Here is a 72,089-nt window from a genome sequence, read left to right on the forward strand (position 1 = left end):
CTTTGGCTTTCTCCAACCTTGTTCCCTCTCTGGCTGTTGCAGCTATTTCCAGCATTGGAGTCATAAATGCCAAAAAGCTGAAGAGTACTTTGGAAGAAAGGCACTGTTGAAGTCTGGCTAATGTCAATAATAAATGGTGATCTAAAGTGCAGATTATACTTGTATAAGGCAATGTCCAGCAGCAATTCTTTCTTTTGTTTGAGGTATTGTGTGATATGATCTATATGGAGCTGGATGAACATAAGAAAATTTTATGGACTTGCTGACTATCGACAATGCCAGGAAGCTTTCTGGCTCACTGACTGTCAGTTGGACTGTATATACATATATTTTGGTTTGCAGTCACTGTTGCAGGTGGTTTAACACACATCTCTGTAATGCCTTGTCTACTTCACTTGATAATGTGTTTCCATTAACGCGAACACTGGGCACCCACAGCCATTGGTGCTAGAACTCTTGGTTGTCTGGGAGATCTCAAATCTGTGTCAAATCAAACACTGGCAACAGTAAACGCCCAGTGTTATGAGCAAGGCAGGGGTTTTACAAGATTTCTTGTAGAGGCTGGACTCTGTTAGTAGCACTCAGGATTAGTAACCATGGTTTCCTTCTTCCCTCTTCCCTGCCCCCATCTAATAGGCATACTCCCACCCAGGTAGTTTCTCTGAAATGTGGGCCTGTAGAAACAGTGTTATTGTCATTATGAGTGCACAACTGGCCAGGAAGGCTGGGGAAGGGCAAGAGCCAATAGCTACCAGACCCTTGGATGCCAGTTCTGAAGAGAACTAGGGAAGATTTGTTCAGGAACTGCTGAGTCTGCATATTTTAATGACTTTGCCTATTGACTATTTTGATGTGGTTATAGAAAACTGTATAAGACTTAATGGGTTAGGGTTGTTCATGCACCTAACAGAATAATGTCTAGTGGAGCTATACATCAATTAATAGTGTATAGTGTTCTTTGCTAGCCACATGAATAGACCTTCAACTTTATATCAGAGCAATGATTCTGAAGTAATTTACCATAAATATTTATTCTTGTCTCTAAAACTACTTAAGTCTATCAAGTAAACTGAGGTAGAGAAAAATATGCTAGTGAGCTCTATATGAGGATATTCTTTATGGAACTAGAAAAATCTGTTTATAAGAGGAGATAAGCATAGAAGAAGAGGTTTCTTTAAATCCAATTGCCCAACCCTTTCTGCTCTTCTGCCTTGGAACTGACATCTAGTATCAACTCTAAGAGAGAAAGTAAGGCTTTAAAAGAGAAAGAAAGAAAGAAAGAAAGAAAGAAAGAAAGAAAGAAAGAAAGAAAGAAAGAAAGAAAGAAAGAAAGAAAGAAAGAAAGAAAGAAAGAAAGAAAGAAAGAAAGAAAGAAAGAAAGAAAGAAAGAAAGAAAGAAAGAAAGAAAGAAAGAAAGAAAGAAAGAAAGAAAGAAAGAAAGCAGAGTTTGATTCATAGGATCATCAACAAAAGGACCATATATTTAAAGCTAGAAGAGGCATTAGAGATAATCTAGTGCAAACCCTTCCCCCTCATTATTTAGAACCAGAAATCCTCAGTTCAAATCCTAGCTATACCCTTCATTACCTCATTCTGTGACCTTGAACAAGAAGACCCTTAACCTTTCTGGACCTCAGTTAGTATGTATGTATAAATGAGAAAGTTGAACCAGATGACTTCTATTTAGCTTTAAATCTATGACCCTATGCCAGGTGAGAGAGGACACTTTGACCTGAGACTGGCATTGGAATAACTTTGCAAATAGCTGCTCACCTGTTCAACTAGGGTGAGTCATGGCTGGTACTGAGAAGTGGTAAAGAGGGTGGGTTTCATGTATTTATTACTTGTATGCCTCCTGGGTGAAGACAAACTGGTCAAAAGTTTAGCAAGGGATAGTAAATTTGGAGTTTTTCTCAAAATTGCGAAAGCATGTGGGTATGCTGTCATATATATTTCATTGCATGTTGTAACAAAGGCAAACAATCCAATATGCAGATTATAATCTCTACAACCCTACCTGGGCTGACTCCTGGGTAATTCAAAATCCACCCCTCTCTCTCTCTCATTCTCTAGACACTATTGTGTCTGTTAGGATTATGTACACCTGTGGTTCCCACTGAGTTTTCCCCAGGGGTCATGGGACGGTCAGAACTGTATTTGCATTCATAAAAAAATTATGTACCTTTCAACCATACACCCAGGTAGTCTGTATAATTATTTTCTAGATTATTTTCAGCACAACAGACTATTTTATTATTACCTCCAATGTTATCTTATATTCCTGGATTTTCCTTTTTTTAACTATAATTTCTCACTCCATCCATGACTGCTGACCCAGATCCCAGCCAAGAAAAGGAGATTCTAAAGCATTGAGGGAGAGGATGTGTGAAAGTCACCTTTGTTACAAGTGGTCCCAGTAGAACACAATTTTGCATGATAATGACCTAAGATTTTTGACTTGGATCTGGCTCCCTAATTAATACTGCTGAAAGTGTTAAAAGTGGAGAGTGACTCATTTGGAGCCTTTATCTACAAGGTGGTGGTATACTTGCCTGAAGAACTCTTCTTATTCATAACTCTAAATCTAGTCATCTGGGCATTTGCAATGTCTGGAAATTCTGAGCTAGTTCCAAAGAAAGAGACAAGAACAGTGGTTCCTTCATGAGAATTCTCTACAACTGCTGTAATATAGTTTGTTGTTGTTGCCATCATCCCACCCTTACTGTCACTCCCACAGTAGCAGTAGTGAGATAGGGCTGGGTTTCCTCATCTCAAGAGGAAGGAAGGGAAACCCAGCTGCCCTCTAAGAATAATCTGGGGGTAGTAGTCATCAGTTCTTTTGTCATATCAGAGAGGAAAAAAGTGCTAAGTGATATTTATGGCAAACTAGAGTTGAGCACAGAGTTGGGTGAGGACATTTGTTAATGGTCATGTGTTGAGTGTTAACTAGATACAGTAGGGCACCCAAGCCTTGCTGCCTCTTCTTCCTCCACCCTCATGTCTTACCACACGTAGAGACAAGAGAAAAATACAACAGGCAATAACAAATTTCTTTGGAGTATTCAAAATCTTCTGATGTCAACAGAAAGAATTAGATCATTTCTATCCCGCTCATTCCTTGCTGTTCATTAAGGTTTACTTTGGAAAGAGACATTCTCTAATCTCTTAGTCACCTCCTACTAATCATTTCCCCTCAAAAAATTTTTTTCTTCTGGCTTTCTAGAACTTCCGACCAAGTTCAAATCCTTCTTTCACCTTGGTCCTCCCTGGAGGTGAAACCTTACTGATAGCCCTAGAAACATAGGCAGTGATCAACTTTTAAAAAAAATTCACTCAACTCCATTAAATTCTACAATTATTTTTAAAAGCCTTTCTCTATGTACATAGCACTGTGCTAGGCACTGGGAATAGCAAAACAAAAGTTAAACTGTCCCTTCCCTCAAAGAGAGAATTTTGTTCTAAAACCTAACTTGTAAGTTTGTTGTTTGAACTCTGAATAGATTTTCCTCATAGAAATAAAGTTAAACATAGTGGTTAGATTCTTGCTGTCTGCCAACAAAAGCAAAGTGTGAAATATACATTAATACTAGTACTTCAACTACACCTAACTCCCATGTCTAATCTAATGACAGAAAGTTGCATTCTAAAAAGAACAATTATGCTGGGGTCAGAGGACCTGAGTTCAAATCCTATCTCTGATACTCTGTTTATGTGTGATTTTGGACTTTTAACCCCCACCCCCAGCCTCAGTTTCCTTATCTATAAAATAAAAGGTTGAACAAGATGACCTCTAAGGTCCCTCACATTTTTAGATAAGGTTGTGCCTCTTTTGTGGATGAAATAAGGCTAGGACACACCATGGTGGCATGGAAAGAGTCCTGGATCTACATTGAGATTTCCTGGATTTGAATTCTTTTTATCTTTCAATACCTTTGAGACCTAGGGCAAGTTGCAACATCCCTGAATTTCAGTGGCCTCAACTATAAAAGAAGTGAGTTAAACCATATGGATTCTGAAGTGACTTCCAGTTCCAGATCTAAGATCCCATGATTCTGGAGGAAGTAATTGCCATTACCAAGATTTCAAACATATAATGTAGGAAAACTTGATAGCACTAACTTGGCATAGAAGTTATGACCACTATCTAAATCTTTGAAGATATAATTTGTTTCATCAAAATCATATATTAGCAAATAGCCCCCAAATATAGCTTTTTCTGGTCCCCCATCTTCTAATGTTTCTTCTTCCTTTGCTCTGGGCTAATTTAGGATGCTCCTGAAGCAACATGGTGGGGAAAAAGAAAGAACAAGATCTAGAGTCTGAGGACTTGAGACAAGTCACTTAATCTTCAGAAGCCTCAGTTTCCTTACCTGTGAAATGATAGTAGATATTTTGAATTGCATTATTATTAGTGGTATTTATTTCATGTGTTGTTGCTGTTTTTGTAACTCTAAATATGTATGCTATTGTCCTTCCTAGTCATTGCTCTTCTTTGAAAATGAAGGATAAAGACAACTGCTATCTTCTTAAGGACAGCAGTTGCTTTCTTTTGGCCTTTGCATCTCCAATACCCCTTGCTATTCATAAATAAATGCTTGCTGGAATTTAATTGGAGTATGTCTTTCAAGGTTCTTCTAGTTTGCTACATTTATCACAGATCCCTCAGATTCCACTTCAACAAGGGGCTGATTTAGAATCATTTAAAGGTGGAGATAAAAGGGACCTTGGACCTAGAATGGAATTCTCTTGGAGCTGATCCTTCAATATCAGTCTCTTAAAATTTGGCTCCTTGTGGATTATATTAACTAAGCCCTCGATATTTGAGATTCCCATAGGCCTGTCTTTTTGTGTTCAGATTGAAGTTATCCTTGAGGTGAGTGACTAAGGAGGGTCTACAAATTAGGTTCTTTTTGCATTCCTTTTCCCATTCTTCTGCCTGTAATCTCTTAATCCATTCCTCTATTTGTTGAAATCTTTTCTTTCAAGATCCAGTTCTAGGGCCACCTCTTCATTGAAACATTCCTGATTCTCCTAGATAAATTGTCTTGCTTTGTTTTAAAATTTCTTTTTCTTTTTCTTTTTTAACATCTTTTAGAATTTTATTGATATCTGTAATACCTCAATTTCCCCCTGAAGTTTTACTCTCCTCTCAGAGTGCCATCCCTTCTAACAAAGAATTTTTTTTTTAATGAAAAGGAGAATAATCCCTTCAAATTTGTTATAGCAATTTGTCTGGCTCACTTATTTGCCCTGATTATACCCTGCCTCATACTTACTTGATTATTTCATATAGGATTATAAATCTAAATCTAGAAGGACATCTAGTCTAATCTCTTTATTTACAAGTGAGAGAAAAGTATATCTAAAGAGGTTAAGATACTTGTCCAAGTTGACAGAAGTAGAAAGTCTCCAAATTGAGATTTAAACTCCAGGTCCTCTGACCAGAAGTTCAGTGTTAAACTTATAAAGAATTCTCTTCATGACAATCCCATGAGGTGTACTCTATTATTATAATATCCATTTTACAGATATAGAAGATGAAACTCAAAAAGAATGTGTTCAAGATCCTCAAATCAGTAAGTAATAGAATATAAATTGAATCAGGGTCTAGACTGCTTGAATGTGTTTTGGTCATGAAGACCCCATTCAGCCTTGACTGAACCCCTTTGTATGCTACTCCTCCCTAGTTTCAAAGAATATTAAAGGTCAGAATGACAATCATAGGAACAAACATATATCCCAGGGTGATTGATTAGAGAGAAGTAAAGAACCTTAGAGATTATTTTGTCCAGTTCCCCTCATTTTATAGATGAGGAAACTGAAGTCTAGAGAATTTAAATGATGTGCCCAAATTCATATAGGTTATAAATGACAAAGGCAAGATTGAAATCCTCTTCCTTGAACTCCAGATCCATACCCTTTCTACTCTACCACTGTATTCCTTTGGATTCCCCCATCATATCACCAGGAACCTCATCATCCTGCAGTGCTGCATCAGCTTTGGTATGCACACCCTCTGCCTCTCTGGAGAGTGAAGCATAAAGTTCCCTCCCAAACTTCCATTTAAGGAGGGTGCCCAAGCTAACCATGTCTTCATATTCCATCCAGTAGCAGTCCTTGGGCTTTCTCCATTATGTTGCCTGTCAGCTCTTCTTCTCTTCATACACTTCTCAGCTTTTGTGTGTGTGTTTTCTTCCCCTATTAAATCATAAGTTCCTTGAAGGCAGGGATTGTCTTTCTTTTTGTCCAAGCTCGTCTGGCACATGGTAAAGACTTAATACATGTTTATTGACTGATTGATTTTATCACTATCTCACCTTCCCTAGGAATCCTTTCCAAATTCCAATTAAAGTTAGTGTCCTTCTGTCAATTATTTCCAATTTATCCTTTAAAAAGCTTGTTTGTACTTCATTGTTCCCATTCTAGTAGAGTGTAAACTCCTCAAGCTTAAGAACTGTCTTTTAACTTTTCTTTATCTACTCCCCAGTGCTGCTTATTCCAGTGCCTGGCATACAACAGACACTTAATAAATGCTTATTGACTAATTGACTATACCAAACACTATCTCTGGGCACTATCAATTGGCGAATTTAAAAAATTGTTAAGTAGTGTTTGGCATTGTAGAGCTTTTTTAGGTTGACTGCAGTTGATTTACCAGCAAGAATGACCTCTGGTTCTTTTTTCCATTGAGTTTAAGCTAGAAACAAGAAGCACAAATATTTAAAAAATTCACAGTGAACCTGAGATGATGTAAGCCTTAATATTGTGTCAGTTCAGTGGCTATATGATCTTACTGTGGTAGGTACTCCACTTGCTATAGATTTCAGCCTATCCATGCCTGTCTGGGTCCATCTAATTGATCCTTCCTCTAGAAGGGCTCAGGGAACCTTAACCTGGCAGTGTGTCCAAGAGAGACAGAAAGCGGATTTCAGAGAGAGTTTTATGCTTCCATGGAGCTCAGGGTGCCTACTTAGCAAAGCTTTGGTTTGTGATAAAAAGGACAAAGCTGAAGGAATGGACTTTGTGTTCTAAGAGAAAGAGACCTGAGGGGGAAGAAAATACCTTCTAGATTGGATTAAGAGAAGTGTGTGTTAATGAGGAAAGAATGGGTTGTGCAGAAACAAGAAAAAAAAGTTAGAATGACCTTAGTTTAATTTGATGAGAATAATGTTGTTTTTAAAAAACATCTAGGTGAGACTATGTTAACTTTGAGTCTGTTTGCTGAATTCTTAAGGGTAGAACTGTATGTTCTTATGGATATGAGAGAGAAACAAAGAAGAAAAGTAATTTAATGGAGTAGGAGGTGCAGTGATCTTGAAATCAGAAGAAAACCAGAGTCCTGATATTACTCCAAACTAGCTATGTGATCTTAAGCAGACCCTTTCTTAGCCTCAGTTTCCTTACCTAGAAGATGAGAGAATTGGACTTGTTCTCTAAGGCTCTGTTTTGGGTCTATAAATATCAGCTTGGGAGTAAAGCTTATAAACTTATAGCTTTATAGGAAAGGAATTCAGACTATTTGGGGCATGTTTGATTTTTTTCTCTTTTTTTTAATCCAGAACTATTTAAGTGATCCTAAATTTGCAAGAAGAGAAAATGTGAAAAGCTTAATTCTACTGAACAAAGAGATTGAGTCAGTGATGTTCTGAATCCAGATGTAGCTAGACACCCACTTGGAATGGCAAATGAAGACATTAAAGTTTCTGAATTATGCCTGCAGAGCCTATGGTTTTATTGGTAAAGCAAGGTAGGAAGCTCACAAAGCCAATGAAAGAAACCATTTAGCGATAGAAAGCAAAGAATCACATAGAAGAAATGTTCTTTGGGTAAAACAAAGAGCAAAACTAAATTGTTGGGAAGAATTAGGGGCAAATTTTAAGAGGTTAAAAACATACTTCTGCTGTTTTGGGCTAGTATGCTGTATTATTGAAAGGGGGGATCTCTTTGACGTTGTCCAGTCTGTTTTGAGTACTAAATAAGATCCCTATCTCTTTTATATTCTCTCCTTGACTTCCTTCATCATGGTTTTCATGGAAAAACCCTTTCATCACTATAAATCATCTTACCCATTATGGATCCTTGGCCCAGTGTTATATAAACACGGCTAGATCTTGGATGAGAGAGTTAAATGAATTTTTTTAGATATCCTTCAGAAGAGTTTATAATCTGCTAACATTTCCAGATCACCTTTTCTTGCTCTAAATATTTTTTTAAATTTCAATCTAAGTATTTTTTCCTACAACTTTGAAATTTTATTTTTAAAAAGAAGGAATAAAGGTCTAGAAGTATATACTGAGAACAGGCTTTTGTATTTTAAAACACAACCAATCCTTCCCATATTCCAAAAGGAAGTGAGAAGGGCAAGGACCCAATCAGTAAAGTTCTCCTTGAACTAAAGTTTGAAGTCATTGAAGTTATTTCTTTTGAACCTAAAGAAGAATTTAATTATAGTTAAGAAAAAGAGTACAATTTTATCACTTTGATCTCATATAATTATTTCCAAACTTAGTACTCATAAGCTTTTGATAATGAAAAAAGACAGCAATTTATACCATCAAGTTGTAACTTAAGAGATATAGAAATTAATAGAAGACAAATAGCAAATAGTTTACTCATAGGAGTATCCTGAAGATCAAATAAGATAAAAGATATACAGTATCATATAAAGGTCAGTTGTTGTTTTAATTGCTATTATTATTATTAGTAGTAGTAATAGTAATAGAAGTAGCAATAATAGTAATAGTAGTAGTAGTGGAAATAGTACTAGAGGAATTAGTAGTAGTAGTAGTAGTAGTAGTAGTAGTAGTGGTGGTGGTGGTGGTGGTGGTGATAGTAGTATACAACTACAACCATCAAGCCTCTAGACTCAGGGTGGCTTCATTCCTTGAGTCTTCTGTTGTTTTTCTCTTGGTAGGAGCCACCATGGAGGCCATTGTAGTAAGAAGATATAGGTTCAAGATCCAGATATGCAACTGACATGAAAGTCTCAGACTCTCTAGGACTGTTTCTTTATCTATAAAATAAGTGGGGTGGGGCTAGTTGATCACTCTGGCTCTTGTAACTAAAGCACCATCATGCAATGAGAAGCAGGTAAGCTCTGATATTATTACATATAACCCGATTCTCCCTTCTCCCTACACTATTAGAATTTTTTCTACATAGTTGACTGAAGACATTCCCATTCACTTTCCAACTGAGAATATGAGATTATATGTTTAGAGCTAGCAGTCACTAAGTTGAACCACTTTTTAAGTAATTTGTCTGGAGCTATATAACTAGTAAATGTCTAAGGCAGTATTAAAATCCAAACCTTCTGTAATCCAAATTCAGCCCTGTATCATCACCATAATTTTAGAGAAACCATTAATTCAATATTTATTTGTATATGAGATAGCTAGGTGGAGTTATGCATAGAGGTCTGGGCCTGGAATCAAGAAGACCTGAGTTCAAAATAAGTCCCGGACACTTACTAACTATGTGACCCAGGATAAGTCACTTAACCTTAGTATACCTTAGTTTCATCATCAGAAAAAAAAAAAAACTAGCATCTGTCCCATCAGGTTATTTATAGGAACAAATTAAAGAGTATTTTTTATGTAGTCTCTAAACCTTAAAGTATATAAATGCTAATCATTATAATGACCATCATCATCATCATCACAACCATCTTTTTTCTTTTTAAACCCTTACCTTCTGTCTTGGAGTCAATACTGTGTATTGGCTCCAAGGCAGAAGAACGGTAAGGGCTAGGCAATGGGGGTCAAGTGACTTGCCCAGAGTCACACAGCTGGGAAGTGTCTGAGGCCAGATTGGAACCTAGGCCAGATTTGAACTCTTGTCTCTAGGCCTGACTCTCAATCCACTGAGCTACCCAGCTGCCCCAAATCACAACCATCTTAAAGGTACCTTCTATTAATAATATATTGGGTTTAAAGATAAATAGATAACTGAGAAATCATTAAATGATCATATTATAAGATATTTTGTCTGTGGGAGTAGAGGAGGTTGGGTTGGAGGGGTAGAGTAGGAGTAGATGGTCCAAAGATGCTCATATTTAGAAGTCTAAAGTCAAAGAGCCATGTTTATCTTGTCCCCAATTGACGGAGTGAAAGAGGTGGTATAAAAATTTCTGATTGAATGAAGGAAGTGGAAGCAGTTGGAAATGAGAAGCTGGGAAAAGGATGTGACTTAAAAGAGTCCTTGAAGGCATCAGTAACATCTTTTGAAGTTGATGGAACTGATCTCCCTGAGAAATCAGAAAGAATGTTGGACATCTAGGTGATACAATGGATTGGGTTCCAGTCCTAGAGTCTGGAAGATCTGGGTTCCAATCTGGCCTTAAACACTTCCTACTTGTGTGACCCTGGACAAGTCATTTAACCCCATTTGCCTACTTCTTGTTACTCAAACAGAAAGTAAAGGCTTAGCAAAAAAAAAAGAAGAAGAAGAAAGAAAAAGAAAAAAGAACATCATGAGTAGTAGAAAATAAGGGAAGTGAAAGATGACAAAGATAATAGCTTACCACTCTGCCAGTATTATGACAGTATTAATAATAACATCTTTTAACTCTAATATGAAAGTATTAATCATTCCCCACTTCCCTTGATCTGCTTCAACCTCTAGCCTCAAGTTCATTATGTCCTGACAAAATTAATTTTCTTCTCTGTAAAAAACCTTCATTTTCATAGAGGCTGGACTTCCTCAGTGTTAAATGGAAAAAGGGGAAAGACCAATATGGGATAGTTCCAAAGATCCTCCCAAAGTTTTAATTTCCTCAGGGCTCAAAATAATGCCTATTTAGTCATCTCCCCTGAAGAGACTGAAAGGAAGATGAATCTCATAATCTATAAAGCCTCTTCAATTACATCTAATTGGTTGATGTCTATTTACATGTTCTTCCACTCCTATCTCCAAATGATGAGTCCAAACTGATTTTTACTCATCCTTCCTTGGTGGAATGAGGAAAACTCAGGGCCCCAAAGTATGAGCCAGGATTGTCTCTTCTTCTGGGAGTGCCAATTGGGACTTTAGTTGGATATACTTCCTTTCAGGATTCTGGGACATCCCCTCTCCCTTTGAGAACAACAGAATATTTTACAACTGGTTTCTCAAACTCTGAACTAATGCAAAAACCCATCCCTTTAACACATGTAGGAGTCAGTAATGCTACATGGATGTTAATTGTGGGATTCTCAAGTCTCATAAAATTTAGATTATAAATAGCCTAAAGGACAAGTGGAAAGATGCATGGTGGGAGTAAGCAAACTACAAAACATATTGCCAATGACAATTTAAGTTTGAGAAGTAGGGCATAATCCATTACTGAGGCTGGGTATAACTGGAAAAGGAGGTGGGAATGAGAGATAACAAATGTAGAGTTTAAGCAGTATATTGGTACCTCCCAGATACTAAAAGAACAAGAAGGCATTCAGTGTTTTGGGTTAGCTCTTTATTGGAGGATTTGCAAGACAGCACAGAACAGAATAAAATAGTATGAGAATACTCTTGAATTAATTGTACATATATGACCCTCAGTTATTTTTTGAGATTGTCACCTGATTGTTGATTTTATTGGTATAGGAAGCTACCCATGAAAGAAGTCCTTTTAATGCAGATAAGTAACTGTTATGGTCTTAGAGAGTTGCCTGGATCTCTGAGGTCAAGTGGCAAAATATATCCAGTTAATAGGTATGAATCAGTGGCAGAACTTGAAACCAGATTTTCTAGACTCTGAAGCTGGATTTTTATCCTCACTTCTCCTAATGTATTTTAAAATGCTTCTGATCTACCTCCACATATTAGTTCAGAATCACTGCACATTTGCCAAATGTATAGTTCTCAAAACATCTTGGTATCCTCAGTTTTGGAGAGGTTATAATTTATTTATTTAGAATATTTTTCTGTGATTACATGGTTCATGATTCCCACCTCTTCTCTCCCAGCTTCCAGAGCTGACAAGCAATTCCACTGGGTTACACATGTATCATTGTTCAAAACCTATTTCTATATTATTGATATTTGCAATATTGATCATTTAAAGCCAAAATTCCCAGTAATATACCCATCAAACCATATGATTGATCATATGTTTTTCTTCTGAATTTCTGCTCCCACAGTTCTTCCTCTGAATGTGGATAGCATCTTTCTCATAAGTCCCTCAGAATTGTCCTGGGTCATTGCATTGCTGCTAGTAGAAAAGTCCATTACATTCGATTGTGCCATAATGTCTCAGTCTTTGTGCACAATGTTCTCCTGGTTCTAGTCCTTTCACTTTGCGTCAGTTCTTGGAGGTCTTTCCAGTTTACATAGAATTCCTCCAGTTCCTTATTCCTTTGAACACAATAGTCTTTCATCACCATCATATACTACAGTTTGTTCAGCCATTCTCCAATCAGTGGACATCCCCTCATTTTCCAATTATTTTTGCCACCACAAAGAGCACAGCTATGAATATTTTTGTGCAAATATTTTTCCTTATTATCTCTTTGGTGTACAAACCCAGCAGTGGCATGGCTGGATGAAAGGGCAGGCAATATTTTAAAGCCTTTTGGGCATAATTCCAATTGCCCTCCAGAATGGTTAGATTAATTCACAACTTCACCAGTAATGCTTTAGTGTCCTAATTTTGCCACATCCCTTCCAGCATTTATCCCTTTCCTTTGCTGCCATATTGACCAGTCCCTTAGGTGTAAGGTGGTACCTCAGAGTTGTTTTTATTTGTGTTTCTGATACTTCTGAATTCTTCATCTGAGAACTGCCTATTCATATCCCTTAAGCGGTTGTCAATGGGGCAATGGCTTGATTTTGTGCAAATTTGACTTAGTTCCTCATATAATTGAGAAATTAAACTTTTGTCAGAGAGTTTTGTTATGAAGATTTTTTTTCCCAGCTTGTTGCTTTCCTTCTAATTTTGGTTGCACTGGTTTTATTTATACAAAACCATTTTAACTTGATATAATCAAAATTATTCATTTTACATTTTGTAATGTTCTCTATTTCTTGCTTGGTTTTAAATTCCTTCCTTTCCCACAGATCTGAAAGGTATACTATTCTATGTTCACCTAATTTATTTGTGATTTCATTTCCTATATTTAAGTTATTTACCCATTTTAAATTTACCTTGTTATAAGGTGGGTATTACCAATTTTTAAAATCCTTAATTCTAGAATTGCCAAAATTTGCCTGATGGCTCAGGTTCAATCTAACACATCAAGTGATATTTCTGAATTTACCATGAACTTCAATTGTATGTGAGAATTATGCTTGTTGGGGATAGGTTCCCAATGGAGAAAGGCAGGGAGAGGAATGGAGTGAAAATGAATGACCTGTAAAGTTTAATGGCATGGAATTACCCTGTGGTCAATGCTAAATTATTTCAAGTGTGAGAAAGGCTGCAGTGGAAGGGGCTGTAACCAACTAGTGAACTTTAAAAACAGGGTGAGAGGAGGGCACATTTTTTATTCATTTGACGCTTTTGGCATCCAGGCATGGAAGATGAAGCTGTTCATTTGCCTCCAAGTTTCAGTCCATTTTCATTAGAATGAGATTCTAGTCTTGAAAAAAGGTCTGCAGCCCATTGCTTTCCCCCTCAGAATCACCTGGACCTTGAATAACTTGTTGAAAGCCTATTGAAAGGTATATCCAACAGGATTTATGAGTACTGGAAGATGGCACAGCTTGAGATATTGATCTGGGGAGTGACAGGCCTTTTTTGGGGGGAAGGAAGAGTACTGTTCATGTCTACATCTAGGATAAAGGCTTGTCAAAAGCTCTGCTTCTTCCCACTGCCTGTCTTCCCAAAGCAACTTGGTAAAAGATTACAGTTTTCTCTGGGGACGCTTTCAGTTCAAGTATTCTGTGGTTCATATGCATGAAAAGAGTTACTATGATGTAGTAGGCAGAGGTCTTATTTAGAGGTCAGCTCCTATCTCTGACATATTTTGACTTCGAGACCTTGGCCAAATCAGTTCACCTCCCTCTGGCCCAACCCACCTGTCTAAGGCTATCAGTTGCTTGAATGCACTGATAAAACTTGCCAAGTTTCATCATTGGAAGTTCCCCACATCAGTGAAGTCACAGATTTGGAGCAACAGTTAAAAAGTCCACAAAGACATTGCACAACCACAAAAAGACTCCATAGCGAATGCATCTCCAGGAAAAAAAGATACCAATAGAACACCTTCAGAGAATGTTAATGAATTAAACAAGCTTTGCGGCAAGCAGGATCTCTCATTTGGCCAGCTAGTGCCTTTGATACCTCAGCACCACATGCTTTGCAACCAAATGCATGAGCCCAGAAGAGTATTTATTCTTCCCTGAGAAGAAAAGGAAAGTCTTGTCCTGATGAGTCATTTTTGGCTCAGGATATCATTTCTCACTGGGGGTGGGGTAGTTTGGGGGGGATAGGGGTGGAGAAGAAGTCTTGGCATGAAATCTTTAATGGGAGAGATTTGGCCTGGTTACACATATTTCTTTTGTTATAAAAGTCTGATTAAAATAGACATCTTTCACTCGACACAGAAGTTTTGGAGTCAGGTTTTTTTTTTGTTGTTTTTAAAAACTATATTATAACCAACATTGCTTTATTTCCCAACCTTTGACTATGAAGATGATAACCCATTTTACAAATATATAATTTTCCTTTCTTTTCTCCTTCTCCCTCCTCCTTCTTCCCCAAGGTAGGGTCCTGGGCAGGATAGGTGGCTAGTTGCTTTCAGGGAATTTTGCTGTGCAGGGATTTCAAAGTTAAGTCTTCCTGGTTAACCTGTTAAATTAGAGAGCAATCTTTTCAGTGAAGAAAAAGCTTATCTCTAGTGAGAGCATTTTTCCTGTGTGTGTGTGTGTGTGTGTGTGTGTGCGTGCGCGCGCGTGTGTGCGTGTGTGTGTGCACGTGTGTGCGTGTGTGTGTGCGCGCGCGCGCGCAAGCGCATATGAGAGAGAGAGAGAGAGAGAGAGAGAGAGTATTGTGGTCTATGATAATGTTCTGTCACTGGGATCAAATGTAAAACAGTATTCTTGGAATCTCTAAAGTACTGTTTTTGGTTCTATTGTTTGCATTTTGATGAGCAGCCTGTTGGGTTAGCCCATTAGTTTGAGGAACTTGGATAGGCACTAAAGACTGGTGATAAATAGAGCCCAGAATAAGGCCCAAAAGAAGGAAGGAACTAGACATTTGGGACATTTTATAGAGCATTCATCTATTCCAACTTGCTCTTTCCCATAAATTTCCATATTTTTCTAAACACCAAAATATTCTTCTGCTAATGTTATATGACTGAATCTTGAGATAAAACAATCTCCAAAGAACCAAAATTACAGGTGATCTGAAGGTCAGTGGAGAGGTGAATGGAGGATTTAAGTAAGTGGTATATTACCAACCATGATTCAGGTGCAGAAAATGGCACAGTCAAATCAAAGAAACAAAGAGTCAGGAGGGGAGGTAACAAAAGTAATGAATAAAATATGGACATCTCAGAGACTTCCCTGGTATTACCAGAATGGTAATTGACCTAGAAGGGTTGTTGCATTGTGGTTAGATCTATAAAGTCAAGATACACACAAGAAAACCAAAAGAGCTTTACCCCAGTGGAAGTAGTACCCACATTATTGAGAACTCATATACACTTAGGGAATGAATTGTGGAATGGGGTTGACAAGTTGGGGGCAGTTTCTAGGAAAGGAAATGATCTCCTGGAACCTAACCTTTTGTAACAGGTAAATTATCTGAACAGTGAAGCTTTGGGGGGGATTGGGGGGCTATGGGAGTAAGGAAGGAGAAGAATGTAATTTGAGTAGGCAAGGAATTGCTATTTTAAAATAAATTTTAGAGCTTCTATGATTATAGGTGGAAAGGCTCAGAGACTTGTAGATGTAGTATAAAAAGCCTTTCTGTATCTTCCTCATGTTTAGTGCTTTCCCTCTGAGATCACCCATAATTTATCCCATATATATCTTATTTGTGCATAGTTGCTTGTATGGTGTCTCCCATCATTTGGCTGTAAGCTCCTTGAGAGCAGATGCTAGGGTTTTGCCTTTTTTGCATTTGTAGTGCTTACCACAGGTAAGCATTAGTAAATGCTTGCAGACTTGACTTCTCTATGAATTTAAATTCACCTATAATTTTCTACATCTCACTTTATACACCAATTTCTCACTCCTTCCCCAAGTAGAATGCCTAACAAGTGGTAAAATGGATATATTTGAGTTCCACCTTATTCCCTTCCTTTCTCATCTCACCACAAATAAGAATGAAAAAAAAGTGAAGGATTTACATAATTCATTTTTGCCAGTCTTGTTTGACATAATAACTTACCCATAGTATATAAAATAAGAAAGGATAGCTTGCTGTTTTGTGTCTCCTCAGGGTTCAGGGCCAAAAAGAAAACCATTTGCCTCCCATGATAATTATAATAGCTGACTTCTATGTGATGTATTAAGTCCTTTCCATCCTAATTCAGCAAGCATTAGTGCCTACTATGTGAAAGGCAATCCACTTGGCACTAGATCTTCACATAATTGTCTTAAAATGATTTCTTCCTTCCTCCCCAAAGAGAAAGAAATAGATTTTATTGTGCTGTAGGAAGATTATTTTGGCAGGTGCACAAAGGAAGGATTAGGAAAGAGGAGAGAAAGCAGGAAGTCTAGTTAGGTTGTCCTTTGCAATAGTCCAGGTAAGAGGTAATGAGAGCCTGAACTAAGATGGTGGCCATGAGACTGGAAATATGGTGGTGAGTTTAAATGACTTTTTCTGATGATTACTCATATGAGAGTCAGACAGAATTTGAACCCTGGTGTCCCCTAACTCCAAGTCCTATGATTTTTCCACATTGTCTCTCCTACTTTTCCTATTTCTCTTCAGAGAAGAAAGAAACCAGAAGTTTCTTTTAGTCATCTGCCTGAAGATTTGTTTGCTTGCCTTTTTTGTTTTTTGGTATTTTTTGCCTTCATACCCCAAGCATTTAGCACAGTATTTGGTACATATTGATTTCTGCTTGGGACAGTTAGATTACACAGTGGATAGAGCTCTGGACCCAGAGATAATAAGACTGATGTTTGTAAGTTCATATTCAGCCTTAGAAACTTCCTAACTGTGTGACCTTGGGCAATTCACTCAACCCTATTAACCTCAATTCTTCATCTGGAAAATGAGTTGGAGAAGGAAATGGCAAGCCACTCCAATATTTTTGCCAAGCAAACCCCAAATGTGGCCATAAAAAGTCAGACATGACTGTAACAACTGAACAACAACAACAAAATGAATGATTGATCAATTCCTATAAACTGGAATTGGAAGAAGGAAGGACTGGGAATTTTTCATGAAGGAGGTGTCATTTGAACTGTGTTTGGAAAGAAGATAAGGATTCTGAAAATGTGGGAGATGGACTGTTAAGTGGAGAAAACAAGTGGTAGTTCTTTTTGGTTGGAACATAAAAAAGGGAAAAAAAGGAGAAGAAATTTAAAATGAGGCAGTAAAGGTAGGTTAGGGCTAGATTTTAAAGGAACTTAAAAGTTATGCTGAAGAGGTTGTTATTTATGTTAAAGATATTAAGAAGTGAATGAAGGTTTTTGAGTACATTTTGAGAAGTTTGGGGGAGGGCGTGATTCAACCTGTGCTTTAAGAAAATTATTTTCTCAGCTAAGTAGAGTGGATTGGTAGTGGGATAGCCTAGAAGATGGGAATCCAATTAGGATGTGATTGCAGTAGTTGTAGTGAAAGGTGATGAGTCTCTGAACTAGAGGGGCAGTCACAGGGATGAAGAGAGATATTTTCAAGGTATGATCCACAGTACTTGTAAATTGCCCAGACATAAGGGGATAAAGAATTTTATAAACTCATAAATCATTAGGAGGCTATAAACCTGGATAACTAGAAGGATGACAGTAAAGATGTAAGAACATTTGGAAGAGGGTTAGGCTTAAGAAGGGAAAAGAATGAATTCCTTTTTGGATATATTAATTTTAGTTGGTGAAGAGGTGGACATACTTAGCTGGCAATCAGGTGAGGTAAGAGATTAGAGCTGGATATATAGACATGGGGATTATCTGTATTGAGGTGATAAATGAATCCATGGGAATAATATTCTACCCCTCCAGATACCAACAATGTGAGTATGTAGAAAGAAGATATGAGGGCCCAGGACTGAGATTTGGAGGGCAGTCACAGACAGATAGGATTTGTGATAAGGGTGAATGTTAGTTCAGTAAAAGAGACTAAGAAGGAATGGCTAGAATTGTTCACAGAAGAATCAGGAGAATGTCAAAGAATGCTGGGATTAAGAGGGTAGCTGAAGTAGTGTTTAGTCACTAGAATAAAAACCAGTAGAATGGTTCGTAATAATCATGAAGAAGAGGAAGAACAAAAACAAGAACAAGAACAAGAAAGAAGAAAAAGAAAAAAGAGAATGAGACAAAGGAAGAGGAACAAGAAATACAAAAAGGAGGAGGAGGAGAAAAATGGCTAATGCTTATATAGCACTTTAATGTTTACAAAATGTTTTACAAATATTATTTCATTTATTTTCCACATTTTATGGATGAGGAATCTGAAATAGAGGTTAAGTGACTGGATCAGGTTCACAGTCTGAAGCTAGATTTGAACTTGGTCTTCTTGGTTTCTTCTAGGTCCAGCACTCTCTCCATTGTGTTGAACTTGTTCTTGAGTAATTTGCTTTTCATTTTCAGCCCATCAATTAATCAATAAGTTTTTAAGTGTCTACTATATACCAGGAACTGTGTTCAGCCAGGGTATAGAAAGAAACAAAAAAATAAGAGTCTTTACCCTCAAAGAGCCTACATTCTTAGATAGGTTTGAGGTGTAGGACAAGATGAACATACATAACTATGTGGTGTATATTTTTTTGAAAATTAATTGAAGGAAACTTTCAAGGGGGAAGGCAGTAGCAGACAGGGAATTAGGAAGGACCTGATGCAGATGTTGGAGCTTAAGTAGAGTTCTGAAAGTTACCAAAGATTTTAAGTGCAGAGAGAGAACATTTCTACTTAATATGAGGGATGACCAGTGCAAAGTCACTGAGAAAGGTTTTTCTAAGTAAAACTAATAAAAAAATGGAGATGTTTCTCTTCTTCTGATTTTTTAAATGAAATAATAGTTTTTTATGAATTAATTAGCTGAAAGTTAGCATCCCTACAACAATATGTCATAAATTAGCCCTATTTTAAAAGTGTTTTCTATTTTGGTAGTTTATTACAAGGGGTTATGATTTTATTTATTCTTATTAAGGGATAATTTATTTAATATTCATGAAAATTCATAATAATTTGTGTTTCACTAAACTACCTTCATGTAAAGTGATTGTTTCACAATGCAATTCACTAAAGGAGTATAGAACAAACAAAGAGGGAACTAGTAAAGTCTTTTGGGCCATACAAAGTAAACTATTTCTCAAAGAGAGAGTCTCCATGAAAGGATTGATATCAATCTAACTCTAAAATTAAATGTCTTTTTGAAAACTCCAAAACCAAACAGGGTTGGGGAGGGATAAAAGCCTATAAAATATTTCAGTTAATGAATCATTGGTAACCCTTGAGAGAGAAGGGTCAAATAGATCATTTAGATCAGAGGCTTCATTGCAAATGATTACAAAGAGAGTGAATAGTGAAGTGAAGATAGGATGTAATTTTAGGAATTTGTCAGTGAAAGAAGACTGGTGGTTTGAAGGTGACAAGCAAAAGAGAAGTTCTGTTGTGTTTTGTTTAGAGGGCTAAGAGAAGTACACATATTAGAAAGGAAGAGATTAAAGATGAGAGAGAAAGTTTAGAAATGATTAATGAAGGAAGCTCCCAGAAGAAACAATGGGGACTAGGGATCTAGTGCAAATATTGAGAAGAGAAGAATCAAATCATCCAGAGACATCTGCAAAAGGAAAGGAGAGAATGAATAAGTGAGGATGATGATGTTATAGAGGTTTTCATTTTCTGACCTAAAGTTTACACAAAAAACTACAAAACTGTCCATTCCCTTCCATCCAGCACTACCACTAAAAAGGAAAAGGAGGTCGCCGTACAAAAACATTTATAGCAGCTCTTTTGTAGTGGCAAACAATTAGAAATTGAGGGTATGACTATCAGTTGGAGAATTGCTGACTAAGTTGTATATGATTATGTTGGAATACAATTGTGCTATAAGAAATGATGAGCAAGATGGTTTCTGAAAATCTTGGGAAGACTTAAATGAATTGATGCAAAATGAAGTGAGCAGAACCAGAACCTTGTACACAGTTACAGCAATATTATAGCCGTGGTCAACTTGTTTGTTTGACCAAAACAATGATTCAAGATAATTCCAAAAGACTCATGATGCAAAAAACTATCTACCTTCAGAAAATGAGAACTGATGACTTCTGAGTGAAGACAGAAGTATACTTTTTTCACTTTATTTTTCTTGCTTTTTTTTGCAACATGACAAATATGGACATATGTCTTGCCTGACTTCACATGTATGACTGATATATTTCATACCTTCTCAATAGTGCAGTTGCGGTAGATAGGAGGGAGAGAATTTGGGGCTAGCTGTTTTAAAATTAATATTAAAATAAAGTAATGAATAAATGAAATATACATAATTATATTTAAATAAGTATAAATAAATAAAATAAGAAATAAAGTAAAATAAAATAGTATGTAGTTTAGCACATTGTTAAGTATTGGTGGAATAACAAAGCTTTTTTAAGACATGAAACCCACCTTCTTAATGCTCAAAATCTAGAGAGAGGTTTCATTCTCATACACATAATAATAACGATATAGAATGATATATGAAAACAGATATGAATAAAGTGTTTCATAGATCCAGAAGGGGTGGGAAAACATCATTGCTTCCAGTTTCATCTCTAAGTTCTAGCTTCTTCTTAATTAGCAGTAATATTGCAACATTAGGGAAAAACCCTGAGTTTTTCTATTTCTTGCCTAGTTCCCTTTTCTCCTAGCTAAAGTGAAGAAAGACTACCAATGTTTCTCCCCTTTCTTTTGATCTACTCAAAAATGTTTTGTACTTGCATATCATGATGTCTTGTTATGTTCCCTCTTTCCCTGGTATGTTCTAATGTGTCTAAAACCAGAGATGGATTTCATGCTCTTACCCTCCCTTTTCTCTTGCACTTCCTCGGTTCCCTTCATATTGTCATTTTGTCATTTATTCCTATATTTTTAGTATTTGTGTAATTTCAATATTTTAATTTCATTTTCTGCCTGTTTTTGGCAAAATATTTTTAAGTGTTCTTAATTTTTTAAACTGACTTAAAAAAAAAAACAACCTTTTCTTCCATCTTAGAATCAATACTACATATTGGTTCCAAAGCAGAAGAGTGATAAGTGCTAGAAAATGGGGTTCAAATGGCTTGTCCCTGGTTATACAGCTAGGAAGTGTTTGAGGTCATATTTGAATCCAAGACCTTCCATCTCTAGGCCTTGCTCTCAATCCTCTGGGTTATCTAGCTGTCCCTACCTTCCTTGACTTTTAAAAGTAGCATCTTAAAATGATTCCTTATTTGCCCTCTTTGCTCTGAAGCCTTAAAAATTTTTTTTCAATACTTTGGGGACAACTAGGTAGTATAGTGAGTAGAGTGCCAGGCCTGCAGTCAGGAGGACTTGGATTCAAATCTGAACTCAGATGCTTTCTAGTCTTATAACCCTGGGCAAGCCACTTAACCCCGGTTGCTTAGTCCTTGTCACTCTTCTGTCTTATAATTGGTACTGACAGCAGGTACTGGTAGATATATTTAAAAATATATCTTTTTCTTTTTTTTAAACCCTTACCTTCTGTATTAGAAGCAATACTGCATATTGATTTCAAGGCAGAAGAGTGGTAAGGGCTAGGCAATGGGGGTTAAGTAACTTGCCCAGGGTCATACAGTTAGGAAGTGCCTGAGGTCAGATTTGAACTCAGGACCTCCCACATCTAGGCCTGACTCTCAAGCCACTGAGCCACCCAGCTGCTCCTTAAAAATATATATTTTCAATACTTTGTCGATGACCATTTAAACATCCTAAATTCATAGTTCTTTGCCTAACTCCACTTCCTATCACCTCCTGGACTTTGTTGGCATTGGTCCATCTTGAAACCTGAAATTTGGTGTTTTTGCTCTCCCTCATTAAATGATCCCTGCCTCTTGCCTCCCAAATCCAATGAAATAGTAGAAGTGAAGAAACTGAAAATATTGGATACAGGTTGGAGTTGGAGTTCTAAGTCATAAAGGGGAAGAGAGGTGATAAATTCTAAAACTCTGATAGAGGTATTAGCCATGTAGAGAAGTAAAGGCATCTTTTTTTTCCCCCTAAGCCTAGGGAAGAGAAAAAAATGAAAAGATAGATGTTGAGACAAAAATAAATTAAGGATGATAAGAGGTTGGAAGCATAAGGTAAAGATCCTCATAGAGAGACCTTCAGTTGATAATCCTCTGTTATTTCTATATGTTTGGACCAAATATTTAATTGGTGGTCACCAGGGATTTAATTACTAAATCCCAAAAAGAATTACTCAAATAAATGGAATCATGGTAGTTTATTTTTACAATAGAAAAGAGAGAGAGAGAAAGCTCCAGTTTCCTCTGAACCAGTTAGAAACTCTAAGGCACCAGTCAGGGAAAAGGAGTCTCAAGACAATGGGCCTTTCTTGTAAGTTCACACCTCCAGAAAGGGCAAGGAACTAAGTCAGCCTTTACACTCACCAAGGTGACGGTCTAAAAGGAAAACATTCTGAAGTCTCCTGCACAAGCTTCTCCAGGGGTCCAGTTTCACAGCCCAGTGTCTTCACTCCAAGTCTGAGTGACTGCCTTACAGTCCAACTCTGAGTGACTGATTGATCCCAGTCCAAGCCAGAGTAACTGATGATCCCTCCTGTGTGTCTCTGTTTCTACTATTTAAAGACCTTTTTCTCTTGTGTCACCTCCCCTAAATTTTACTTCTACCAATCACAGAAGACACTTCACACCAGCACTGCCCACTCTTTCACATGTGGGTCACAAACCTGCCACTCAATGTATGAAATGGGTGTTCATACCTTTGTGGTTAGTTCACACCTTTTTGTGGTTAGTTCATACTTTGGGGGGGGTTAAAACGGGTAGATCTACTTTAAATACTGGGTTTACACTTTGTGGATTAAAATCTAAAAATAGACAGGGGATTACAATAAAGGAAGAGCTAAGTACTTTCATTGTTATAATCAGGGGAGAGCTAAATTCAATCTTCACAGTAATTCTAGTTCCTTTTTGTTAACAGCTAATTTAGCCACCCTGTCCCCATTCCTCCTCTAGGTTGGACTCCATATCCAGTAACTTTTATGCTGTCCTGGCTAACACGACTACCTCCCCCACTTAACTTTCCATTGTGCTAAGCCCCAACCTTGGATGGGCCCCATTATTCAGTTTTTCCACTCTTATGCTGAAGACAATGTGGCAGTGTGGATAGAGTGCTGTGTTGGCAACAGAAAAACCTGTGTTCAAATCCCTCTTGTGATACCCAGAGCAAATCACAATTACTATGAGCGTCATGCAACTGAAATCTTTTTCTGGACTAATTCTTATCTGAACTCCTTTATCACTGTTGAAATCAGTTATAATATATGCTAGGAATATAGTTTTCCAGGGGGAAAAAAAGTTCCAGAATTGCATATGCCTGGTTAACTGCAAAGATATGTAGCCTAACTTCAACTGTCTTTGCTGCTATTCTGTGGCCCCTTTTAATTAATTTCTTGTTGATTTTTAAAACTATTCCAAGTGTTGTTCAACTTTGTCAAAGTCCCAATTCTTTGCCTGTATCATTTCTCAGTAGATGGCCTGATTTCCTCCCTGAAGGAAAAAGTCACATAAAATCATGTTCCCACTCATCTTTTGGGGTACAAAAATTATTCTTCCATGTACATGATGGAACAAGAGTCACTGAACAGAGTGTCAGGAAAAGAATGAGAATGTCGAACAAGAATTCAACATGAATCAACAAGTACATAATGGAAGTCAAAAAAGCGAACATTAGGCTACATTACTCTCCTCTGGTCAGACAACATCTGGAATACTGTGTTCAGCCTTAGTGCCACATTTTAGGGATGACATTGGTAAGCTTGAACATATCTGGATGAGGGAGACCACATTGGTTTGAAAAGCTTGAGATTATGACATATGAGAAACAATTTAAGAAACTAAGGTTACTTAGCCTGGAGAAGACAAGACATGGGAAGGACATGATAGCTGTCTCCAAGTATTTGAAGGATTATAGAAGAATGTGGAATAGGGATTAAATTTGTTTTGCTTGGTCCCTAGGACTGAACCAGGAGTTATGGGTAGAATCTACAAAGTGCAAAATAGATACGTAATTTAAAGAAAGAAAAAAGAAAAACTTCCGAACTATTAGAGCTACCCAATGATAAATGGTTTATATCTGGTAATTGGGGCTTTCCTCTTGCTAGTGACCTTCAAGCAAAGGCTGGTTCATTGCTTTTTGGTATGTTGTAGAGGACATTATTTTTCAGGTATGGATTGTATTAAGGGTTGTAACTGAGATTCTTTCTAACTCTGGAATTCTGGAGTATTCTGATAAGTAGAATCTGTCATTAGCTAAATTTTTGAAGATTTCATACTCTCACACTCCACCCCTCCAGATCTAATTCCCACAGTCTTGTTTCCTACAAGGGCAGAATGTCTAAAATCCTATAAAATTCGATATATCTCTTATCTTAAGAATTTTACAGCTTTCTGAATTGAAGCTCCCCTTCTTCAATATTATGCATCTTTCCTCCAGTTAAAGGCCATTTGCAGAGATCATTTCAAACTCTTTCCTTGGCTTTCTTTTCTTTCTTTTTTCCCCTACTACATAATTATAGGGTTTCCTTTAGCATCAATTCTTTCTTGGTCTTCTCTTGTTTTCCTAGGTCCTTGATAAAGAGGGAATTTTACACTAATCTCTTTGCCTCTCTATATGAACTTTTCTTTGACTTTATATTATGTCTCTGACCTTTTGGTACAACTCAGAAACCTTTCAATAATTGAAGTAAGGAGGGCTGGACAGATTAGATTATTAGTCCCATTCTACAGAAGGGGGAAAGTGAGAGAGAAAGGCTAAATAACTTGCCCAAGTTAATAGTCAAGGGCTAACTTCCAAATACTCTTCTAGTCAAATGACACAACTTCCCTTGAATTGTCCAGCCTATGTGGCAGAGTTTAATTTTCATAAGTATTGGGTGTGCTTAACGTTTGGTGTCATGACCCAATTTGAAACTGGAGAATTTTCCCTAGTGAATTTCCTCCTTTAATTTTCCTAGTTTGTAATTCCTTACAACTTCTCCTAAATTGCCAGGTGGTAATTATTGCATTTTATTCCAGAAAACAGTGTTAGTTTTTATTGTCTTCCAGTTATTTTTCAGTTGTGTCAGACTCTTTGTCATCCCATTTGGGGTTTTCTTGGCAAAGAAACTGGAATGGTGTGTCATTTCCTTCTCCAGCTTATTTTACAGATAAGGAAACTGAGGCAAAAGGGATTAAGCAACTTCACTAGAATCTCACTGCTAGTAAGTATCTGCAGTCATATTTGAACTCAGGAAGAACAATCTTCCTGAATCCAGGCCTTGTACTCTATCCATTGTGCCACTTGGCTGTTCTATGTTACTTATTACCTGCATGATCTTGGGTCAATTAGTTTACTTTTCTCTTTCTCTTTTCTGTAAAATGGAGTTATTTATTTGTACTACTGACATCATAACACTTTTGTGAAGATCATATTATATAATATATTTAAAGTGCCTTATAAACCTTAAAATGATATATAAATACAAGATATCATTATGTGATTCCTGTTGTGGACTGTCTATGTGTACTCCAGTCCTTCAGGGACTCAGGTCCTTGGAATATGATGTCTAGACATTTTGTACTGTTCTCTCTCCCACCTGTTGCTTCTGTGTTCAGGGTCTTTGACCAAACACTATCCTCACTTTGCACACAAAGAAAAAAAAATAAAGCTATAGGAAATGGTTCAAGGTTGTGCAAAAGCAACTTAGAATCAGATGAAAACTCTCAACTCATGCTGTTTCCAATCTAATCCTGCAGAGCATAGTCAATACAAGACAGCAGAGATGTTCCAGGATAAAGATGGAGAGAAATATGCAAAACTGACTTCCTTGATTGCTAATCTCCTTCTAAGAACCACCAACCTCACCTGTCTTCAGAATGAAGTAGGAAAATATTGCTCTTGGAATTCAGGGATGGGTAGGTTGGAAAACTGGCCAGGTTTCAGCAGCAAATTCTCCCAGGTCATTAACCCAGGGAGATGGTTTCTTCCAGTCAGAGGACAAAAATAGAACAGAGTTTGGGGGAGAAAGGACAGTCAGGAAGAAACGATGCAGTATAAATGCTTTATCTAGAAAATGTTAGCGCTCCCGGGCTAGTCTTGAAACAAGTTTGGAAAAAAGTCTTTAAACAGGCTACTTTGCAGTTCACAAAATCTTTCCCACTTTGTAGCAAGATAATGTACTTTATATAAGCGTTATCAGTTTTAGGATTGTCTAAGTCATGCTCCCCCAGTATCCCAGGAAGGGGGAGGGCTGGGAACTGGGCCATCATTCTAATGTTTTAGTTTTCTTTCTTTCTTTTTTTTTTTAAAGGGAGCAACAATTCTTGCTTGGTCCAAAGCTTGACTATGGACAGGAGATCTAGCCAATAGCAAGAAGCTCCTCTCTTGCTCTTGAACAGATCAACAATTAAGGATTTTTCTTCCTCCTTTTTGTCTTCCCTTTTCCCCTCCAGTTTAAAAAGGTTATTACTTTGGAATTGGCTAGGGATTAATATAATTTCATAACTTGGTGATGGTGGTCTCATTCTTTGCTCTTAAAAGTAGAAAAAAAATCCATTGCCTTTTTTTAACTCAGCATTACAATCTATGTTAAATATAATACTTAAGGCATTTTCAAAAGTCTCCCAGTTTTAAATGACATTAACAGTAAATATTTACTTTTAGAACCTCCTGAGCTTCATAGAAATAACTACATATAACATTTTCCTGGATATATATCTCACCACTTTTCAGAAAAATTAGTTTTAGAATAACAACAACAACAACAACAAAACAGAAAACAAAGCAAGGCAAAAATAAAATTCCAATGTGAAGGACATTCTGAAACCCAGAAAATTCAATTTAATTTCTAAAATGAATCCAAATGCCCTTTCAAAAGAAACTCATCTTTTCCTCATAATTATTACTTTTTTTCCTTCAATAACAACCAATAATACTTTAAAAATAAAGTTCTCAGTGCTTGGTCATGCTTTTAGAAATAGTATTTATCTGGTAAAAACTGGACATTTCTCAAATAGTATTTACAAAGAGAGACAACTTGGGTATTTGGAAATAGACTTTGGATTCATGAACAAATCTTGTCATTTGCCATTGTTACTGAAGAGGTAGGAGGATATGGGAAGGTTTGTAGAGAGCCAGTTTTTCCTCCCTCAACACTCCTAGAGTAGAAGGTGTCATTGTTAGTTGTGTTTGTTCAGAAATGAGACTCACAACATATGGAATTAATTTAAACTCACTTAATATTTTCTAATTCAAATAAAATCCAGACCCTTTAATAGAGGTAGAGCACACACAATGACCTGTCAAAATAATTAGGTCTTATGTAATAAGCAACACTCTTTCATAGTTCCTGAGCATCATTTATGTTCTTTGTCATTTCCTCATGTTCATCCCTACCATGTTAAAATTCAAACTTAGTTAACTGCAAACCTTTTGCCTGCTGACTCAGTCTTCTCCTTAAGCTTCAATCTTTTCTCATAGTCCACTTCTTATTACATGGCAATCTGTTTTTTTATGTAACTTTTTTTTTTGCTGTACTTGAAAAACATCACCAAACATAAGTATTTCCCTATAATCAGAATAATGGAAAATGAAGATTGTACACAGCTTGTGCTTCTTTTAAAAAGAATATAATACATTCAACACATTGGTTTCAAAGCAGTCTGACTTGTCTGTGTCTCCTTCTGAACCGACTTCTGTTCTACTGGCGTTATTTCCTCATAGAGCTGTAACCAAGATAGGTGAGGACATTTTCCCAGGTGACATTAATTTGAAATGCCAATACTTCAGGCTACTGGAAAATGCAGTTCCTTCATAGCTATCCTTCTCTAGTATCTAGGGATGTCTGCACCAGATATATCCCCTTTTTGCCAGAAGTGGTGGGTTTGTCACCTTTGGTGTTTCCCATGAAAACTTAGACCAGGAGCTTAAATGAGGAAGCTTCTAGTCTTTTCATCTCCAAATGTACTAGGTATTTGGGTACATGGAGTAGGAAAACATGTCTCCAAATGACTTCAGTTATTTCTCCCCTTCTCTTCACAGTCATGAAAGTAGATCAGGATAGGAGGGGACATCTATTTGCCTTCCAAGATAGCATTGCCATAAATCCCCAGATATTCATAGCTTGGGAGAGTCCTGGCTATTTCCCTTTATAGCTGTTCCTCCCCCAAGAAAGAGAAGAGGACAAATACCTGGGTCACAAGTAATATGGCAGGACCCCACGTAGGATCCTATGATTTTCCTTCTGCCACCTCTTGTACAGGCTCCAATTTATCCTAATTCAAAGGCAGGAGATCCCATTGAAGGTCATGGTCTTTTGTCATCACCTTCCTAGGGATAAACTTTTTTATCCATCATCATTAGGAAGAAAAGGAGAGAGGTTCTTGGATTAAGCAAATATGGGGACAGGAATGATGATTTAGGAAGGGAAGGGAAGGTAGATAAGTAGAAAAGAACCACCCTGACTCCTATACATGATCTAAATAGCATTTATACTTAAAAAGAAAAATTAAAATAGACAACTATCACCCAATATCTCTCCTCTGTTCTACTAAAACAATCTACAGCCTGCCTTCACTTCCTCTCCTCCCACTCACTTCCTAATCCCTTGTAATCTGATTTCTGACCTCACCATTCCAATGAAACTGCTCTCCCCCAGGTTACTAAAGATCTCTTAAATGCCAAATTCCATAGCTTTTTCTCAGTTGTAATCCTTCTCTTCTCTAGCACTTTGATACTGTCAACCACCCCACTTCTTCCTTCTGGATATTTTCTTCTCTCTCAGCTTTTGTGACCCTGCTCTCTCATGATTCTCTTCTTACCTGTCTGGAAATTTCTTATCTCCTTTGCTAGATAATCACCCATGCATTCCCTAGATGGCTTGGATCCTCTTCTCTTTTCTCTCTCCAACATTTCTCAATGATTTTATTATAGCTTCTATGGTTTTTGCTATCATCTTCTGCTGCATTTTCATGCAGGGGTTCTCAACCTCTCAAATTGTAGCAATGAGAATACATAATGCATATCAGGTATTTACATTCTGAATCATAACTGTAGCAAAATTACAGTTTTGAAGTAGCCACCAAAATAATTTTTTGGTTTGGGGTCACCGCAACATGAGGAACTGTATTGTGGGGTCATGGCATTAGAAAGGTTGAGAACCACTGACTAGAGCCCTAAGGATACTATTAAACTAGATCCTTTCACTGATCATCTGCTGGAAAACTAAATCTAGATATTCTTATTGGCATCTTAAACACAGAATGTTCAATATTTTTCTTCCTACATCCCATTCTCCACCAAACTTCCCTACTTCTGTTGAGTATATCATTGTCCTTCCAGTCACTGCAGTTCCTAGACCCAATATCAGTCTTGATTCTTTATCACCTTTATACCAAATACCTAATCAGGTCTTATTGATTTTGTCTTTACAATATTTTTTCTATCTCTTACCTTGTCTTCACTTCCATATCTATTATCTTATTTCCCAGTCCCATTTCCTCACCCAGAATACTACAGAATTCATCTTCTTCAAGTCTACTCTCTCCAATCCATTCTGTACTCAGCTTCCAAAATAAAACAGAAGGCTGACTATTCCAGTCTCCTCCTCAAGTAGTTCCCTCTTGGGGAAAAAGAAAATTACAAACTGTTCCATTTGTTATAGGCTTTCCAAGTCTAGGTCCAAACTACTAATTTCTCATTCCGATCAAATTTGTCAGGTCTGCTGTTTCCAAGACCTGAGCACTTCATCTCTCTGAATCTCCCAAGCCTTTGCTTGGGAGCAATGCTGGCCTCCATGCCTGATACTCATGCTTCCTGATTTACCTTTTAGAATCTCTTATTGTTATTGTTCAGTCATATCTGACTCTTCATAACCTCATGGACCATAACTATCCAAGGGGTTTTCTTGGCAAGTTTTTTTGGTTTGTAATTTTTGGTTTTCTTAGTTGCCATTTCTTTCTCCAGTAGATCCTTTTGTTAGGCAATCAGAGGTTAAATAACTTGTGCAGACACATAGCTAGAAAGTGTCTGAGGCAGGATTTGAGCTCTGACCTTTCTAACTCCAGGCCCAACTGAGTCAAATGACTGCTTCCTAATTCTAAGCTTAGAATGTCTAGTTTCCTTCAACATTTAGTATATGTGCTCCCTCTGATGCCTCTAGTTGTTAATGTTTTCTTCCTTCTCAAATTATCGTGCGTAGTTTTAGCTGTTTAAAGTTAGTATCTGTCCAGTAAAATGTAATTTCTTTGAGGGCAAAGACTATTTCTATTTTGTTTTCATATCACTTTTGCCTAGTACTGTGCCTTTCATATACTAAATGATAAATAAATTGCTTCTTTGATTATGTAAGATTGTGATGGAAGCTACTCATTGATCTCAAGGAGTTAGGCAACTACTCTTTTTTCCTTCCATCCCTGGCTGAGGGCACCTTTCCTCTTACCTGAGGTGAAAAAATAACTACTTACAGCTTGGGAAAGGATACAGTTTCTTCTCATTGCTTTTTTCATTCTCATCTCCCCAGTTATCAGTGTCACACACTCAGCACTGAAAAGGATCTGAGAGGAAATTTAAGTCTAACCTTAACTTGGATGGTAACGTCTTTATATAAGATTCCTAACAAGTAGTCAAGCAGCTTTTGCCCAAAGACTTCCAATGAATAGAAGCCTACTCTCTCTGAAGAGAGCCAATCGATATCTAGATTCCTCTGAAATTAGGGAAAATTTTCACATATTGGCTTTAAAAATGGCCTCTCTGTGGATTTATGAGAAAGAATACTATTCACATTTAGATAAAGAACTGTGGGAGTAGAGATCTAGAAGAAACATGTGATTTGTCACTAATTTATATGGGTATATGATTTGGGGTTTTGGTTTTAAAAGATTACTCTTACAAAAATGAATAATAAGTCTTACAAAAATGAATAATAAGGAAATAGGTTTTGAGTGATAATAAATGTATAACCCAGTGAAAATGTTTGTCAGGTCTGGGAGTAGGGAGAGAGAGAACATGAATCATGTAACCATGGAAAAAAAATAAGAAGGAAAAAAAATGCTTTTCTACAACCTCTCTTTGGTCCTAGTTTTATCCTCTGGAGTCAAGGAAAAAAAGGCTAATCCCTTTTCAGTGTGAAAGTCCTTAAAGTCTCCTCTCCTCTAGGCTTACTGTCTTTTACCTGCTCTCATTTTTATAATTCACCATGTCAACTTTTCTGATTAATTTGTCCTTTGAAATTTTTTTAAAATCATCAATCTACTGCCTCTGGCCTTCATCTCTAATTTTCCATAAGATTTATTCCCATCCAAAAAGTCATTGTCCTATGTCCGTCAAAGCCTTGCTGAATAGCCTTCCATTCCAAAGATTTTTTCCCTAAAATTTAATCCCAGGGTCCCAGTATACTCCTTATAAATACTGTAGCTTTCTTTACCATGGTGTTTGTCCATTAGTCCTTCTAGATTTCTGTATATTGGAAATGTCAATATTACATTCCTGAACTTAGCCCACCTAACCAGATCAAAATATATTTGGGAAATATTTAACAAAATAAATAAAAATGCATTAGAACATAGATTATGTTAACATGTGGTTAAAACATTTAGCATAATACATGGCACAAAGTAAGTACAATGTAAATGTTAGTTGTCATTAATATTATTATTAAGTTTGCAAGCCCTAAGGAATTCTTTTGTAAGATTGTGACCCCCCCCCTTGCTATTTGATTTTGATACTACTGCTGTAAATGACAACTAAGAAAAGAGATTATTCTTCTTTTTGCACTGTCATTCTCAGCAAATAAATTGTGAAAATGAATTATCAACATTAAATAAGGCATGTAAAATAGGAACCTCTAACCTTTAGATTTTATATGAAAACTGAGTTTACTAATGCTACTTTCCGAATCCAAGGCTGAAATGACCAAGAAGTAGCTGTATGAATTCTAGGGGAAAGGAAGATCACCTTCCTTCTAGTCTGAGCAATAGAATCATCTTGTTTCTGTGTCACCTAAACAAATGATGGCCAATCCTTCCTGTTTCTGTTTTTAATGAGCTTTTCCATCAGCAAGAAAATAAGACCTATGTAAAGAGTTCTAACTGTATTGGAATGAAACTAGAGACATCTCCAAGCCCAAGATACGTATGTAGTTTGCTTTTTCCCCTTCAAAACATGAGGATGATTAAGAGGACCAAAATAGGGAGTTCAATAACCAGTTCTATAAAACTTGTTCCTCTTTCTGTTCTATTCTAATCTCTGTAAGGAAGTCATTATTTAAAATGACTTCAAATAACCTTAGAAGAATGATTTCTGTGATACTCAGAATACCTACATGACCACTTGGTCTTTTTGCCTTGAAGTTCCATTTTTTCTTGTTGATTCTTCTTGAAAACAGGACAGAAAAAAGACAACAACTAAGATGGTGCCTCTAACTGTCAAACCTTTTCAATATCATTATGATGAGAGAGATGAACTAATGCTTAGGTCTTTTGGGTTGTGTGTATTTGTGTATATTTGAGTGTGTGTTTATGTCTATGACACAGAAATTAGGACACCCTCAATATTAGAGATGCTACAGGTTTAGGGTGTAAGTTCCTTAAAAGCCAGGGCCATGTCTAGCTGTATATTACATACCAAACTCAGCAGAAGAGGTTTACTAAATTTGCTAGAGGTTATATAATTTTTTTTTTACAAAAATAGTCACTCCACATCCATGTAGGTAAGAGCAACTCATAATCAAAACCTAAGGAAAAACTTTAAAAATTCACTTTAAATGTCTCCTTAATTGTTTCTGTGATGGTAGAATGCTTTGTTTTAGCTTCATTAAAAACAAAAAATCCTTACCTTCTATCTTTGAATCATGCTGTGTGTTGGTTCCAAGGCAGAAAAGCAGTAAGGACTAGGCCATGGGGGTGAAGTGACTTGCCCAGGGTCACACAGCTAGGAAATGTCTGAGGACACTTTTGAATCCATGACCTCCTATCTCTAGGCCTTTCTCTCAATCCACTGAGCTGATTAACTGCCTGTTTTAACTTCTTTTAGGGACTGTATATTGTCATAGATTTGATACTAAAAGGGTCTTAAGAGTATAGCACCTTCATTATGCAGATGCAAATGAGTAACTTTCATTGAGTAGTTCAACTTAGAGTGTCTGTTCATAGAAAACATCTCTGCAGGAAGAGGAAAAGGAGAGCCAATAAGAATAGTTGGCATAGAAGAATAGAATATAGGTGCCTAGGAAATATGACAGTGAGATTCTATTTAAATTTTCTTTTGATTTTTTGGGGTGTATTTCCCCTTCAAAATTAGAAAAAGAAAAATCACAAAGGAAGAATAAGGCATGAGAAGCCACAGAATCAGGTGTTTTATAGGATGACTAGACCAGAATGGGAGATGAGTTTGAGTAGGTCTACTTTGACTGTTATTTCCCCCCCATCCCCCTCCCCCCCCTCCGCATTCTTCTGGCTCCACAGGTGTAATGTTTTCCACCTCCTCTCATGTGCCCAAATATTGGGAATATATTTAAGGCATGGGTACATACGACATCTGTGCCTATTGTTCCTAAAGGTGGAGTTATATTAATGTGAGGCATAAGAATGAAGGAGAAGGTATGGAGCTGAGAGGATAGAATTTTAGAGCAGAAAGACTTTCAATGTTATCTAAACGTCTTCACTTTAAAGATTAGGAAACTGAGACTCAGAGAAGTGAAGAATAAACAGTAGCATGCTGTTTTTAAGATTATGGGCATATTCCTTTAAACTAAAGATTTCTCCTGTCAAACACTATGCATGAATATATAAAGAAAAGAGTTGCACAAGATATATGATTATAAAATACATAGATGATCAATCTATTTTGATTTAATAGTCACCAATGCTTGCTGTGTTAAATCAGTTCTCTTTCTGGGACATTTGTTTGTATTGTATGTGAATCCTGAGTGTGTATGAAATACCATAGCAAGCTTTTCTGGGAGAAAACAAAACAAAACAAAAACAAAAACAATCTGGGCCTTTCAAAGAAAGACCAGTATCACGGAAATAGAAACTTAATACAACAGCGGATCTATGACTGGGACATTTGCCAGTGATGGGCATTGCTACATATGGCTAATTGCATTAACACAGATCCATAAGCCAATTGTTTTAAATATTCATTCATATTTGCCTTCTACAATGTGGTTCTCCATTTCTTTTCATTGTGGTTGAGGCAGACTAACGGCTGTTGCCTGGGTTAAATGCAACATCTCAACTGATGTACCGGCTGGATAAAGTTGCAAATTTTATTACGCAAAAGTTGAGAAATAGCAAAGCTAAAGAGTGTTAAACTGGACACTTTGCTACTGTAGTATCTATTTTCGGGGCTCAGGGTGCTATATTTATAGATATCTATAAATAAAAATAGAGAGAGAGAGATACAAAGAAAAATACATTTAAAACAACTTTATCAAATAGTTTCCAGTGTCTGAGCTTAACAGGGAGAGCAAGAACAGCAACAGTGAATTGTTTCTGTTGGGAAAATGCCCTTCTTTACCTATCCTTGCCTCTCCCCTTCATGAAGCTGGAAGCAGCTATTTCCCAATGCGACCCAAAGGGGGAGGACAAGCTTGGAGTCTTTTCCTTTGTCCCGCTTGTCTTTTCTTCCCCTCCCCCGCCTCCCTGTTCTACACTCGTCCCCCCCTCTTCCTCCCCCCCCCCCCCCCCGGCATTCCCTCAGGTGGAGGTGTAGGGGGTGGGAGCTTCTAGCTTGTAAAACAGGTTTAGGGTTGGACCGGGATCTGGCACTCCACACCCCCCCCTTCTCGAGAACAGCAGCACCAGCGGTCCGCCTGGCAATGCCTCTGTCCTCTGTGGGGGTTCTCTGCACACTGATGATGGGGCCTTTCGGTGGGAGGGGGAGGAAGCAATGGATAGAGTGGAGGAAGAATACTGATTGTTCTTCTTCCTCTGAACAGAGGGCCCGACCCTAGGTTGGACCACTCCTGGAAAGTCGGGATTCATCTGGGTGGGGGGACTGGTGTTTTCAGAGAGGGCAAGATACAGTCCTGGCGAGGCCACATATGTATTTGTTTCACGCTGATAGAGAGCACCCCCAGATCTGAGGAGTCCTCTGAAAAGAACAAGTCCCTAGCCTGGCTCAGAGGTTTATTTATGGCCCAGATAAGGAGACCGAGATGACACAAACATCAAGGGAGGTGGTGGCTCTGGGAGCAGTGTGGGCTGGTTTCATTTTGCTTCATCTTTGGACCTGGGAGCTTGGCCCTATTGGTCTTTCCTGGGATAGAGATGGGGAAGAATAAGAGACAAGAGACACTTGTTGAAGTTTGGGAGCAGACACCTCTCCTCATCACATCCCAAGTCAAGGTGGGCGGGGGTTGCAGTTTCCGAGGAGACCCTGAGGCTGGGGGGCGCAAGAGAAGAGGGAGGTTGAACCGAAAGTGCCAGGGGGTGAAGAAAGGAGTGTTTGCCCAAACGCATTCTACAGAGGGCCTTTTGTTATCTAGGAGTGTTTCATCGAGGTTTACTCTGGGGAATTTTAGGTCATCTCTGCTCTGCTTGTGGTCTGCCCGGGTGGGTGGAAGAAGCTTGGCAACATGCCAGGAACTCCTGCTGTGGCTGCGGCTGCGGCTGCTGTTGCTGCTGCTGCTGCTGCTGCTGCTGCCTAGAGGTGGAGTGATCGCTAACTTCCTTACAGACCCCACCTGGTCCCAAAGGGAGCCATGCTCGTTGTGTTGGATGGACCCTGCAGGGTCTGGAAGATTTGGCACATAGCCTGGTTGTCAGGGAAAGAGCATTGGCTTTGAAGTCAATAGACCTGGGGTGCAGGGGAAGGAATGTTGAACAGAAAGTCAGGAACACTCAGATTCTAGTTGTTCCTCTGACAGTTTCGGACACCACCTCGGTGTCCACGGGCAAGTCATTTAACCTTTGTGATCCTCAGTTTATTTTACTGTAAAATGGGTTAAGAACCCTACCTATCAAATAATATGTAAGAAAGAAGCACTTTATAAACTTAAAAGGCCCTTATAAATGCAATTTTTTTTTTAATCCAAGTAACCTTAGGCAAGTCATCTAATTTCTCTGGGCTCAGTCTCCTCCATTCTAGTTCTAAATCATTTGATCCCTTGAGTCTTTGGGGCAAAGAGCCACTACTATTCAGAAAAAAGAAAAGGCTTTTAGTGGAAAGAGTGTTGAATCAGAAGAATCTAGATTCTAACATTAGCCATGCGGATTTGAGCAAGACATATCTCAAAGCCTCATTTGCTTCATTTGTAAAATTAGTGTTGCACTCAGTGACTTAGGAGGTTCTTTCCAACATTAGTCCTATAATTCTCTATGTTAGGACATACCACCTACCTTGAAGGTTTGCTGCTTAAGAAATCCCTTTGAAAACTTTAAAACACTTTAAAAAAATATGAGTGCAGAAGACCTTTTTGGTATTTCTCTCTCTCTCTCTTTGTAATTGAAGTTTGGAGAGAGAAAAAGAGAGGGATAGAGAGAGATGGACAGACAGAGAAGAAAGAAAGTTAAAGAAATTTTCTCAGTTTGTCTGGAAGTGTGGGGAGGAAAGTTTTCTTTTGGTTTGATAGTCTTTTCTACAAGACTATCTCACTTTGAGAATCCATTTAGACACTAAAATTTTTTTCAAGATCCTCCTTACTCTGGTAATTCTGAGTGCGGTGGTAGACTAAGTGGCAAGAATGGTGTCCAATATCACTATTTGGTTGTTTTGGGAAACTCATTTTTGTTCTGGCATCTAGTGGGGTAAATTGCTTTTTCATCCAATCTAGTGCCCAGATCCACTCTCCTCCCCTCTCTTCCTTCTTGCTGAGGTGACAGCAGGATTTAATCCCCCAGTGTTTAAGTCAAAGGAAAAGTTGTGATATAAAACTAATGTATTGCTATTGCTTCTTCCTCTTACTGAAAATAGTGTAATTAAGCAAGGTCTCTTGTGCAGAATCCCTGAAGAACCAATGACAGCAAAAAGACTGATTAATTTCTAGTTCCATTACCTCTGAGAGAAGGGAATACTTTTCTCCTTTGGCTTCTAGTGGTAGAGAAAATATTTCTAGAGGAGAAAAATGAGAGAGAATGGGGTTGTTGAATCCTGTTTTACTGCTTAAAATTAGGAAGTTGTGACCTGCACAAGTCACTTAGAGGTAAAATAAAGAAAAGATTACTTTCTAAAAAGGAATGCCCAATAAGTAGATTTTTTCATTGTGGGAATAGGGGATCCTGAATTTACAAGCTAGCCTTGGTGAAAGACATCCTGCTCTAGTAGAAAGTGCCTGGACCTGATGGCCCATTAATTAGCATGACACTGGGCAAATTAGTTGGGATCATATCTTAGTACTTGAAGGGATCTTAGAGGCAATTTAGGTCCATCCTCTTATTTTACAGATGTAGAAACTGAGGCTCAGAAAATTAAAGTGCTTTGGTGAAGGACAAATAACAAGTGGCAGTGTTGGTATTTGAGTCCAGATTCTTCAACTTCATACTGTAGTCCCCCCCCCCCCTCCCCTCAGTTTCTTCTCTGATTAAAGCCTGTTAATAGATTTAATTCCTTACACTGCTTAGCACTGTATCCATGGTCTTTCACTTCTATAGCTACATCTATTGCATATCATGGGCAGATGACTGAGGTAATAGATGTCATACTTCTTTGAAAAGTTGAATGTTTTATTCACATGTGAGGTTTCATCTCATTCCCCTGCCCAGGCATGGAAAATTCCGGTCTTCTCTTCTGACTTCTCCTGAAATCCAGCTCCCTAAGCCCCCCCACCCTCACCCTCATCTCCCTTCCCATCTACTGATGCCAAAAAGAAACCAAGGAAGGTCTCTTAGGTGGAATGCTCACAAACCTCCTCCCTTTCTTCTGTGTCAAGAGCAGTGGTGTCTACTTGATCTTTCTCCGTCCTTCCCAATACTGATACTTTGTCTTTCTGAAATCAATACTTCAACTTGCCTTTTAATAAAATATTAGCTCCTTTTGTTCTTCATATCATTCTGATACTTTCCATCCTCTCCTAGTCTTCCTGATATTGACTTGATCTATAAAAAAGGCTTAAGAAAATCTTTCTTTTCCCAACACTTCCAACATCCACTCCCTATCACTTCTGAGGTCTTATTAAAAAAAAAAATGAAGGGGGGATGAAGGAATGAATAGGATGAGGGAATTAAATTGACATTACTGCTGAAGTGATAAAAAAAAAATTGACCATATCCAAATAATTTGGTCCTGGGCAGGGAGGACTAAAGAGAGAAGGTTCCCCTGTTTTCCTAAATGTTCTAAAAAATCAGGAAAGACAAAAAAGGGAAAAAAAACCCGAACAACAATTAAAAAAAAAGCCTTCACATAACAATACAATCCATTTAAACTGTGGCTCATACTTTTCATACCAATCTCATGACTTTTTTTTTTTTTTTAATTCCCTCGTCTGATTCTTGAACTCTGGAGCTGGCAGCGTTGTGAAGGGGAAGTAAAATCTGACACTGCACCAGCAGGTTTACTAAAGGTCTCTAATGGGTATTTTCTTTTTCTTAGCCCTGCCCCTGAATTGTCAGACGGCGTCTGCCTCTCTGAAGTTTGCAGTGATTTCCTTTCCAGCCTGGCCTTATCTTGGTCCGCACGTTGCTGCCTCTTGGTGACTAATAACACAATAACATTGTCTCAGGATAGAAAAAAAAAAGTCTGAGCTGTTTACTCGCTCTATGGGGGTTCAGTATAAAAACGAGGCGGAGAGCTGTCCAAGCCAGACTGGCTTCTGCCTGAGCACTGGAAGTCACTGAAAAGATCATTGGGTTTCTAGTGCAGCTCACTGGACGATCGGGGCATTTTCAGCCCTTTTGGACTGCCCTCTCTCCCCGCAGAGGCAGAAGCTTTTCTTTTTCTCTTGCACCGGACACCCATATTGAAGAAAGAACTTTGGAGGTCTGCATATCAGAAGTAGTTCAGGGTGAAACTGAAGTTGTTTTTGAGTGTTTTACTTTAAGCTTAGTTGGCAAAGAAGGCATTTTCAGAATGGATTATTTCCAGATGATTTTCTCCCTGCTGTTTGTGGTTTTCCAAGGAGCACCAGACACAGGTAGGCATGCTGGCTTGTAAGCTTCTGAGTATTAATGACTTAATTATCCACTTTAGTGCTTTTCTCGCTTGCCTCCCTCCCCCTTTCCTTTACTATTGGGGCTCATAAATCAGATGTCTGGGACTTTCTGCCTATAGCTACCGAATCTTATAGTGAAAAATAATAAATAATTAAGTTGCATATATGCATTATATATATGACAGTACATCAACTGGGTTGGCTTATCACAAAGGAGTTTTATTGCACTTTTCGCCAGCATTAAAGAACATGCAAATGTGAGGCAAAATTTAACCTCCGGTTCGTGTGTATAATATGTGTTTTATGCACAGAAGTATACTATTACCATCTCGTAGTGTTGCTGCTGATACTAGCATGTCAGCATGTGTGATATTAGAGAGGGTGTTTCAACTTGAAGCTCTGGAATTTTATTCAAGTCGGATTCAATGAGCACATGAGCAGAAACATCACCTAGAGTTTGGTCTGCTGAATAAACCCCCCCAGGTGGTTTCAGGGTGAGAGCAGATGCTTTCTTCAAATCTTGTCCTTATTGACTTTAGGTTTCCTTCTGGCAGGTTTTTGGCACTCAGAACAACAAGAGATCTATTCACAGTTTTAGTCACTTGTTTTGGGAGAGAGATAGGATAAATCTAGGTTACATGAAGATTTAAGACTGTAAGTGTATTCTGGTGCATGTGTTTGGTTTGCTATCTCTCTGTGATCCAGACCAGAGGGAGTGAATGACAAGGAATTAAAACCTTGCCACGGTCTGATCTTTGGAAATCTGCTGGGCAAATCAGTTTCTGTAGCCGAAAGAGCTACTAGGGGAGAGAATGCTGCAGAAAGCATTGGAACGTGCCCCTCACAAGCTGCACATTTTAGGGCAACCTCAGGACCAGATAGTAATAATTCCCCAAACAATTTGGGAACCTGGATGCCTCAGTCAAGTTCCCAAAACATCTCTTGATTTTAGGCTAAAGTCAGAAACCTCCTAAGGCTTTTTAGACACTTTCTGAAATCTGTGTTGTGGAACTCGTGTCTTCTTTCTCCCCAAATGCTTCTCCCTTCACCTCCAAGGCTTCAGCTATATTAGAGAAGAAAGCAGATTTGGGGAGAAGGTGGAGATAACAGCAATTACTCTACAAAAGTTGCTGTTGGCTAGTCATTACAAGCTATCATAACAAAGTAATTTGAATTACTTATTATTTACTGTATATGAGAACTAAGATATGAAGGGAAACTGGTGACATGGGATACAGGGTACATTTTCTTCAAAATCAGGAGCAATTTAAAGATCATTAGACAAACTCAAACCTCAATTTCTAAGAGCAAGAATTTCTTTTGAGCACTAAGGGGCTTCATTAAGTGCCTCCTTTAAGTATTTGTTTTTCCACATTTCTGAAGGTCCTTCTAGGTGCTGATAATTCAAGAAGGGGTAAAAGCTAAGCAAAGCATTTAGGTTGAGGGAAGAAAAAAAGAGTTCATGTTCCCCCCCCCCCAAAAAAAAAAGGTTATTCAATGTGCTTCACCCAGATCAGAAAGGTGTGTGTTGAATGCTAAGATTCCACGTATTTCTGTGACTCTAACTAAGATGAAGCTCAGGGGCTCACCCTACTTTCCTCTTCATCTCTCTCTCTTAGCCTTTGGTGCTGAGCTCAGCACAGAAGCCCAAGCTGGTGGGGACAATCAACCTCCCAGTGCACCCTGGCGGCCCCGACGGTCTAAACGCTGCTCCTGCTCATCCTTGCTGGATAAAGAATGTGTGTACTTCTGCCACCTGGACATCATTTGGATCAACACTCCCGAGTGAGTCTCTAGAGGGCATTGTAACTCTAGTCATTTAGTCTAGCCCTAGTTCCTGGGGAGCTGCTACAGGTTACATCTCAGGAGATTTAGATCCCTTTCGGTGACATTATTCTTCCATTAAAAAGGGGGAGAAAGCCAACCACAGGGCAGTCTGGCAACAGGATGGAAAGGATTCTATAAACCACTGATTTCAACTACTTGTTATAGGATAGGTAGGCAGAGTTGAATAAATGTGGGACACTGTGCCCCAATTTAAGGACAAAAAACTTTATGTTGGTGCCTCAGACAGAGATTTTCCAAGGTGTTATATCAGCTGAGGTTTGGGAAAAGAGTTCTCGGGATTGGACTTGGTGGATTCAATCAGTTTTCCTTATGGGCATGATAAATTCTTAGTAAAAATACTACTGATCATTAAGAATTATAAAATCATAGCATTTTACTGGCAGAGAGAACCAAGACAGCCATCTAGCTATAAGATCATTGATACAGAGTATGAAAGGGCCTCAGAAGCTTTTTATGTGAAATCCCCTCATTTACAGAGGAGAAAACTAAGACCCAGGGAGATCATACTGGTAGTAAGTCTGAGAAGTGGAATTTGAACCCAAGTCCTTTGCCTCTGAAATCAGAATTCTTTCCACTGTATTACTGAGACCAATAGATTAAAAAGTAATTTACTTTTGGTCATACAATGATTTAGTTACTGTTTTGAATAAGGATTAGAACCCAGGTTTCCTGACTCTCAGCTCTGAACTCTTTCCATTTAGAAGGAACTATTTCAGAAGAATATGAACCCTTCCTCCCCATTCTCTTTTTTCCAATTATAAACAAAAATGCACACAATATCCCCAATGCCCTAGTTTATCTTAGGGATAACTAGAAAAACCCAATAAGCTTTACCTGAGTAAAGAGATACTTCCTAAGGGCATAGTTTCATCTCTAAGGTGAGAATCAAAATGTATACATAGGATACTCTTAGATATCCTGCTGGTAGTTATCATCTCATGGAAACCTTTGATGCCAATGTGCCCTGCAAGGACTTCTCACATAGGGATGTAAACCAGGCTCTGTTAGAGAGTCTCCTCTACTGGAAGGAAATGGGGCTCAGGCTCATTTCTAATAGGAGTTCACTTTGTACAATCTGAAGTTGATAATTCCATGTGTTGGGGGGAAAAGATCTGTATAGAGCTTTAGCAGAGTGAGAGAATGTGAAACAGACACCAGAACCACTTATGTGCTGACTTCTAATAATTTTGGACAGAAAAAATACCATTTATGTCAAGAGGAATTTAAATTTTGTTAAAAGTAGAGTTACATTGAGAATAATAGGATAATACCATTGTCCCTATTGTACACATTCTGAGCCAGCAGTTGGCATAGCCCTGACAGTCCTACCTTTTGCAATGGTAACTTTATGCTGCCAAAACATTGGGTCAGATGAGCTCTTTGTATTATTTAAGGGGATAAATATACCCAGAAGACCATGTCATTTTGATGGCAATCAATTATGCTAACAACAGATTGTTTTCTTCTTTTAAACCTAGGCACACAGTTCCATATGGACTTGGAAGCCCTTCTCGATCCAAGCGGTCCTTAGAAGATTCACCTCTTACCAAGCCAGCAGACTCCAGGAAGAGATGCCAATGTGCCAGCCGAAAAGACAAGAAATGCTGGGTCTTTTGCCAAGCAGGAAAGGAACTCTGGTGGGTTAAGGCACCTTTCACTTTTAGTCAGCTTTATTAAACCTTTCCACAATCTAATATTACAATTTTGGCCTTGGAAAAATATATTTATTATGTTGAAACATAGCCCCAGAGGGGAAGGGGTCACAATGCAATTGCTTTACCATTTTTCCTTCTCTCTCTTAGGGCACAAAATACTTTGAAGAAAGCCTGGAATGAACCTAAAAAAATAAAAGACTGCATTGGTCATGGACTAAAGTGTGTGCAACAGCAGCTTGTGAACAGGAAGAAAATGAGAAGGTAATTATATTTTCAGTGCTGCAGAAACACTTCTTTCCTCAAAGGCCAAAGTACCATTTAAGCAAACCTCATATTGCAAAGAGATCCTTAGAAGGTGGGGACCCCCTTCAACAAAGGGCAGAAGAGCCATTCTTGACATTTAATTTTGGAATGATGAATATAAATGCAGGCTACTGCCCACCTCATGCACCTTTGTGGTTGTAGGGAATACTTCTATCCCTTGTGGTCCTATCCCAATTTATTTCCAAGTTCCCTGTGAGGTATCTTGCCAGTTTCCCTGGTGGTGGGAAGGGGAAAAGTCATTCCATTTTCAAGGAGAACCCAATTTCATACATGTGTCTCATGGATCCAAGTTTTAGAAAGGCAAGTAGTTATTCATATGGCCATCCATGAGGAAAATAAGGTCATTAGGCAGGGTTGGTGAGATTTGGAACATACTGTTTTGTGTGTGTGGAGTGTGGGGAGAGTCAAGTTATTGGGGAGGAGGGAGTTGTTTTTGTTTTTAAATAAGGGACTCTGGCAGAGAACCAGTGTCAGTCCAAACTAGATCTGTTTGCTCTGCACCCCTGTCACCCCCAATCCCAACTCTGTTAGTCATGGCATGGAGTGGAGGGAAGATTTAAACCAGCCAGCACCATTAAAATCATATTATAGCCCTGTTAGCATGATGAAACCTCTAAACCCCTAACATTTGAGTTTCATGTGCCCAGGGGAAGAAACCTGCCCTTAGATCTGTCACATGTTCTCCATTTCCCTATTAAGGTCAAAGGGATTTTTTTCCTGGAAATTTAGTGGCAAGAAGTTCTGTGGTCAGAATGTACTGAGCCTGGGCCTGAAGTCAGAGACTTCTGAGCTGTTTACTACTAACTTTGCTGCCTTTACCAGTCACTAACCCCTCTTACTTTAATCTATTTAGTTTAAAAAAAAAAAACCTTACCTTCTGTCTTAGAATCAATACTAAGGTTCAAAGGCAGAAGAGTGGTAAGGATGAGGCAATGAGGGTTAAGTGACTTGCCCAGGGTCACACAGCTAGGAAGTGATTGAGGTCAAATTTGAACACAGGAACTCTTTTTGCTAGTCCTAGTTTATTCACTGAGCCATCTACCTATCCCTCTCTATTTGTTTTAAATAAGACTAATTATACCATACACAGAGTGAAATGGACAACTGAACCACAGTTTGTAAAATGCCTCAAATTTTAATCTTCCTGGTTCTCAGTTTCCTTATCTGTAAATCATTCAGTTTGGACTGAATGAACTCTCGTGTTCCCTATAATTCCAACTCTAAATCATATCAGCTGTTAATCTTCAAGGTGTTAATCTGCAGTAAACTAGCTTTGTAAAAATAAATAACGCACATAGTGCTTAAAACTTTGCAAAGTCCTTTGTACAGGTTAGGACTGCAACAGTTATTATCCCCATTTTACAGATGAGAAAACTGTCCTTGTGAGAGATCACAAAATTGTCCAGGATAATGTAGCTAGTCAGTATATCATTTGAGTTATGATGAGGCCAAGTCTTTTTCCAAGTTCTGCACTATCCATTAAGTTACACCATCTCATAAACAACTCTCCATTTCCAATTCTGGTCCCCCAAATATCAGGCCTACAGAAACTTTTCTTTGTCTGACAAAATCTGCTTTAGTCTCACCTAGACACATACATTCTCCTTCATTCTATTCTTTCTATCTCTTTATTTCCAGAGAAAACTAGTTCCTTTCTGAAGATAAACTGAGTCTCCCAATGAAAAGGGTCCTGTGAAAAAGAAATAAGAGAGATAAAGAGCCTACTAAGTTTCCTTTAAGCCCAATACATAATTGCCACAAGATTTGATCTGATTTCTTTTTCTGTTCTCATCAAGATGAGGATCCTATTTTCACAGCCTTCTAGAGATACCTCCAGAGGGTTTTGGGGGTGGGGATGGAGGGGGAGGGGGAGAATAGGATGCAGCTCAAGCTTTGTGGTGAAAGGAGCTCAAGAATAAGATCCTAACTGATTTACTTGATGATTTGATGTGTTTCCTTGATCTTACTGTCAATGTGTTTTGTTGACAAATTTCCTTCTTGTCTTAATAGGTTGGAGACCATCAGTAATAGCATCAAAGCATCTTTTCACATTGCAAAGCAGAGAGCTGAGCTCCACAAAGAAAAGAAAATAACCAATAACCGAACACATCAAAAGCAAAGCATTTGGGACAGTCTGAAGACAACATCTTAGTTAAGAGAGCTTTGTGGTTAATCCTCATGTACTCTGGCTGGCAAAGCATGGCAGTATCTTCCCTGCTTTGACCATTCTTCGTTCCAGACTGGCAAAGGACTAGGGATCCTTGTTCCAAACATTCCAAGAAAGGTAGAGGAGTTCCTAAAATCTGTCTTCATTTGCTTCTGTTAGCAATGATAGCAATGAAAAGTTTTGCTCCTCCTCATCCAGGAATGTAAATGGATGGCTGACTAGAGGCCAATCTGGGAGAAAACAAAGGCTAAGTAATACATTAATTAGTGATACATCTGTCAGGAGGAGGAGAGGAGACAACACATTTGGATGGAGCTTCTGAAGAGAGGGTCCGAAGGGGAGTGTGTGTCTGACTCAAAAGTCTGGCAGATTTCAGGGAGAAACTCCAAAGCTCCATGAGAAGATTTTGTAAGGAATGCACAAATTGGAAACACATGCCATGGAGAGACACCCAAGTTAGAAATCAAAGATATTGTTTTTCAATTCATAAAAATACAAAACTGAAAGAAACTGTACTACTGTATATCAGAATGTGTTTCATGAATACAACTCTACCTCACCTGTATTGCACTCCTGCAGAAGTATTTCACCACCTTATGTTGCCTTTACTTATTGTTCTCTGCTTCCCCCTTCTACCAGCTCCCAAATAAAACCCATACTCGGGCCTCATGGAAGTCCAGTTTGATCAGTAGTAGAAATCACAATCACATTTTAGTGATGATCCACTACGTTTAATGCATACAAGAAAAAGTCATCGAACTAGCTTCTACTCTTGGTTTCCTCTTTATTGTAAAACTGCTGATAAAGACTTCATGAAAAATGCTAAAAGGTGAAAATTGGGTATACTTTAGAGCAGTAAAATAATTTACTTTATTGGAACTGGCTAATGGAGGTTGAATTAAATTTTGTGATGTACTTATTTTTTTATAGATATTTATATTCAGACAATTTATTCCTTATATTTACCATGTTAAATATATGTTGGGGCAGGCCATATTGGTCTATGCATGGTTTATGTATTTCTGAATGAAATTGAAATTGAGAAATGCTTTTTGCCTGTCAAGGTAACTGACCTTAGAAATAAATATTTTTCCCTACTCGACTGGTCTGATGTTATTGTTTTGTAATTCTCATAAACAAGTAAAACTTGTAAAAGGCAGGAAGAGGATATAAATTAAAGAACCTTTTGTTCCTAGGGTGACTTGGTCCTGTAACTTTTCTAAGGAAATAACAATTGGATTAATATTTTAAATTCTTTCAGTCTTTTCTATAAAAATCTTGGTCTTTGTAGTGAAAGAAGATTGTGAAGAAATAATATAGAATTGGCACTAGCTTCAGCAGCTTTCAGTCTCCACCTCCCCAGATGAATGGTGTTGAGAGAACTGAATTGTGGCTTAGCTTAAAGCATTTCCACCACTCATTTTTAACTTTGGCTTACTGTGGTATGTATAGTCTTTGCTCAACACATAATTGTTAATGGTAATTGCCAGTTCCATAGGGATAAGGCAGTTGGTGAAAGTTATTGTTCCTGGAGGTGAGGTGGCTCAAAAGATAGAGCCAGGCTGGGAGAAGGGAGATCCTGGGATCAAATGTGATTTCAGACACTTATTAGCTGTGTTACCCTGGACAAGTCACATAACCTCAATTGCCTAGCCCATAACTCTTTTGCCTTAGTACTGATACTTAGTATCAATTCTAAGACTAGGTAGAAGTTAAAAAAAAAATAAAAGAAAGTTACTGATCAAAGTCCAGCACCATTATCAAAGGGAACATCTTCAATTGTCAATAATCAGTCAATTAACAAGCAGGTAGAGCTTGGATGCTGAGGATACAAATGTAAAAGTAAGATACTCCTTGGCCTCAAGAAATTCACATTTTATGGGATGGTGAGGGCAGGATTGGGGGCTGTATCTTCACAGCTAATATAGAACATGTATGAGAGAGAGAGACAGAGAGAGAGAGAGAGAGAGAGAGAGAGAGAGAGAGAGAGAGAGAGAGAGAGAGAGAGAGAGAGAGAGAGAGAGAGAGAGATCCTGTACATACACCCAAAGGAAATTGGTGGAGGAACTCTATCAGTTTGGGGAGGGAGCATCAAAAATGGGCTCTTGAAGAAGATGGGACTTGAGCTGAGTCTTGAAGGGAGCTAGAGGTTCCCAAGGGTTGAGGCCTGGGGGAAGAGCATTACAGGTCAGTCTATGCAAAGGAAAGGAAGTAGAGAATGGAATGGAATGTGGAGGGAATGTAAGGGAATGTAATCATCTTAGAAAGATAGACTAGAGCCAAATTGTGAAGGGATTTAGATGCCAAAAAGAGGAGTTTCCCAAAAGACAAAGGGGAACTTTTGAAGTAAAGGGTGTGGAATATCATTGTCCCACTTGCTTTAGGACTATTAAATGAGCAGCTCTGTGGAAGACAGATGAGAAAGGAGAAAGGCTTGAGAGAGGAATATTTATTAGAAGAGTATTGCAATAATCCAAGTGAGTGAGAAGTGATGATGGCCTACACTAGGATGCTATTTGAGCAAGAGGGTGAATAAAAATGAAGAGATAAGGATAGGAAACTAGGTGGTTGGAAGAGTGCTGGTGCCCTAGAAAGAAATAGTGAAAATTAGGAAGGCAGACGGGTTTAAAGAGAGAGAAAATGAATTCTCTTTTAGATGTATTGGATTTGAAATTCCTATACAACATCCTGAATTAGATATTGATCAGGCAGTTGGAAATTTGGGACTGAAGCTCAAGAGGGAGATTAGGGCTACATATGCAGCTTTGGGAGACATCTGCAGAGATGATAATTTAAATTTAGGGGCTGATAAGATCACCATTTTCACTTTCCTTCAAATATCATTTCTTTAGACTTAGTTTGTAGTTCTGGGAAATGTGTCAAGAAAGCACAACTCAACACATGTGGAATTACTTATTGTTTTAACAAACATGTTGTACCCAATGTATAACAAATTCTGTGGCAAGATAAAATCATTAAAGGTGTAGTTTAGGGATGGATTGTTGCATGCAATATAGAGCATGAGTGGATCCCTGTTAATTTATGATGACACCTGTGTTTTGGCTGGGATACTTCCCATGTAGCTAAGCCTGTATTCTGACCACTTCTTGCTGATGCCAAACATGCTCTGACTTTTTGTTGAAAGTCATGCATATCTAATGTTTAAAACTGTGGTTAGGCCCAGAATCCTGGGGCACTTCACCCTCTCCTTCTTCATTAAGGACCTCTTCCATAACTAGACCCATACACATGATCCAAATTGTGTTTAGTTCTGGAGGAGTATGACCACCTAAAAGAAGGGTCAGGCTCTTTTTTCCCCTACAACTCTACCCTCTTGTCGCAGGGGAAAGTAACTTAAAACCTGGGTTTTGACTCATATTTAGAGTGTCCCTGAAGAACGGAGTAGAATTGTATTCAATGTACAATGTAAAGCAGTTATGGGACAGGCATTAATTTCCTACACACAAAATAAATGTTTGACCCCAAAGCCTTTCACAAGCAAACATAGACAGAAAAGCTATTTTCTGCTTAGAGGCAACTAGGTGTCTCAGTGGAGTGAACTCTAGGCCTGGAGTCAGGAAGAACTGAATTAAAATCTGACTTCAGACATTTATTGGATGTGTGACTCTGGGCAAGTCATTTAACCTCTGTTTGCCTTAATCCACTGGAGAAGGAAGTGGAAAACCACTGTAGTATCTCCATGGATAGTGTTGGTGTGATATTGTTCATGGAGTCTTGAAGAGCCCAACAAGAAGGAACATCAACAAAAGAGATTGATAATTAAAACTGTAAAAACAAACATTTGTCAGGGACTGGTGAATAAGCATTTTATATTTCACCCCAGCTCTGCACTGATCTCTTCAAGATAGATGTCTTCTGGCAAGGAGCCTGTCCAGGGACTGAGTTCATCTTCCCAATGGTGGTTATCTTTACAAAGAGTAATGGATTTGTTGCCAGGAATTCTTTTCAAGTGTAGCCATCTCTCATATAGATTCTCTGGGTCCCTCAAAATCACATTTGCCTCCTGAATAGGACATTTCCCTTTAAAAATCATACTAAGACTTCAACTCTTCTTTCTCAGTGGCCAATAAGAGAAAGGCTTTGTATCATTGAGTACCCATGACTGGTCAGGGAGTTCATGATTCCAACAGTACTCAAATGCTATGCTAGGATACAATTTCAACTGGAATCAGAAAGGGAAGCTCTGTGCATGCCTTAATATACTTGACCAGAAAAATTCATGATCTGCCCTTTGGAAACTATGACTAGAGTGGAAGGTGCTATGTCAAAGAGGATGGAACACTGACCTAGCCTTTCTCTCTCTTTCTCCCTGTCTGCCAAGGATGTCTCCCATAGGATGGGGTGAGTTTGTGGTGATGGAGGGGAATCCCTCTTTTCCTCTGTGAAAAGGAATTCTTTATTCTTTTTGTCTATTTTGAGTTAATACTAACTTAAATACCCTACTTAATACCTCACCAGACTGTGAAGTATGAATCAGACTTTCTTTTAGTGCCCCTACTTAGTACCTCACCAGATACTAAGTAAGAATGTTCACAAGTCATTTGCTAAAGTTGGTAACTCAATCAGTCAGGAAATTGTGAATCCTTTTGATAAGAGTTTATAAACCTCCAGAGGATGAGAAGTGGATCCCACAAGACACTGCCCTTCTGGGCAGTGCTATACAATTTGAAAGTTGTGATTGGCCCCTATGAAGAGGGGAAGGGACAAGCAGTCACTATAAAAGTCCTGAATTCCTGGGACTAGAGGTCAACTTCAGGAGTCATCCTTGACAAGTTGTATTCAGCCTAACTGCCTCATGGAGGGAACTTGGGCAAGTGAATAGTTGACTTTCATTTCCTGACTTCTGGAGAGAGATTAAGACTAGTTGAGATAACAAATTGTGCAGGACTGAGTTGAGCCCTGGAGCAATATTTAGTGTGAAAGGCTAATATTTTTCCTACACTCTTTTTGTATTTCTCAATTTTCACTCTCTATACCTATTTTGTAAATAAAATCTATTGAAAGCCATTTTGACTTGGGCTATAATATTTTAAATCGGTGACTACCATATTATTTATAATCTTCATATATTTTAGTCAAACCCTTAATTTTAATTCCTTACACCACCTTGGTAACTATGGTGGTTTCTGTCATATAGCAGCAAGAACATGTCCTTGTCTAGGTGAACCTGAGACTGAATTTCAGGGACCTAGGTGTCTCTGTTGCTTTGTTTGTCTCTCCCAGAATGGCAATCCTGATATGGATATTCATAGCATGGGGGCAACTTCATGAGTTTGAGAGATCCCAAATCTCTGGAGGTTAGTTTCCCAGTAATAAGGCTTCTTTGAAGTAACCTCTTGGAGATGACCACCACCAGGTGAATATTACAGATAAAAAAAAAAGCTAACTCAAAACCATAACCTTGAATGAATTGTGGTATACATTTAAGATGAAAGTGAATGCCTGTTCAGTAGTCCCATAAGTTCACATCTTGGCAAAGTATAATGGAAGTTATGACTTATTGTTTGGTATTTTAAATTTTGTCAGTGTAGGTTTATGTGTCTTTTATGTTTTAAGCATGGCTTTGTGGTAGAGGAAATAAATAGTTGTCCTATACATAATCTATTTTATACATGGAACATCTTTCTAGAAGGAATCTTATTACTTTGAAGGGTTAACAAGTTGTCCTTAAAATTATTGCCTCCATATTTGCATCTCCCACTCAATTCTGAATTCATTTCATTCTGGCTTCTGATAACTAGAAGACTGAAAATGCTATGCTCAAGGTCACCAATGTTCTTTTTATTGATATAATGGCCTTTTGTCAATCCTTGGCCTTCTTGCATTTGGCACTGTTGAGTAGTTCTTCTCTTGATCTTCCCTAGTTCTTGAGGTTCTATTCTGTTTTTTTTTCTACCTTTCAGACCAATTGTCCTCTATCTCCTTTTAAGTTCATTATCTATGATACATACTCTACATATGAGTATACCCCAGGGCTCCAAGGTGAGTTCTCTTTTCTTTTCTCTCTACACTTTTCTTCTTTGTGATCCCCTAGATTCATTCTAGATTTGGATTCATTTATACAGGGTGACTCCTAGATGTATGTACTATATTTCTTCTGAGCTCCAATCCCACCCTTCCAACTGAATGTTGAACATCTATATCTGGATGCCACAGTTATCTCAAATTGAAGCACAGATAGTTGCTGCTGCTGATGATATATAGATGGATCGACAGAAGGATAGAACATTTAAGCAGTGGATAGAGTACTGGACCTACAATCAGGAAGACTCATCTTCCTGAGTTCAAGTCTGGCCTTAGACACTAGTTATATGATTCTGGGTAAGTCACCTAATGCTCTTTGTCTCAGTTTCCTCATTTGTAAAATGAGTTCAAGAAGGAAATGAAGAACCACTCTAGTGTCTTTTCTAATAAAACCCCAAATGGTGTCATGAAGAGTAGTTAGTGTGAACCTTAAAAATTCTCAGACCCTACTTCATAAGGTTTGGTTAAGACCATTCCCCACTTTAAACAATAAAGGAACTTAGATCAGGAATGTGAAGACCTCTACTCCACCCCTACTTAAGCCTGCTTTAGGGAAAGAAACTCTTTGCTGAACAATGAAAAATACTTAAACCCATACTTATAGTAAGGCAAAAGTTCTTAAGCTGTGCCTATTTTTAGATCTAATACAAAAGGTTGCTAAGTACCTATAAAGGTCAGACAACTTGTGATTTTACAAGAAGCAAAGAGGTGAGAACTTACTCAGAGGTTTTCTGGTGTGAACTTAATAAAAAAATTAAGCCTTCTTAGGTGTGAATTAAGAATGGTCTGTCCTTTGGAAAATGTCTACTGGGATTGGTAGATGTGAGAACTTAGGGGAGGTGACACAGGAGAACATTCCCTTTAAATGGAGAGGCTCAAGGCAGTCTCAGGGATGTCAGAAGAATCTCTCTCTGGAGATGGAGCTGGCTGAACTGGTGTCTCTCTGAACACTAGAATCTTTGTTTGGACAAATCTTGTGGTGAGTGGATAAAAGACTGACTGATCTTTCTCTTAGGGCTTGGGCCTGGGCTGGCCTGGGCCGGCCTATCTTTTTCTCATTATTTCCTTTTTCTCTCTCTCTCTCCCTTTCTTTAATTCCTCATTTGTATTAATTAAAATCTCAGAAAACCCAGCTGACTTGGGTATATTTAATAATTGGGAATTTTCCCTGGCGACCACCTTATATATTGATTTTAAACAAGACACTGTCTTGAAACCATATTTTCTGCGGTCACAATATTAACAACCACTCTTATATCTACTACAGTTTATGTCTTCCACTATTTTAATTATTACATTAGCCAGGACTGAAATGATTCAATAACAACAAAATACATTAGACACTGGCCTAAGTACTAAGGGTATAAATAAAAGTAAACAAGAGAGTCCTTGAGGAGCTTATATTTTTAATGAGGAGGGGGAAGACAACTATTAAATAGAACCAGGAAAGGGAGGGGGATATGGAATGGCAACTAGTTATATGGAGAAATCTGGATCCCAGCAAGATAAGAGAAAAGCTCCTCCATAAGGGCTCTCCTTGCCTCCCATAAGCAGGGTCCAAGGTTGCTAAGTGGGTCCTAGATGTCAGAAGCACAGGAACCATGGTTTTATCTTCAAAACAGAACTAATTTTCTTTCTTCCAAATCCCATCCTTCTTTCTACCTTCCATATTTCTACTCAAGTAACACTATTCTTCCTGTCACTTAGATTCTCAGCCTAGGAATTATCCTTAACTCTTCTCTTTAATTCATTCCTCATATCCAATCAATTATGAAGACTTATTGATTCCATCTTCTCAAGGTCTCTTATATCTGCCCTTTTTCTCTACTTACACCACCACCACCACCCTAATTCAGGGATAGATCACCTTTAAAAAAATAAAAAAGTAAAACCTTACCTTTTATTGTAGGTCAGTTCTAAGACAGAAGAGTAGCTAAGGCTAGGTAAATGAAGTTAAGTCCACAATCATGTAGCTAGGAAATGCCTGAGGCCAGATTTGAACTTAGAATCTCCCAACTCCAGGCCTGGTTCCTTATCCACTGAGCTACCTAGCTACCCCTCCTCATCAATTCTTTTCCAGACTATTGCAATAGTTCAATTACTGCCATTTGGTCTCCCTGTTTCTAATTTCTCCCTTGTCAGATCCCTCCTCCACACGGGCAACAAATGTGTATTCCTAAAGTACAAATCTTTTTCCCTGATCAAGAAGCTCTACTGGCTCCCTATTGATTTTAGGACAAAATGCAAACTCTTCATCATTTAAAGCCCTCCACAATCTGGTCCAAGTCCATTTCCCCAAACGGATTACTTTTTTCTTCTTTTCATACCCTCAGGACTTTGGTCAAACCTGCCTAGTTGAAATTCTCTTTATACAACATCCCATTTCTTACCATGATATCACTTCCTCACTCCTACCTCTTGGAACATCTGATATCCTACAAGGCTGAATTCTAATGCTACTTCTTTGGTTTACTCTTTGACCCTTTCCTCAGCTATTAGGCTATTTCTGGAGTGGGGTAGACAGCCAAAGGTATCAGAACAATAGGATTGTAGCTCTGGAGAGCAGATCAGAGGGCTCCAGGTGATGTCTATAGAAAAGGTCAGAGTTTTCCCTGGTATATACCAGCAATAGAGAGCATAAACATGACCTTGAAATTTGAGATAAGAGCTCTTTACTGGAGATAGAGTGCAGAGGTTTTTGTTTGTTTGTGTGTTTTTTAGGCTTTACTGTGAGTGAAAGTCAAGTCCCATTAAGGGTAATGAGTTAGGATGTTGAGATACTGGAGCTAGTTCCTGTGTTATTCAGTCCAGATGTTTTGTAGGGGAACTTGAAGAAAGAGTTTGGGAGAGGGGCTTACTTTAGCCTTGTTGGTCATCAGGGAGGACTATTACAACCTCCCAGAAGAGCATAATGAAGAGTAGAGTATACTCTAATGGCTTAAGGACAGACAAGCCATGAAATGGGTAAAAGGAGAAGCATAAGAGGGCTAGATGTTGTGTAGATTTTTAAAGGATACCCACCATTCACAGCATACTAGTGTCAATGTATCACATAAGCATTGTACACATTATGTCCTTTAAATAGCCTTTCTTGATTCTTCCAGTTATTAGTGTCCACCTATTAAGCCACTGTGTATTTTTGTAAATATCTTGTATTTGTTTATCTGGGGCTTTTTTGTATTTTTCCTAGAAGAATATACGATCCTTGAGAACAGGGACTATATCACTTTTGTACAGCCATACAGGAAGTCACATGAATTTCTTGGTTTCCTGGTGCCTATAAAATGTATGTGGATAACATACTATAATTTATTCAGTGTGCAATGGGATTATGTCTATAAAACAATGTATGTACCTTAATTAAAAATATTTTATTGCTAAAAATGCTCTTGATCATCTGAGCCTTCAGCAAGATCTTGCCTCAGTGTTACTGCTTGCTGACTGATCAGGATGGTGGCCTCTGAATTGCTGTGACATTTAAAATAAGACAATGGTGACGTTTGAAATATTAATTGATGCTTCTTTTCATTAAAGATTTCTCTTTAGCATGTGAGGTTGTTTGACATTATTTTACCCACATTAGAGCTTTTTTCAAAATTGGAGTCAATCCTCTCGAACCCTGCTTCTGCTTAATCAACTAAGTTTATGTAATATTTTTCAATATGGTTATATCTTGGGGAATAGGGAGACCCACAGAGACAGAAAGAGTTGGGGAAACAGTCCATCTGAGATGCAGTCAGAAAACATGCAATATTTATTGAATAGGTTTGCTATTTTTAAATGGGTGTGGTCCACAGTCTCAAAACAATTCCAGTAGTAGCAATAAGATTGCTGATCATAGATCAGCATAACAAATATAATAATAATGAAAAAGTTTGAAATAGTGTGAGAATTATCAAAATATGATGTAGACACAATGACAAGGGTTGGAAAAGTGGTGCCAGTAGACTTGTTTGGTGTAGGGTTGTTACAAACATTCAGTTTGTAAGGAATGTATTATTTTCAAAGTACAACAAAATGAGGGGAGGCTGTATTTGTATCCCTGGCACCTTGAACAGTATTTGGCACGCAGTTGGCAATCATTTTTTAATTGAAAATTTTTATTTAATTAATTAATTTAGAATATTTTCCATGGTTACATGATACATGTCCTCCCCCCCCCCCCCGTCCCCACTGTAGCCAACAAGCAGTTCCACTGGGTTTTACATGTGTCATTGATCAAGACCTATTTCCATATTATTGATAATTGCACAAGGGTAATTGTTTAGGGTCTACATCTCTAATCATATCCCCATCAACCCATGTGATCAAGCAATTGTTTTTCTTCTGTGTTTCTGCTCCCACGGTTCTTTTTCTGGATGTGGATCACAATCTTTTTCATAAGTCGCTCAGAGTTGTCCTGGATCATTGCATTGCTGTTAGTAGAGAAGTCCATTACTTTCGATTGTACCACAGTATATCTGTCTCACACAGTAGGCAACTAATAAATGTCTGTTGACTGACAATCAGAAAGACTTAATAGAGTATTGGAATGTGGGTGATGAAAATTTATTTTATCTGCCAGTCCTTGAGCTCTGATCCTCCTCATTCTTCTTCTATGTGGTCAACGGAGGTCAATGGAGCATTGAAGGTAATGACTTTTGCTTTTATAAGACTCTTTAATTTTCAAAGCACTTAAACACATAGTCCCATTTTATTTTTACATTGCCCTATGAGTAAGCAGGGTAGTCAGTCTTCCCATTTTATAGAAACAAATTTGAAGGCTCAGAGACATTGAAGTGGCCCAGTCAGCTGGGACAGGAATAATGCCTGGCATTCTGAATAGATGTCAGAAATCTTTCTACCACACCAAACTGATTTTCAAGTAGTATAAGAAATAATAAAATAATCTTATTGACCCTTGAGATGAGGGACTAGGAATGGTGGTGGGGAAAGTACTGCAAACAGGGTGGACTCAGCATTATTTAAGCCCTGGTTTGTGGACCATGCCAGGGTACTGAGTGAGTACTGAGAATGCTGGTCCATCCTGCCAAAGTTTCTGGAAGCCTTTTCCAGCACAGACTTTTTTTTTTTCAACTAGTTTCCATCAAGAAATGCTTTGATCTTAGTGTTCCAAATGGAGTAGCCCCAGAGGGACCACTGCTCACTACTAGGGGATTTGGTGACCTTTGTCAGGTGGATGAGGATCCCCAGTAATTAAAGGCCCTCCATTTCTCCAGGGATTGGCCTACATTGTAGGGAGAAAGAAAAAGAAAACAGTTGGCAGTCGTCTTTAACCCTCTTTATGGCTTGAATGAAACACAAGCCTAGGCTGTTGTGCTTAACTAGAGTTCCCACAAGAGTTCTTTCTTGGGAACAATAGGAAGTCACCCGTAAAATACTGAAAGAGTCATTCATTTGGAAGCCCAAGCCTCCCTCCTACACTGCTGAGATGAGATAAGGAAGGTACTGGTCAAACCATAGCCTCATCAAATCAGAGAATCCGAGTCTGGAGAGACATTAGAGGTGATCTACTCTAATTTCCTTAAACTACAAATGAGGAAACTGAGACCTAGTCAGAGAAGTGACTTTCCCAAGGCTGTACAGCTAGCTAGAGACAGAGCTGGGACTGGGATACAGAAGACAACTGTTTCACTCTGGGGCACTGTCAGTCTGGGAATATTTCTTAAATGGAAGTGTTTGGTAGGGACAGATAGAAACCTCTCTCTTCTTTGAAGCGTCATCTTTTTTTCTTTATAACACATTAATGTTATCCAGATACCAGAATGACTCTCTTCAGTAAGCCAAATTTAAGACATTTCAGTGATGGATCTGGCTGTTTTGGAAAGGGAGTGTGAAGAGGGGCAGACATTCTATAGCCTGTATAAATGGATTTCTATTAACTGACAGAAAGAAAATGGGATTGTTTTCCCCCTGAAGAATCTAATTACTAAATCACACTGAGATCATGAGAGAGTAGATGGTGGTTTTTGTTTGTTTGTTTGTTTGTTTTGTTTTGTTTTTCTTGGGAACTTCTTTGAGTCTCTGTAAAATGAGGAGGTTGGCCTGAATGTACCTTACCTTTAAAGTTCCTGCCAATACTGAATCTATGATCCTAAGATTTTGTAATACAGAAGCAAAGTCACATAGTTTCATCTTCCAGATTTAGCTCATCCTATGCCTAAGATCTCAAAAGAATCAGTTCACACAAGTTAAGAGAATTAAGAGGAAGTCTAGTACAAATTTCATAACTTATTCTTCTCCTTCCTCCCTCTTTTAGGTTCATCTTCACAGGATACTGGGTCTGGAGTTCAAGGAATCCTTTTTTTAAGACAAAGTTGATATATTTGATATTTATACTTCTGAAAGCATTGCCACATTAACTACTGATTTGATCCTTTAAAAATTCTGTGAGGCAGAGATTGTTATCCATATTTAGAAGGTGAGGGAGAGATTGCAGATTTTTTGAAGCTTGCTAGAATGTTTATATCTCATATATTCAGTCAATTCCTAGTTGTTAGCATTTTGTTGGTTTATTTAGTGCACTAGGAGGTGCTCTGCCTGGTGACCTGGTCCTTTGGGGAGTGAGGGCCCAGGTGCTGACAATATCATTCTGACTTTGGTAGTTGTGTAAATATCTATGTAAGATATGTGTACTGTCCACATAGGTTAGATGCATGATTACATGAATTGTCTAAATGTGGCTGGGGGAATATTGCTAATAGGTCTTCAAAGGGAGACTTAGTACTGCCTGAAGGGAAACAGAGGAAGACATTATGATACATACGACTCCAGTTGCATCTGAGAGAGAATGATATTGGACAAGAATTATATCTTTCTGCCCCCCTAAATATTGCTGGCATAAGGATATGATTTTTTTTAGATTCAAGCTGCTTTCCTGGTCATTATCCTTTAAAAGAGAAGGGATAACTCCAAACTTACACTTCTAGTTTTGACTCCTTTGCACCAAATACTAATTACACAAAAGACCACCACAAATAGTAGTAAAATTATCTAAACAGATAGAAAATAGAAATCAGAGAAGTTATATAAAAGAATATACCAGAAGATGCATAGAATGAATTAGTTCTTTCACTGGGAGTTAGCTATCTCAGCTTAGGTAACAGAATGGCCCTGATCTCACCTGAGGGGAAATTACTCAAGGTCTGGAGGAAGGCTATCTGCAAAGCAGATCAGAGACATGTTGAAGTTTTGGCTGCTCTACATGTCTGCCAGTTCCCCAAATCTTTTTTTTTTTCTTTCTTTATAGGTCTTTCTCAAAAGAGTATCTAGAAGTGGCAACTGGATAACTCAGTGGATTAAGAACCAGGCATAGAGACAGGAGGTCCTGAGTTCAAATGTGACCTCAAATACTTTCTAGCTGTGTGATCTTGGGGCAAGTTACTTAACCCCCATTGCTTAGCCCTTACCACTCTTCTGCCTTGGAAGCAATATACAGTATTGAGTCTAAAATGAAAGGTAAGGGTTATTAAAGAAAGAGAGTATCTGGAAAAATAAAATAAAATAAAATAAAAAGACAATCTAGGATTATGTGAGTCTCTCTTGAAGAAAGAATGAAGATGAATGTTTTTCCTCTCCCAAACTCTCATGCCAACTCCATACCTCATCTAGGGCCGTGAGTAATCATTGTCTCCACTAATTTATAATTATTTTTTTTAACCCTTATCTTCTGTCTTTAAAAAAAATATTTAATTGATTAATTTAGAGTATTTTTCCAGGATTACAAAAATCATGTTCTTTTCCTCCCCTCTCCTCAACCACCTCCCATAGCTGACACACAATTCCACTGGGTTTTACATGTGCCATTGGTCAAGACCTATTTCTATATTATTGATATTTGCACTAGGGTGATCACTTAGAATCTACATCCCCAATCATATCCCCTTCAACCCAAATGATCAAGCAGTTGTTGATCCCACAGATCTTCCTCTGAATGTGGATAGTGTTCTTTCTCATAAGTTCCTCAGAATTGCCCCTTATCATTGCATTGCTGCTATAAGAGAAGTCCATTACATTCGATTGTGCCATAGTGTTTCAGTCTCTGTACACAATGTTCTCCTGGTTATGCTCCTTTCACTCTGCATCAATTCCTGGAGGTCATTCCAGTTCACATGGAATTCCTCCAGTTCATTATTCCTTTGAACACAATAGTATTCCATCACCAACATATATCACAATTTGTTCAGCCATTCCCCAATCAGAGGGCATCACCTCATTTTCCAATTCTTTGCCTACCTTTTGATACACTCATAACACTGCTGGGTTTGTACTACAAAGAGATAATAAGGAAAAAGACTTGTACAAGAATATTCATAGCCACACTCTTTGTGGTGGCAAAGAGTATCTTCTGTCTTTGAAGTAATACTGTGTATTGGTTCCAAGGCAGAAGAGCAGTAAGGGCTAGGCAATGGGGGTTAAGTGACTTGCCCAGGGTCACATAGCTAGGAAGTATCTAAGACCAGATTTGAACTCAGGGCTTCTCATATCTGGGCCTGGCTCTCAATCCACTGAATCACCTAGTTGTACCCTGTAAACATTCTTGAGAAGCAGCATGTAAAACATCCCGGGTTATATCTATATAGGCACATATTCTCTTCCTCGGTTAGATTATATGCTCTTAGAAGTCAAGAACTGTTTTGCTTTTCCTTTATATCACCAGAACCAAGTAGAATGCCTAGCACATAGCAGACCAGAAATACTTAGTGTTTAATTGATGATTGGGTTTTCCATCTAATACCAGGGCCTTTGGGAAGAATGCCACATTTTTTTTTTGATTCCTTGAGAATCAGTTTATTTTGTGGTAGGTGCTCACTTTTTTTGAAGAGGAATATGTAGTCAGTATGGGTTTATCCAATCAGAATTTATCTTGAATTCCCATCCTTGGGGAGAGTCTGCCCTCTTAAATTCCTTACTTTGATTTCATTTAATGTACCCATAGTGCAAATAACTACATAGGCTTGATGACTATATATAGGTTTTTTGTTATTGTTCATAACCAAAAAAGAGAAGAAAAAGAATAAAGTCAAATATGTGTCAGCAGAATTATCATACAGTAAAGTTATCTGCAACTGGGTCTATAGGAATGCCTCAAAACCAAGAATTTCCAAGTTAGACTTGACCTCCCATTCAGCCATCCCCAATTGAAATGAACAACTATTCCCTAATGCTGTTCCACTAATGGCTTTCAAGAGGCTCAATATTTGAGTAATTAAAGGAATTTGGGATTTTGGGTGACTCAGCTGCCTTATCCTCCTTATCAAGAGCAGCCATCAGTAATTTAAACATTTATTCCTCCTCAAACCAGGTTTTGGCTATCCATGTTCTCTGGACCTTATTAGTCCTATAGCTACCAGTTCTTTAGTTCATAATTTCCTCTAAACCAGAAAGTATAAGGAAGCAGGCTTCATGGAAAAGGATTAGTGTAGGTCTGTAGTCCTGTTCAGTGGTCAAAGAGAAATCCACATAAGCATTACAAGACCATTATCCCATGTTCCCCTCTCTTGGTCCTTGAACAATGCTGTGGTTATGTCGTTTCATCTGTGTCATTGGCTTCCAAAGACTGGCCCCCCTCTTCTCCTTACCTGACCCCTTTGTCAGAGCAGAAGAATGGCTATGGGGGGTGGGGAGGGAAGAGAGGGTGAATCCCATAACTACTTTCTCACCTGTGAAATTATCCATGATCATAATTGATATGGATTCACAATTGACAGAAAAGCTCCAAGTAAGTTTATAAGACCACTTCAGATTTAGTGCTGCACAAAATGTTATTGACTTGAAAACTTGAAATATTTCCAACACATACCAAGGAATTATAGTGATGAATGAGCAGTCAAGTCTTATAAAATTTCTTGTGAGCACAGGCAATAACTAAAGAAAGACACCTAGTGTCAGTGCTGTTGGAGAACAGTAAGGAAATTGATCCCAACCATTGGGTCGCCAGTTTGTCTCTGTTACTCTTCTGCCAAAGTTAGCACATCTGAGCTCTGACACCTTCATCATTGCTAAATTTCTTACTCTGAAGGGTTCAATGTCCTCATTTTTCAGTGTTGTAACAGTGCCTTCCACCCTTGACCACAATTGACACAGCAGGAATATTTTGCTCTCAATGAACTTGCCACTCCTTTACGAGGGCAGATCTGAACTGGTCCCTTTGGCTCTGAGTGCCTCAAACAATTGTCTCTGGTGTCTCATCCTTAACAAGTGACTGAAACCCCTGGAACTAGTGACTAATTTCTAAATATAGTTTAGATGCTTAGACTTAGCCTCCCTATTAGCCTTGATTTTCCTATGTCTGTATATCTCTTTTTCTCCACTTGTACTTTTAATTGAGATAAGAATCTCACAGGGGTATTTTACATACATAATATGAAGGTATACATATTATAGGTATGCATAAGTTTTTATTGTTATCTTACATTATATATATACAAGGGTGTATTTAGGTACTTATATGTATATATCTTTTCATTCTATGTAGACTATACTGGAGAGGACAAGGACTATATGTGCCCTGATTTTTTTTTGTTTGTTTGTTTTGTCCTTCATTGGACTAACAATTATACTTTGCATATAGTACATATTTGACAAAAATTTATTGCCTTAAAAATTGGAAAAAAAACAACATATCCTGGTATATTTTTGGTATATTTCTTGCTGACTTGGAAGACAATCTTAGTGTAGCCACCTTTAGACACTTTACTTTTATCAAGGACCTAGGTAAAGAGTTTCATGGAATAATCTTGAAGCAAATTTCAGTTCTTATGTGTTTAGATCCAATAAACATTGAACTTACCTGAAATCTGTTCTAAGATGAATCTAGGAGGCCCTAGACCCTTAACAAGAACCACAAGTCTAATTCTTCTCCAATTTATTATGCATACAGAGTATAGATTAAATTTCATTACCAGAGTAGCTATCAATCCATTCCCATTTCTATGCCTTCAGTGATTTCCTAGTTTACCAATGAAATTCCAAACTCCTTTACTGGTATTCAAGGTCTTCCTCACTACGAACCAAAATTATGTTTTTAGATATTCCTCAGTGTTCTACAAATTCTTATACACAACGAACTTTATTTTAACTCACTGTTTCCTGGATACACTCTGCACTTTTCCATAGTCATGTCTTAATTCAGACTGTTCCTTCCTCTTTTAATTCTCTTCCCTTACATTTCAGTCAAAATGCTACTTATTTTTTTGAAGACTGAGTTCAACTACCATTCCCTGCCCCCCTCCCCTAATTGGTATGGTCTCTTGTTCCACTAAAATCTCCATAGCATTTAGCACATCTTACATTGGTGAAAGAATAACAAAATCACATAATCTCAGAATTGGAAGAGAATTTCAGAGTCCAGCCCTTTCCTGAACAACTCCAAAATGACCAACAAGGAGTTGTCTTAAACTTTTCTTGAAGACCTCTGGTGAGAAGGGGAAACTCAATTCCTGAGGCAGTCCATTGCACTTTGGGTAGTTAACATTTTCAGAGGTTTTTTTTTCTTTCTTTTCCACATTGTATGCCTACGTTTCCTCTTTGCAACACACCTGTTAACTGTTTTTACTTCTGCTTTCTGGGATCACACAGAAGAAAACTAAAACTTCTTTCAGATTATGACACTTTACTCAAAACCTGCAGTCATGCCTTTAAAATTTTTTTTCAGTTTAAAAAATTTTTATTCCTTTACCTGAATCCCCTCTATCTATCTATCTATCTATCTATCTATCTATCTATCTATCTATCTATCTCAGTTTATTATCTTTGTGACTGCCCAGACCAAAACCCTCTTGAATGGCCATAACTCCCCAATCTATGTTATTAATTAGAATGTATGATCCTTGAGGTTAAGAACTATCCCACTTGTCTATTTGTCTTCTCAATGCTTAGCACAGTGCCTGGAATACAGAAAATGATTAATCAATGTGTTTTCATTCATTCATTCATATTTCATTATACTGGTGCTTTTTAATTCTTTATTTTTAATAGAATTTAGACCTAGACTGGTGAAAAAAAATATGGTTTTGTCCTATCTTCCTATTAGATTCTAACTTCCCTGAGGTCAATGCCTTACTCTCTTTTAGGCCTCAGAGAGTTAGAAAGTAGGTGTTTAATAATGCTTGTTAAATTTGAATTTGGATACAAGCCTAGTCTTATATAAAGCTATATTATAATGACTTAGAAGGGACCACTGAAGTCATAGGTTAATGGGATAATAGATAGAATTGGAAGGACATTAGAAACTATTTAGTACAACTCTTATTTTACATGTATGGAAAGTGAGGCCAAGAAGAGAGAAGTAATTGGGGGCAGCTGGGTAGCTCAGTGGATTGAGAGCCAGGCCTAGAGATGGGAGGTCCTAGGTTCAAATCTGACCTCAGAAACTTCCTAGCTGTGTGACCCTGGGCAAGTCATTTGACCCCCATTGCCTAGCCCTTACCACTCTTCTGCCTTGGAGCCAATACACAGTATTGACTCCAAGATGGAAGGTAAGGGTTTAAAAAAAAAAAAGAAGAAGAGAGAAGTAATTAACCTTGATCACACAGGTGATAAGTAGATTAAAAAAAAAAACCCTTACCTTATGTCTAAAAATCAATAATGTGTATTAGTTCCAAAGTAGAAGAGCAGTAGGGCTCATGCAATGGGGGTTTTAATTAAATGTCATATTCTAAGCCTTCTCGTCCTTCAATATAGAAACTGCCAGATCCTGTGCAATTCTGACTGAGGCTCCATATCATATCAAATTACAAGACATTATCTGTGGGAGGAGCATAAGATTAGGGGCTTCAATTCCAGCAAGGCTGTGGAATGTCCAAAGCACCCCAGTATGAAAGGTCTCTGAGAAATCATAGTTTAGGAACTGCCAGACACATAGCCTGCTCTCCAGCTTGAGAAAAACAAATATTATATGTTCTTCCAAGAAATTATTGATTCAGAATGCCTATTTTTCAAAAAGGCAGATAATTAAAAAAAATTAAGGCATGATTCTTTATATCCTAAAATTACTCAAGTTCACTTTTTAAAAATGAAACTCCCTTTGTGAATTTTTTAAAAGTCTGATTTTTCAACACTCATTTTGCCTTTATTTTCTGGAAACATTTCACACATTTAATTCATACTAGACTAGTGATGGCTAACCTTTTAGAGCTGGAGTGCAGGGAATAATTTCTCATAATATGATATATAGGCTTTTTTTTTATCATGAATTTTAGGTAGTCTAATAATTTTTAGATTGACTCTCTTGGATCTATTTTCCAGGTCAGTTGTTTTTGTCAATGAGATATTTCATATTTTCTACTAGTTTTTCATTCTTTTTATTTCATTTTATCATTACTTGATACCTCATGAAATCATTAGCTTCTTTTGTCCAATACTAATTTTTGAAGAATGATTCTCTTCCAATATGTTCTAATTAGGATCAGTTTGTTTTGCTTTATTTTATGGTCATGCTTAGAACCTCTAACTCTGATCAGCCATCTCACAAGGGCATGACACTGGACACAAGGATGAATAGGCCAGAGATGACAAATGAAGCAGTACAAATCAATTAGCATCACAGGAAAGCAACCAGTCAACCAGTCTTTGTTAGCAGAGAATCAGTAATATTATCATACTTCCTTGGAATATTTCTTTTCAAGAAAGTTTAACTTTTTTATTCAGAATTTAGCAAATACCAAATATCAAATACAATGAACATTTTACATACAAATTAGAAATACATACAAATTAGAATAGAAAGACTATTGTATATAGAAACTGACTATCTCTACTATACACAACTTGCTTTTCTTTTAAAATATGTAACTTTCAAAGCTGTCCTAATTGTCATTCATTCTAGCCTTTTTATAGTATTCTGAACATTTAAAAAACATTTCAATTTTTTTCTTCTTCCTATGTTCTTTTCTCTTCATTTCATTTTTTCTATTCTATTCATATTTCTCTTCGCCTTTGTAAAAATAGACTCGAACTCTGGACTTCAATCCCCACAAGCCCTTGCTCCACTTCCCCAAAATGCTTTGTAATCTCACTGAATTCTGAGGTGGGCCGAGATTGAGAAGGGATTTAAGCTGATTGCAAAGGCTTTTGTCGTTTTTGGACTTCCATTTTGGAGCAGACATGGCTCTTTCCATAATGTAGGTGAGTTCTTGTCTAGGCCTCTCTGGCCTAGGCATGTGTTTCTTATCCTGTATTTTCTTTAATCCTTAATCTTTAATAAACCTCTAAAAAATATAATACTCCTTGCAGAGAGAAACTAATTTCTACCTGCCTCAGTCTCCCCTAAATTTTAAGCTTTACACCTTCCCATCCCTAGACTTCAAATAGAAAAAAGGGGGAAAAACCCCTTATAATAAGCACACCTAGTTAAGCAAAACAAATTCCAACATCAGTCATATCATAAAATATATGTTTTGTTCTATATGTTTAGTCTATCATGTTTTGCTTAGGAGGTGAATAGCATGATTCCTCTGGAATAATGGCTAGTCATTTTATTGATCAGAGTTTTTTAAGTCTTTCAAAATTATTTTCCTTTACAATGTTTTTATTTTATAAATTGTGCTTCGGTCTTTCTTCACTTTATTATACTCTAAATCTTTCCAGACTTCTCTGAAACTTTCACTTTCATCATTTCTTACAGAATAAAAAGAACTGTTACAAATATTTCATACATATATGTCCTTTCCTCTTTCTCTGATTTCTTTGGGGCATATTTTCAGTGATGGTATTGCTCAACAAAAGAGGATGGATGAGTATTTTTGTGACTTTTGGTACCAAATTGTTTTCAAGAAGGCTTGGAAAAATCCATTGCTCCATTGACAATATAATAATGTGTCTGTTTTCCTTGCTATCCTTACAATAATTTCTATTATTTTTATCATGTATATCAATCTGGATATGTGTGAAGTTTAACTCAGATTTGCTTTAATTTCCATTCCTCTAACTATTGATGATTTGGAATATTTTTTAATACAGTTGTGTTTACATAATCTTTGTACCTTCTTATTGGTTGACATAAGACTTTCCATAGAATAGGTTCTCAGCAAATGTATGATGATTTGAATTGAATGGAATTCAATAGAACTGAATTAAATGTGTGAAATGTTTCCAGAAAATAAAGGCAAAATGAGTGTTGAAAAATCAGACTTTTAAAAAATTCACAAAGGGAGTTTCATTTTAAAAAAATGAACTTGAGTAATTTTAAGATATAAACAATCACCCCTTAATTTTTTAAAAATTATCTTCCTTTTTGAAAAATAGGCACCCTGAATGATAACTTCCTTCTAGTGCACTTTCTGTTTTCACTATTCTACTTGTCAGAAGTATAGCTGACCCAGAAAAAAAATCAACCTTCAGGAATTTTGTTGCTAGGTTCATATATACCTGATATATACTAGACTAGTGATGGCTAACCTTTTAGAGGTGGAGTGCTGGGCCCCATCCCCACTCTATTCCCCAGACTGAGAGCCATGCCATGCCCCCACATGCTGTATCCCCCATCGAGTGACAGGCATGCCCTGCATGCCTCTCCCCACTTTCCCTACACAAGGGAGAGAGAGAAAACTCTCCCACTGGGCTGCTAGGTGGAGCAGAGGGTGAAGTAAGAGACATCCTCAGCTAATGTAGAGAGGGAGAAGGGAGTGGCCTGAGCATTTTACTCCTTTCCAGCTCTGCTACCTATGAGCTGTCCACCTTACTCCCTGTGCATTTCTATTGGACTGCTGGGCTGAGGGCCTGGCAATGTGAAAAAAAATGATGTTAGATGTGGTGGAGAGGGGTAGGGGAGCAGTTCCAACCAAGTCACTCTGCCTTTCTAGTAACAAACTCTGGCTGGAGTAGGGGGAAAGGTGGCCACATGCCCACAGAGAGTGCTCTGCATGCCATCTTTGGCACCTGTGCCATAGGTTCACTATCATTGTACTAGACACTTTGCTAGGTTCTGGGAGATAGAACCAGAAAGAATGAGACAACTCCTCATCTTAAGGAACTTAAAATCTAGTAGGAAAGATAGCAACTATATATGTAAATATATGCAGAATAAATATAGGGAAAATAAAGACAAATAGATGCAAAGTGGTTAAAAGAAGGGACTTATGGAGGATACAAGCAATGGGGTTGGGGAATTAGTAAAGGCCATCATGTAGAAAGTTGTATTTGGACTACATTTTGAAAGAAGAGAGGGATTATAAAACAATGAAGACACCAACAAAGTCCTAGGTGGAAAGAATGGGATGTCAGATGGGCATACATTTTTCACTGGATTAAACTCTGACTACTCTTTTGCTTGGGCAATCTGATCTTTAGGAAATCACTTTTCCCTCATCTGTAACTCTTGGGTGAGGCCCTTGCTGGCATTTTTCTTCAATGTATTTCCCGCCTCTGCTGGGGACAGGGCAGCTCCTCATTTGTGACTGCCTTTGCCTCAGACTGGTTCCCTCATACCTGTTCTCCAGCTTTGCCAGGCGTTGCCTCAATGCCATCATGCAGGTGGTAAAATGAGCCAAGTGACCTCATCCCTTATGGCACACCTTGAAGATGTCTTTTGGGAGCATTCCAAGTGACTCCATCTCTCTTCTTTCAGAACTAGAGAGACAGTTTTTCCCACGACCTGTCTTCCCACCCCTTCCCCCAAAGAACTTCCTGTTCATGAAAAGGCACGTAGGGAGCATTGAAAGTGATGGCAAATAAATTTGACAAGAAGAACTGAGGGGAAACTTACCCCTACTCCTCCCCACCCTCACCCTACATCATTGCATTAGCTTTCATTTCTCACCAATGCTTAAATTTCACTGATTTCTCACACCCATCAGTGAATGTCAGTTTACAGGAAGAGAAGTAGAAGGAAAGATGGCTCTATGTGTAAAAACTTCTCTGGAGTTGACTTTTATTTTGCTTTTCTGAAGCAACTTAAAGAGTTGATTTTCTAGAAGTCTTGTAAGAAATGATCTTTCTATAGATTGTCCAAATTCCAGATCAACCAATTAACAGAATAGTAGTAGTAAAACTATTTATAACCATACCATAATCTATTAATAAAATCTATTAATTATTCTATAATCTATTAATAAAAACAATCTATTAATCAATTGGCATGCATTTATTAAGCATCTATTATGTACCAGGTACTAGGGATATATATATATACACACATATATTTGTACTATATTATTTATATAATAAAATATAGAACTATATTTCAAATATAGAATTATATTTTATTTAATATTTATATAAATATATTATTTGAAATATTGCATATATATATTACTGGATTTGTGATTTCTTTGTTGTAGGGATTTTGTGGTGAGGAACTTGAGACAACTTGGTGGCATAATTGAATAAAGTCCTGGATTTGGAGTTAGAAACATCTGAATTCAAATCCTGTCTCAGCCTTATGAGCCATGAGACCTTAAGTAAGTCACTCAACTATTTTATGACTCTGTTGCCTTTTCATTGGAATAAGGAACATGGACTTTATGGTCCCTAATATTCTTTTAAGCTTTAAACCTATGATCTACAACCTATGAACTTCCTCTGTCAATATTGTTCAGATCTTTTCCCTGTAATTTATCATCTCAGAGAGTTATCTAGAGCACTAAGAAATTAAGTGATTTGAACAGGGTCACAATGAGAGGCATCAGTGCATCACTGATAGAGAATTGGTTTTAGAAACAGGAATGCAGTTTCCAGGCTGACTTCTGACATATACTGGATGTGAAACTCTCAACAAGTCACTTAACTTTTCAATCTTCTAAAGGAAATTATTTTAGGATTATAAGTTGCCAAGAGGGTACCAACTTGCATAGATGGAGGGAGTTTCCTCCTCTAGGAGTACCCAACCTTAATAAAATCACAGGTTTAAATAGCTAGTCTATTCTAGGGATGGGACTTAAATGTAGGTCTTCCTTACTCTGAAGCTGACTCATTTTAAAATCAATCAATCAATAAACATTTATTTAATGTCTTCTACCTCGGAGGTCACTCTGCTAGGCACCAAGGTTATGAAGACAAAAATGAATATTGCCTCTTCTCAAAGAGCTTATAGTCTACCATAAGAGACGTGCGTGTGTGTGTGTATGTGTGTGTGTGTATAAGCATATGTACAAAGTGAATTGGGAGGCAGAGAAAAGCATTAGCACTGCAGGGAAGGGAGTTTAAAAATATCTTAGTTTTTAAGAAATTATACATTCTAAGAGGTAGAGGTGAGGAGGAAGAGGGGGATGGTGCGTTTTAGGCCAAGGTGCAAAACTGGGAGATAAGAAGAATAGCAAAAAAGTCATTAAGCCTGGGAAGATAGTTTAGGATGAAGTTGGTCAGGGTTTTAAATACCAGTTAAATTTTTGTTTGACTGGAAAGGTAATAGGGAGCCACCAGAATTTATGGAGTATGGGACTGACATGGTCCAATATGTGTTTTAGGAAAGTTCTCTTTGATAGGTGTATGAAAGAAGGATTGGAGAAGAGAGAGATTTAAGTCAGTGACACAGTTTGGTGGCTGTTAAAATGGTCCAGACATGAGTTAAAGAGGGCCTGAACAAGGATAATGGTTTTAGAGAGATGTTGTAGCAGCAGAATGATAAGATCTAACAATTGATTAAGCACCTACTATATTCAGGGGACACTGTTCTTTGTAGTTAAAAGGTACTTTTCCCATTAAAATTTTTATGTTATTATTTTAAGTGATCATACTTGGTCTCAAAGAATAGACATTGAAATGGAACCTTCTTCCTTCTCCATAGAGATAGGGGGATTTTGGATGTGAACACTGAATATCATGGCAGACTTGGCTAATATATTGGCTAGTTTTGCGAAACTGTTTCCCCCCTTCTTTCATTTTAATTCTCAGTTATAAAGGTTGGTTCTCAGGTTAAGGGAAGTGGATAAGTATTACAAGTCACCTTTACATACTTAAGCTACTTCATTCAATCCCAACAATTCCTTAAGATAAATAGTTACAAACATTCTATCATTTATTACCCCCATTTTAAGAGAAAATTGAACCTCAGAGAGCTTCAAGATTGGCTCAAGGTTACATAGTAAATACATAGCAAACTCAGGTCTTCTGATTTCCAGTCCAGTATTCTTTATATTATACAGTGGCATCAAAATCAAAGAGACATGGAGGTCACTAATGATAAAACCTTATATTAACATTTCTCTTTATTACCTTTTAATTTATTTTGTTAAATATTTTCCACTTCTTTTTAATCTGATTTGACTCTCACTTGGAAGTGTTGAGGGCCACAGTGTGCCTACTGGTCAGTATCTGAAATCGCTGCACTATACTATTTAGTCCTCTTTCTAAATTTCATAATAATAATAGCTAACAAATTATATAGCATTTATTACATGTCAGACACTGGTACATTATCATTTAATAATAGTAAAGAAAGATAACAATTTACAATTATTATTACGTTGGATCTTCATAACAATTCTGGTAGACTGGTGCTATTATCACCCCCATTTTTTCAGATGAGGAAAGCTAGACAGATGTGGTTAAATGATTTGCCCATGATCATATAACTAGTAAGTGTCTGAGGCTGGATTAGAACTCAGTTCTTCCTGGCTGTAGCTGGGTGATCTATTCATTTTAACCCTAAGCTTCTCCCTACCTTTATAACATGGCAATAGAGATCAATGAGTACTGGATGTATTGGGGACAAGTTTTATACATGCAAACAATAAGTCTTGGTTCCATTAGATTACTACCAGTATCACTCATTTCTTAGACTAGTTTAAGCCATGGCAGATCAGGTTGTACCACTGAAAAGACAGGATGGGGGGCAAGTTAATACAGAGTATGTCTTTTTCGCAAATCACAGGATCATTTATTTAGAGTTGTAAGGGATTTTGGAGTTCAAATGATTCAGCTTCCTCATTTTATAAATGTTGCTATCTTGTTAGGTTCCTGATTTCCCTTCTCTCCCAATTCCCCTGCTATTCCTAAGAGATTTTGCATTTGGTTTTTCAATCAACTTGGTAATTTTTAAATAAAATTTTTAAGAAGGGTAGGGCCCAGGCTATGATTTAGAAGGTGCAGGGAGCTCCCAGTGTGTTAAATGTCTCTACCAGGAATTGAAATGCTAACCTTCTTGACCATTGGTCTTCCACCTAGTAAGTGTCCCACTTAAAACTTAAACCCAGTTCTTCCTGACTTTGAAGCTGGCTCTCTATGCACTAGTCCCTGGGGAATCTCAAAAATTATCAGGCAGCTAAACTTCTGGATAGCATGCTCAATTTACTTTGGATGCTCCTTACTTTTATAAGTCAAAATTCTCTTTCTGGCTCTGCCCCTGCCCTCAAGGTACACGTTACACATTACCTTCTGCTCTAGATCACACCAGCAGGCCCCTTGGTTTCTACATCTGAAAAATGAGGGTGATAATAGGACCTGCCTCCTGGAGTTGTCATGAGGATCAAATGAGATAATAATTACAAATTATTATCTCATCTTAGTGCTATTAAATTATTATGAGCACAGTTCCTGACACATAGAGAAAACCCACTCAGTATCTCTTTGAGAAACACTGATAGACATCTGAACAGAGAAGGTACATAACAGAGAAAGGAATAATCTGCAGGGTTATAAGCAACTTTGATGACATCTTCCACAGAGTCATCCATCTGGACTATGTTTCGAGGTCTGCAGTGAAGGGAATGATTTTTCAACCTCTAGCCAA

At 37.8% G+C, this 72,089-nt stretch overlaps 1 protein-coding gene across 1 annotated transcript; it reads left to right on the forward strand.

Moving 5' to 3' along the window:
* The first annotated feature begins 38,846 nt into the window (after positions 1–38,846).
* Positions 38,847–46,478, forward strand: EDN1 (endothelin 1). Its single transcript, XM_001377116.5, has 5 exons — positions 38,847–39,364; positions 41,002–41,167; positions 42,709–42,867; positions 43,033–43,146; positions 45,220–46,478. Exons 1-5 carry the CDS (start codon positions 39,301–39,303, stop codon positions 45,359–45,361), a joined length of 645 nt encoding a protein of 214 aa, XP_001377153.2. The 5' UTR covers positions 38,847–39,300; the 3' UTR covers positions 45,362–46,478.
* Positions 46,479–72,089: the final 25,611 nt, after the last annotated feature.

The sequence above is a fragment of the Monodelphis domestica genome, chromosome 3 (genome assembly GCF_027887165.1).
Source record: "Monodelphis domestica isolate mMonDom1 chromosome 3, mMonDom1.pri, whole genome shotgun sequence".
Taxonomy (NCBI): Eukaryota; Metazoa; Chordata; class Mammalia; order Didelphimorphia; family Didelphidae; genus Monodelphis; species Monodelphis domestica.

Bases quoted from the DNA above. Each gene is read 5' to 3' on its own strand.
- EDN1 (XM_001377116.5), top strand. From the start codon at position 39,301: ATGGATTATTTCCAGATGATTTTCTCCCTGCTGTTTGTGGTTTTCCAA. The intron at 42,868-43,032 runs GTGGGTTAAGGC...TCTCTCTCTTAG, and splicing joins CAAGCAGGAAAGGAACTCTG to GGCACAAAATACTTTGAAGA. The intron at 43,147-45,219 runs GTAATTATATTT...TTGTCTTAATAG, and splicing joins AACAGGAAGAAAATGAGAAG to GTTGGAGACCATCAGTAATA.